This window comes from Notechis scutatus, chromosome Z (assembly GCF_049901735.1).
Source record: "Notechis scutatus isolate UNSWTSFEM ecotype Mainland chromosome Z, rNotScu1.2, whole genome shotgun sequence".
Lineage (NCBI taxonomy): Eukaryota > Metazoa > Chordata > Lepidosauria > Squamata > Elapidae > Notechis > Notechis scutatus.
Genome location: NC_142025.1, coordinates 117,196,443 through 117,267,562, shown reverse-complemented (window position 1 = coordinate 117,267,562; position 71,120 = coordinate 117,196,443). Strand labels below are relative to the sequence as shown.

At 45.6% G+C, this 71,120-nt stretch overlaps 3 protein-coding genes across 8 annotated transcripts in view; 2 read left to right on the top strand and 1 right to left on the bottom strand.

Moving 5' to 3' along the window:
• The window catches only part of NRL (neural retina leucine zipper), a 7,890-nt gene extending 474 nt beyond the window's left edge, over positions 1 to 7,416 (bottom strand). The window contains exons 1-3 of one of the 2 annotated variants that reach the window (XM_026683088.2): positions 7,267 to 7,416; positions 3,140 to 3,533; positions 1 to 996 (exon numbers count right to left, since the gene is read on the bottom strand). The exon at positions 1 to 996 is cut by the window's left edge and continues 474 nt beyond it. In XM_026683088.2, the coding sequence (XP_026538873.1) occupies positions 598 to 996; positions 3,140 to 3,533; positions 7,267 to 7,286 (813 nt within the window). In that variant the 5' untranslated portion in view covers positions 7,287 to 7,416 and the 3' untranslated portion in view covers positions 1 to 597. The remainder of the gene's footprint in view (positions 997 to 3,139; positions 3,534 to 7,266) is intronic. The other variant, XM_026683089.2, reaches the window with a different exon arrangement.
• Positions 7,417 to 40,285: 32,869 nt separating this feature from the next.
• Positions 40,286 to 61,785, top strand: PCK2 (phosphoenolpyruvate carboxykinase 2, mitochondrial). The gene is made up of 10 exons (XM_026683108.2): positions 40,286 to 40,346; positions 47,180 to 47,425; positions 47,595 to 47,779; positions 49,745 to 49,948; positions 50,924 to 51,111; positions 54,722 to 54,884; positions 55,214 to 55,432; positions 56,300 to 56,437; positions 56,525 to 56,620; positions 58,972 to 61,785. The coding sequence occupies exons 1-10, from the start codon at positions 40,318 to 40,320 to the stop codon at positions 59,424 to 59,426; spliced, it is 1,923 nt and encodes a 640-aa protein (XP_026538893.1). The 5' UTR covers positions 40,286 to 40,317; the 3' UTR covers positions 59,427 to 61,785.
• An 8,650-nt stretch (positions 61,786 to 70,435) lies between these two features.
• DCAF11 (DDB1 and CUL4 associated factor 11) overlaps positions 70,436 to 71,120 on the top strand; it is a 19,055-nt gene continuing 18,370 nt past the window's right edge. For 2 of the 5 annotated variants that reach the window (XM_026683061.2, XM_026683059.2), the window contains exon 1: positions 70,482 to 70,687. The gene's annotated coding sequence lies outside the window, so the exon portion shown is untranslated. Of the gene's footprint in view, positions 70,688 to 71,120 lie in introns of all 5 variants that reach the window. The other 3 variants (XM_087945618.1, XM_087945619.1, XM_026683060.2) reach the window with 2 other exon arrangements.

Genomic DNA, 71,120 nt, shown 5'->3' with positions numbered 1-71,120 from the left:
ACATTTGAGAATCCCTGTTTCCGTTTGCAAACTCTCTCCATTTGCAAATTTTGGACCTAAAACTGGGGGCAAAAGCAGGATTCCTAAATTTTCTAAATCTGACTTTTTCGTTCTTTGGCCCAGTTTTGACTCCGGGGAAGAGACTAGAAACACCGTTTTCGGCTTTTATTTATTTCTCTCCTTCTGTTGGAAGCAGAATGATCACCAAGTGCATTTCTTAACACGCCCAGGAGGACCAGCCTTATTTGCACCGTAGACGTCACTATACTGAGGAATCGGTTCACAGGGAACCCTGGGGGAGGGGGTGGGCTGTAGTTCCTCAGGTGGAAGATGTACCACCGGGCACCATCCTAGCAAAACTACAACTCCTTGCCTGCCTGCAATCTCCCAAAGCTATTTCTGCATGTAGAGCTGCCCAGAATGGTCAAGAAACTCTTTCGCACCATCTAGTGGTGGGGGAAAGGGACTACCTGGGAGGGAACTGGGCTCAGCATTCCCCTCTGGTGGATTAAAGAGGAGAAGCAGCTCCTTGGCAAGTTTATTTCCCCACACAGCTCCCAAAGTTTTGATGGAAATGGAAGGAAGTCCAGGGCAGGCTCATAGAAAAAACTGCACCATGGAAGGAGGAGCCTGAGCTAGGGGGGGCTTGGCCCCCTCCCCACAATGCCCCCCGGCCCCCTCGCTCAGCAGCTTCTGACACCGTGCTTTGTAGATGTCTCGTTCGTGGACCAAGCGAGCCACCTCCACCCGCAAGGACTCGAGCTGTTGGGCCAGCTGGGATTTTTCGGCCTCTAGGATGTGGCGTTGCTGGACCCGTTTGAAGCGGCAGGACTGGGCATAGCCGCGGTTCTTGAGGGTGCGCCGTTTCTGCTTCAGCCGCTGCACCTCGTCTTTGCCGAAGCCACGGAGCTGCCGATTGAGATCCCGGACCGACATGGAGACCAGCTGGGCATCGGAGAAGCGGTCGGAAAGCCGGGGGAGCTGGAAATGAGGAAGCTGTATCAGGCAGGCAAAGGGGGGGAACAAACGCCACATTTGGTGAGCGGAGGATGCTAAAGGTTTTGGCGTAAGCGCATGAGAGGATGGGGAAATGGCCGACAGACAATCAACGCTCAGGGAGAGCCCTAAGTGTAACCACCAATTGAGACACTGTCCTCCATTTACAACCGCGACAAAGCCCAACATTTCTGTTGCTAAGGAGAAACGTTTGTTCAGTTAATTTTGCCCTGTTTTATGATCTTTCTTCCCACCGTTGCTAAATGAATCATGGCAGTGTTTTAAGTTAATCACACGATTGTTAAGTGAATCTGGCCTTCCCCACGGACTCTGCTGGTCAGACGGTCGCAAAAAGGGATCACGTGACCCCAGGAACACCGCAACCATCATAAATACGAGTCAATTGCCAAGTAACTGAATTTTGTCCGCGTGACCAAGGGTTGTAAGTGTGAAAAATGGTCCTAAGTCCCCTTTTTCAGGGCCGTTATAACTTCGAATGGTCACTAAACAAATGACTGTAATTCAAAGACTACCCTGTATGTTATCTTGCTTTGAATTCGGGCTTGTAACCAAGCTGAAGAACTGTGTCCCCTAATATCTGGAACATCCGGATGTGGTTGGACTACAACTCCCCACACTCCCAGCCACTGGCTACAGATGGGAGTTGTCGTCCTCCATGTCTAGATGATACCTGGCTGAGGCAATACCTGCTTTCGGCAATGAGCATAGTTCTCCCCAGGGGCACTATGAACCGAATTATTCATTTTTTGTCAGAATAGAGCTGGAAGGGACCCTGGAGGTCTTCCAGTCCAGCCCCTGTTCAACCTGGAGACCCTATAACATTTCAGACAAATGGCTGTCCAGTCTCTTCTTAAAAACCTCCAGTGATGGAGCACCCACAACTTTTTGTGGCAAGCAGTCCCGCTGGTTAATTGTTCTAATTGTCAAGAAGTTTCTGCTTAATTCCAGGTTGCTTCTCTCCTTGATTAGTTTCTATCCGTTGCTTCTCATCCTGCCTTCAGGTGCTTTGGGTAATAAGTTGACCCTCTCTTCTTTTTTGGGGCAACCCCTCAAATATTGGAATACTCCTATCATGTCACCCCAAGTCCTTTTCTCTAGACTGGCCAACCCCAAATTCTGCAACTGTTCTTCATATGTTTTAGTCCCCAGGCCTTTAATCGTCTTAGTCGTTCTTCTTTGTACTTTTAACAAACTCTCAAAAAAATTTTTTTTTAAATATGCAATCCTGGCTCCTGAGTTTGTTTTCATATAAAACCCAGAAAACTGGATTAAGGAAGCAACCTCGATTTGGATGGCCATAAGCAAGCGTGCACCTACTTTTAATGCTGGCTCTCTAGTCTGTTACCTTCCACTCCCAAGAAATTAAGAATATTTTTATTCCCCTTGAAACATCTAATCCCCTCTCAGGTCCGAGAATGCTCATTTCTTACACCACTGTGATTTATGACCCTTCTGCCCTTGTGCAGTCAGGTAAAGGCACTCTGCACATGCTCAAAAGCTATGCCTTCCGGAGGGTGCCTTCAACTGGGGACCCCTTCAATGAGGCAGCCTTTCAATTCAGAAGCTGCTCTAACCTTGGATGCCCTAGGGGGCGTGGCTTCTAGCAAGACTCCTCTCTGCGCATGCTCAGAGACCCTGTTTGCCAAGACTAATTAAACCCACCTTATTCTCCAATACAAACAGTTCCCAAATTACAACAGTTTGTTTAATGACCATTCAAAGTGACACTTCCTGAAAAAAAGTGAGTTATTCCCGTTTTTCACACTTAACGACTGTCGCAAGCGTCCCCAAGGTCACGCGATCCAAACTCGGACGCTTGGCAACCAACTCGTATTTATAACGGTCACCGTGTCTCCCTGGTCACGCAATTCCCCCCTTTTGCGACCTTCTGACCACCAAAGCCAATGGGGGGAAGCCGGATTCATTTAACGACTGTGTTGCTAACAGAACGGCGGCGATTCGCTTAACCGCTGCAGCAAGACAGGTCGTAAAGTGGGACAAAGTTCCACTTAAGTATCTCACCTGAGCAGCAGACATTCCGGGCTCCCAATGGTGGCCATAAATCGAGGACTAGCTGCATTCAATATTTGACATCTTTTTTTGTTTGTTTTGGTAGATTTACCTGTTGTTGCTCTGCGCCGAAGCTCTCCGCTGACCCCAGGAAGCCCTGAAGCTGTGGGGTCATGCTGTTTCGAAGACCCCCTTCAGCCGTGGGCACCCCTAAAATGGCTTCCACAGCTTCATCCAGCCCTGGCATCATCTGCGTCTCTGGGCCAGTGCCAGCGGCTGCCGCCAAGGACTGGTGCAACGTCGCCATCCAATACAGCTCTTCCAAGGAGGATTTGGGGTCAGCCCCCTTGTCGAAGGTGGGCGAGGGGGGCACGGAGCTGCATGGGGTGGAAGTGACGGAGGAGCTGCTCCCTGGCCGGGGCAACTCCTGTTTCACTTCAAACTTCAGCAGGTCGAAATCGTCCAGGTAATCCAGAGCGATGGGGCTGGCAGGTAAGGTGCTCATTCTGCGAGGGAGGGAAAGGAGATAAGGTTGTGGGGGTTGTGTGGATCAGTGGCGTCTGTGTACGTGTCTCACCTGGGTGAGGAGATCTGGATTAATGGATTAACTCTTGGGGCGGGGGGGAAGGAAAATAATATTCTATGCATCCAATATATACATATATATATAGCCTGTTTGCTCAGACGCCAAACAGCATTGTGTACCTCATCCAGCCTCATGGCAAACTTCTGGAGGGTTTTTTTTGGTTGTTTTTTTAAATTTTATATTGTTTGTACATATCAATATGTGAACAGTGTGATAGGATAGGATAGGATAGGATAGGATAGGATAGGATAGGATAGGATAGGATAGGATAGGATAGGATAGAATAGAATAGAATAGAAAATTTGGAATGGAATGGAATAGAATATAGAATAGAATAGAATAGAAAATAAAATAAAATAAAATTTGGAATGGAATAGAAAATGGAATGGAATAGTATATAGAATAGAACAGAATAGAATAGAATAGAAAAGAAAATTTGGGATGGAATAGAAAATGGAATGGAATAGAATATAGAATAGAACATAATAGAATAGAAAAGAAAATTTGGAATAGAATAGAAAATGGAATGGAATAGAATATAGAACAGAACACAGAATATAGAATAGAATAGAAAATAGAATAGAACAGAATATAGAACAGAATATAGAATAGAATAGAATAGAAAATTTGGAATGGAATGGAACAGAATATAATGGAATGGAATACAATATAGAATAGAACAGAACAGAACAGAATAGAATAGAATAGAATAGAATAGAATAGAATAGAATAGAATAGAATAGAATAGAATAGAGCAGAGCAGAATAGGAATAGGAATAGGAATAGAATAGAAATAGAATAGAATAAAAGAGTTGGAAGGGACTTTGGAGGTCTTCTAGTCCAACCCCCTGGCTCAGGCAGGAAACCCTATACCACTTCAGACAAATGGTTATCCAACATCTTTTTAAAAATTTCCAGTGTTCATTCACAACTTCTGGGCATACCTGGATATCATATATTTTAGTACAAATAAACATAATATTATTACTCATAGTCATTACATTTCATTTTAATGGTTTCATATTCTTTAAACATATCTGATACTATCGTCCTTCAATTTCTAAACCTCCCTCTTATTGTTACAAATATCTTGTTATATTAAAACAGGTAGCTTGTTGTTCCCCTATTATATCTATTTCTATTCTACCTTTTATTCATGTCACATTTCTTTTCTGTCTTCCATCTTTAATCTGCTTTGTTATTCATATTCCCCTTATTTAACTTTTCACATCTGTATATAATTAAAGTTTCACCCTTCATTCTTTCATTGTTCAGGGTTTCAATATACAATTCTAATATCAATCACAGTATCACTTAAACATATAGGATAAATATATTCATATTCCTTCCATTCATCCAATCCATGTAATTCTACCATTAAATTATTATGTATATACTTATACTTGTTTATACTTGTATGTTTATATGTTATGTTCATACTTATACTTGTTTTCTCAAACATGCTTGACAAACAAACAAACAAATAAATAATAATAATAATTCTTTGCATCAAATATATATATAGCCTGTTTGCTCAGGACACCGAAAGGGCATTGTGTACCTCATCTGGCAAACTTCTAATGCTATCACCTCTCCATGTATTGTTTTATAGGAAGTTATGATTACGCTTGGCAGGAAATAAAGAGGCAAAAATTAATAATCTTTTGCACCAAATACAGCTAGTCCTCAACTTACAACGTTCATTGAGGGACCGTTCAAAGCCATAATGGCCCTAAAAAAAGGGATTTATGACTATTTCACCCTTAGGTCCGGATTCACTTAACAACCGGGTTCCTAATTTAACCACTGCGGCGATTTCACTTAATAACAGTGATAAGCCACGTCGTAAAAGGGGGCAAAACTCACTCGTCTTGCTTGCTCTTTTTGCGACGTTTTGACAAGCCACGTCAATGGGGAAAGCGGATTCGCTGAACGAGCACGTGACTAACTTATCCGCTGCACCGATTCACTTAACAACGGTGCAGAGAAAAGGTCATAAAAGCAGGAGGGAGGACTCACTTAAGAAGTGTCTCACTTAACCGCAGAAATTTTGGGCTCCATGGTGGTCGTAAGATGAGGATTACCTGTATCCTGTTTGCTCAGGACGGTGAGCATCCTATAGGGTTGGTTTTCCACCCCATCCAGCCCCGCTGGAAATTTCTAGAGCTGCCACCTCTCCCTTCATTTGCTAGAGGGACGACGGTATAATATTTATAATATCGCTTTATAATAAATATTATGTTTCTAATGTAATATTCTTGGGCGGAGGACACCAGGAAACAAATCGTTAAACAGGTTTAAAAAAGTGGCAGCCATGGCTTATCCAGAGGAAGTTTTGTTTATTTTAAATCATTTATTAAATTTTATACGCCACCCAACGCTCTACCCAAATGACCTGGGGGGGGGGGTTTGTGGTGATATGTGGTGACAAACCATAGTTTGAGTCCTGACCAGGATACACAGCAAGGAACCTCCGATCCGTTGCCCTAGTGCAAAATAAAATGCACTTTATTCACGTCTAATTGCTTGGATTAAAGTCCGAGCACCCATAATCCAATTGTCCTCTCTCTGCCGAGCTTCTGCAGACTAGCAATGCCTATCCCAAGTCAGATCAAGCTACTTCTTGCTGGATTATTTTTTTTCCTGAAAAAAGAAAGAAAGAATTTCCTATCCTAGCCAAGCTAGGTTACTAACCAGTGGAACAGCTTGCCACCAGAAGTTACGGGTGCTTCATCAGTGGAGGTTTTTAAGAAGGGGCTGGACAGTCACTTGTCTGAGATGATATAGGTCCTCCTGCTTGAGCAAAGGGGGCTGGACTAGAAGACCTCCAAGGTCCCTTCCAGCTCTATTCTATACTAAATCCTAAATCCCTTGCTGTCTAATTGGCATCCTTGGATTAAATGGGAGGGGGGTGGTGTCTGATAAAGTGAGGGGGGGACCCTTCCTCCACTATCTAATATCCTGAAACAAAGTTTCTCAACTTTGACAATGTAAAACATTGTGGTAGTTAAAGTCCGCCCCCCCTCTCCAAATTGTGAAGTTGAGAAACTTAGTTTAAAGATGAGGATGATATTTTGCCCAAATCAGCCAAATAGACTTTCCCCGCAATCCAACAGGTGCTGGATGCCGCGCATTTGGCTGGCTGCGTGCATCCTCCACACAGAAAGGCGCTCTCTTGCAGATCCAAGCCCGGGGGCGCGGAAAGGATCGCGGAGGGAAAAGAAGAAATGAAAGCGGACGGGGCGGAAAACTCCAGGGAGAGAGGAGAAGCCCTGCATAAGCAAACGCAAGGCGATCCTTTGCAAAAACCATCAGACCCGTGGGGGGGACGGGACGCTGGGGGATCTTTTGCAAAACCCCAGATCTGGGGAAACGCAAGGCGATCCTTGGCAAATCTCCCCCCACCCCCGATCCGGGGGAACGCAGGAGGATCCTTTGCAAAGGGAACCCGGGGAAACGCAACGCGATCCTTTGCAAACCCCAGATCTGGGGGAACTGAAGAGGATCCTTTGCAAACCCCAGACCCGGGAAACGCAAAGCGATCCTTGGCAAACGCAAAGAGATCTTTTGCAAAACCCCAGACCCGGGGAAACGCAAGGCGATCCTTTGCAACCCTCCAGATTTTGTTTTTTGGGAGCGGGGAAAGAGCCCACCTGCTTGCTTGGTCTTCCATGGATCTTGTGTTCCTTGCCAGCGTCCAGTCCGGACCGCCCTGCCCTTATCCTGCCACCCGTTGGAGCCGCTTAGGGGGTGAGGATCCCAAAGAACACAGCGCAGCCCCGGGGGTTCCCTTTAAACTCCGGGAGGCTGACCTCATCCGCATATATTAGCAGCCAGCCAATGGGGAGGGCGAGATTGAGGAGGGGGCGGGGCCAACATTCCCCCCTCCCCTTTTACCAGTTTCCCAGTTCCCAGTTCCTCTTTTGGGGGGGGAGGGGGGAGGGGGGGAGTCACAGGGTTCACCCCAGATTACACCCTTCTACCAGCCTCCAGCCTCCCATGCATGGGACTACAAAGCCCAGCACTCCCAGCCCGCTTTGCACAAGCCCTCCCCCTCCTGAATAGTTCTGTTCTGGCTTGGATGGCACCCAAGGCACGGTGCCAAGGGCGCAGCCTGGAAGCGATGAGGTCATGCCGTTGCCCGGGGTGTTCCTGAGCATGCACAAAGTTGGGTGCGTTGGCTGGCAAAGCTCATCTCCCTCCCACTCACCCTGCCTCCCATTTGCAACCTTGGTAGTCCTCGACTTACAACAGTTCGTTTAGTGCCCGTTTGAAGTAACCACGGGCACCGAGAAAAGGGGACGGGATCATGTTTCACACTTACAACTGTCGCAGCCTCCCCGTGGTCCTGTGATTCAATATTCAGATGCTTGGACACGGATTCGCATTTACGACGGTCGCCGTGTTGTGCAGTCGCATGGGTTCTCCTTTTGCGACCTTCCGTCAAGCAAAGCTCATGGAGGAAAACTGGATTCGCTTAACAACTGTCTGACTCCCTGCATACCTGCACACAACATTGGCAGGCAAAGTCATAAAAACGAGGCTTAACGAATGTTTCACTTAGCACCAAAAATTGGGGGCTGAATTGGGGTCGTAAGTTGAGGATTGCCTGTGTATTTTTTTTACAGGTTTTTTGAAAGTGGAGTGGAAGGAAAAAATAACCACTTTGGACAGGCTCAGAAGCTGGATCTTTTGAGTGTGAGATAAAAAGCATTCTAAACATGCTCAGAGGTTATTTGTCCGTCCAGCAACAGCCAGAGAAGATTCCTCTGTAGGGAAACGGCACTCTGTGTATGCCCAGAATTAACTTTCTGCGCGAATGGAAGAAAAAATAACCATTTTGGACAGGCTCAGAAGTTGGATCTCTTGAGTGTGAGATAAAGGCACTCTAAACATGCTCAGAGGTTATTTGTCCATCTAGCAACAGCCAGAGAAGATTCCTCTATAGGGAAATGGCACTTTGTGTATGCCCAGAATTAATTTTCTGTGTGAATTTTTTTAAAAAATGACCATTTGGGACAGGCTCAGAAGCTGGATCTCTTGAGTGTAAGATAAAAGCACTCTACACATGCTCAGAGATGGTTTGCCTTTCAGCTACAATCAGAAACGATTCTTTGGTAGGCGAAAGGCACTCTGCACATGCCCAGAGGGACAGAAACCAAACCGATCGACATTTCTACATCATTGAGAGAGGGGGGGCAATTCAGCGCAGGGTGGCAGACGATGGGACTCGGAGTCTGTTTGGGCAAGCACGCACGCGGGACGGAGATGGGTTCAAATCCCAGTCAAAGCACCAAGAAGGAGGCCGAACTCTCACTCGCTCCCCTGTGAAGGTGTAAAAGCCGAGGCAGGCCGGCACCCCGATGGAAAAAATGGGTTCTGTAGGGCAGAAGCGATGTCCCTGGTTTGGACCCCAGGCCGGCCGGAGGGTTGCCATGGCACCCGGGCCAGCCCACCCCTCTGCTAATACCCAGCCCCACACAGCCACAAAGGGCCAGCTCAGCGTTGCTAACCCTTCCTGACAAGGGATTCTTCGCCTATTCAGTTGGACATCAGCCTGTCATCAGCCCTCACTCCACCGTTCGCTGACACCCCCACCTCCGGCCTGACCTCCCCACCTGACCTGGCCGTGTTGTTAAGCCCCCAGAAAGAAAAGCAAGAAAAATCCACCCTCCGCAAAAAAAAAAAAAAAAAAATACTATGACCCCCTCCCTTCACAGCTCTATCTTTGCCCCAAAACTGCAATTTGGGGGCTTATTTCTCCTTGAGAACTAGCTGCTTTGGCGAGCAGAGTTCCCAGGAATTTAGGCCGAAATGCAGCAGGCAGCTGATGGTGGCTGTGGGATGGAGACGGAACTAATGCAACTTTTCCCCTCTCCGGCAGGGAAAAATATGACTTAGGACATAGTTTCACACGACCATCGTAGCATTCCCTGATCAAAATTCGGACGCTGGGCAACTGGCACGTACTTATGTTGGTTGCAGCGTTTTAGGGTCCCCCTTTTGGTGATCTTCTGAAGAAGCAAACCCCATGGGGAAGCCTGGTTTGTTTAACAACCGTGTGACTAATGTCACGACTGCAGGGATTCATTTAACGACCATAGTGACTGGGCCAAACTCGTCGAATGACCGTCTTGCTCGGTGACGGAAGTTTTGGTTGTAAATCGAGGACGACCTGTATTCTGTAAAAATAAAACATAACTTTTCCTGACCTGGTTAGCAAGAGAGACACGCCGCGAATGCAGAGCTTAGCCTGTTGAATTTCAGCCTGCGCTGCTCATGCTCTTCAATCCAGCATAGGGGGAGAAAAAACTGCAGTGTGATTTGGTTGGATTTAATCAGCAGAGACAGAATAAATCCAATTTTTCAGGCTTTTGCCCCTGTCCTGCCCCATAAACTCAGGAACCAGGTTGCAATTGGTACGAGAGAGGCCAGGCTGAAATACAACTGGGCTAGCGGACGGTTCAACAGGTCAAGCAAATGCCATCCCACCCCCACATCCCACCCCAAGCTGAGCCTTGCCTGTTTCCAAGGCTAATTAAAGTGTCTGAAATGATCATTTTAGCAGGAATTTTCCTATTAAGCTGTGGAGTTGGCCAAAAATTCTGATTAACAAACTTTGACCAGATGTCTTTAAATAAAACCTCGGCTCTATTAATCACTTTAAGGTATATTCTCAGCTTAATTGGCCCAGCTTTTCACCCCTGCCTGGCGCCTCGCCCCCGACCTCAATGACCCATATTTTACTCGATTTAATCCTGATCTGGACGTCTAAGACTGCATTTAATGGATTCCCGGCTCAGCCGAGCCCAGGAGTGTTTGTAAATCTTGATCCTGGCAAATAAACAGACAGATTAGCAAGGGGGGAAGACTTTTTAATGGGATCTGACTGGGGAGAGTGGGGCAGACGGGGGGGGGGATTTCTCCCTCTGGATCCATGGCGGGGGTGGGTTGGGTTAAACCTTTAACCCTGATGGTCCCCCGGTTCTGCCTATCTCGGGTTAAGCAGCCTCCGAGGTAGGATGACGGAAGGGAATATTTGGGTTGAAGGGAGGTGCCCTCAGAGTTGGCTGAATTCCTTGCAGACATTTTATGACCCAGCTAGGGAACTTTATCAGGGCTAGAAGGGAGTGGGGTTTGGAGGTGGGAGGAGGAGGAAGAGGAAGAAGAGGAGGAAGAGGACAATGAGGTCCTTGGTGTTCTCTGAGCTTGGTGGTTTTCTTGGAGATATTTCATGACCCAACTATGGAACGTTATCAGTGTTAGAAGAGGAGGGTGGTAGGACGGAGTAGAGTTTGTGGAAAGGAGGGAGGAGGACTGTGAGTCCTTGATGCTCTCTGAGCTTGGTGGTTTCCTTGGAGATGTTTCATGACCCAACTAGGTAACATCATCAGTGGAGGAGATTAACAAATTAACAGAGTTGGAAGGAACCTTGTAGGTCATCTAGTCCAACTACCCACCCAAGCAGGGGACCCTACATAATTTCTGACAAAATGGCAGTCCAGGGAAGAGGAGGACGAGAAGGACGAGGACGACAACTGTGAGGTTCTTGGTGCTCAATGAGTTTGGTGGGGGTTTTTTGGGAGACGTTTCATGACCCAACTACGGAATATTATCAGTGCTAGAAGGGGGAGGGGAGGGGGAGAAGGACTGTGGGGTCCTTGATGCTCAGTGAGCTTAGTGGTTTTCTTGCAGATGATTCGTTACCTAGTTTGACGTTAGCTAGTTTGGTCATGAAACGTCTGCAAGAAAACCACCAAGCTCAGAGAGCACCAAGGACCCCACAGTCGTCTTCCTCCTCCTCCTCTCCTTTCTAGAACTGATAATGTTCCTTAGCTGGGTAATGAAACTGTTATGCCTGGATTCCCCAACGGGTGTTAAGGAAAACAAACTAAACAGAATGTACAGCGAAGTCAGATAGGAAGACAGGTAAATGTGTGAGATAAGTTTTCTAGTTAACACGCAGTAAAAATACAGATACGCTTGTGCTATCAAAAATATTGTTTATTCCATTTAAGAATTATAGCATAGTCAAAATAAACGGTCCATTAGTCATATATCAATTTCAGTCAAGTCTTGTTGGGGATACTCTATTTGCAAAGTCCGTGTTGAATAGCCAATGTCAGTTCACTTACAATAAATCAGTCCAATCTTTATCTTCTCTCCGTTGAGAAAAATCAACACTCCTTTTTCTCTCCCCGTTCCAGCAAGAACGCAGTCATCAATCCATCCAGTAATTAGGGATCAGTAAGCCAGAGAGAGCGAGCTGCAATTGCCTCGCTTCTTATATAGTGCTTTTACAACCACACCCTTAATTACATTCTTGCAGTTAAAGTTACACACACTTTAACTAACAAACCATGATACCTTATTTATTATTTTTACCCAAACCAGTTAGGGTAAACAATGTTATCCCTAACAGAAACGTCTGCAAGAAAACCACCAAGGGCTCCCGTAGACAAGGATTCTCCAACTTGGAGCAGCTAAGAACGTCAACCATGGCTTGTGTGACCCCTAAAAACAATGGTTTATGGGGGAGGGGCATAAGCAAGAACTGAATGCCCTGCTTAATAACTGGATTTTCATTGGGTTTTTTTTTAACCACCCAGTATAAAACTTTCTGCCCTGGGGCTGCAAAGGGAGAACTAGAATCCAGTCCAAATTTAGGGAAGGCTTTCATTTTGGCCTTGATCTGGGTTGGGGGGGGGGGAAAGGTGGGGGAGGGATAATCTTTCCTGCCCCCTCCATCCTCAATGTCTACCCACCCCAGTTTGAGAATCCCTGATGCAAAGCTGTTGAACAGCCATGGCTGCCAAAAAAAACAACAACCAGCGAGTTGGCACCAACAGTGGCTATTTTTTTCAGCCTCAGTTTCCCCAAAGAGAAATGAGGAAGTTTGTGTCCCAGGTTCCTGGATTCTTTAGGTGGGTCCGGGATTGTGAGAATTCGAACGGGATTCCCCAATTCTGCAATGCAGGCGGTCCTCGCCGTACAACCGTTCATTTAGTGACCGTTTGAAGTTACAATGGATGGCCTCAAAAAACGCACCTTAACGCACCACGTTTTTCACAGTTACTACCGTCACAGCCTCCCCGTCGTCCTGGGATCAAAAATTCAGATGCTTGGCCACTGACTCCTATCTATGACGGTTGCAGCATCACGGGGGGAGTGTTACGTGATCCCATTTTGTGACTGTCGGACCAGCAAAGCCAATGGGAGGGGGAAGCCCAATTCGCTTAGCAACCAGGTTGATCACTTAACAACGACAGGGATTTGCTAAACAGCCGTGGCAAGATAAGTAGAAAAATTGGGCAAAGCTCATTAAACAATCATCTTGCTTAGCAACGAGCCATGTGATCGTAAGTCGAGGACTACCTATAGCAGTGATGCCAAATGTTTTCAGCACCGACTATCCACCAAGAACGTGTGTGCGTATGCAGCTGCCACATGCCTGTTTTTTGGCCTTTTTCAGTGCCTTTTTCAGGCCATTTTCAGGCCGTTTGGGGGCCAAAAACAGCCTGAAAAATGGCCTGAAAACTCCCCCAAAATGGCCCATTTTGGGGGTCTCTTTTGGCTGTTTGGGGGGGTATTTTGAAGCTCTTTATTGGGTCATTTTCAGGCCCTTTTTGGACTGTTTTGGGGGTGTTTTTCAGGCTGTTTTCCGGGGTTTTGGCTCAAAAAACAGCCTCAAAAACTTCCTGAAAACATCCCAGAAACATCCTGAAAATGGTCCAGAACAAACTGAAAACATCTCAGAAAACGGCTTGAAAACGGCCCAAAAACGGCCCGAAAATGCCCTGAGAACGACCTGAAAAATGGCCTCAAAAACGACACAAAAATGTCCTGAAAACATCCCAGAAAACATCCTGAAAATAGCCCGAAAATGGCCTGAAAATGGCCTAAGAACGGCCTGAAAAAAATAACCAAAAGCCCCCAAAATGGCCTGAAAATGGCCCGAAAAACAGCCCCAAATGGCCTGAAAAACGACTCGAAAAACAACCTGAAAAATGACCTTGAAAATGTCCCAGAAAACGCCCCAGAAAACATCCTGAAAAAGTCCTTAAAAATGGCCTGAAAATGGCCCCAAAAATGACCTCAAAAACGGCCTGAAAACATCCTGAAAACGTCCCAGAAAGCATCCTGAAAAATGGCCCCAAAATGGCCCCAAAATGGCCCTGAAAAGGCCCCCCAAAGAGCCTGAAAATGGCCCCAAACACAGCCCGAAAAACGGCCCGAAAAAGGCCTGAAAAATGGCCTGTTTTGGGGGCCATTTTCTGGCGCTTTAGTGCCCGCAAAGACCAGCTGGCTGGCATGCCGCAAACCAGAAGCGCAGCTGGCGATGCCGTGTGTGCCCACCGAGAGGGCTTTGTGTGCCACCTCTGACATGCGTGCCATAGGTTTGCCATCACGGACCTATAGCATACACCTGGATATTTAGTCCTTTTAAAAGCACCATCGATTTGTTTCCTTTTTAAGATGCCCCGTGGACCCTTGTCAGCTCGGATTCTCCCCATAAAAAGCTGGTTGGGAGTAATGCAGGGGGGGGGAGGCTCCTTGGAAGCCCCCCCCCAATGCCAGGGCGACAAAAGGGGGCTCTGAATCCTTCTGGCATCCTTAACCGGTCGTTTTAATGGGACGATTTGGAGAACTATCCAGAAACCAATGACGGAGAATGCTCACATGTTTCTTGCACGCCTGTCACTCAAAATCCGTCACCATCCAGGGAAGTGCTGGAAACAGACTGGACCGCGTGAGAACTAAAAGAGGCAAAGGGGGGAATTATCTAGAAAGCAGGCCTTTCTGTACAGGGTTTTTTTTTTAAAGAGGCTGGGAGAACCCAGGTGGGGATGGATAGATGGATGTCACAGGCGCCCTGAAAGGAGCTGGACTACAAATTCCAGCATCCCCAGGCAGCCAGGCCAAAGGTATGGGATGGCCAGGAAAAGGTTCCCTTTTTTTGTTTTTTTTTAAAAAGGCCAGATTGCAATTTATTTAATCAGCCAGGCAGCTGTCTCTTTGATAGGGGAATTATATTTTCGCAGTTTGCTTAGTGCTTCCGTGGATGGCGTGAACACAACACTTTTCGGGTGCTAATTGACACAAGTGTGCATCAACTTTGCACACATTTTGTCAAAGAGCTAAATCCTGTTTTTTTTCCCCGTCATTTTTTTCCCCTTGGCAGATTTAAACCTCAAATGGTGGCTGACTTCAGCTCCAAGGTAGGTAAGATTTTAGCCTCTTTCTCCCCCCACTCCAATAATGATTCCCCACCAACCAGTAAGATTTCTGGATTTTCCAGGCTTCATCAAGGAGAGAAGCAACCTAGAATTAAGGAGAAATTTCCTAACGGTGAGAACAATTAACCAAGGGAACAACCTGCCACCAGAAGTTGTGGGCGCTCCAACACTGGAGGTTTTTAAGAAGAGATTGGCAGCCATTTGTACGGTGAGTCCTTGACTTATGACCACAATTGAGCCCAAAATTTATGTTGCTAAGTGAATCTCGCTTCCTTTTACAATCTTTTTTGCCACAGGTTGTTACGTGACATGACATCACTGCAGATGTTAAGTTAGAGGCACGGCCGTTAAGTGAATCTGGCTTCCCCATTGACTCTGCTCGTCAGCAAAAGGGGATCGTGTGACACTGCAACCGTCATAAATATGAGTCAAGAGCCAAGCGCCTGAATTTTGATCATGTGACCGGGGGGGGGGGGATGCTGCAATGGTCATAAGTGTGAAAAACGGTCGTAAGTCTGTTTATTCAGTGACATTGGAACTTTGAATGGTTGCTAAATGAATTGTTGTAAATCAAGGATTACCTATTTCCTGCTTCAGGAGCGGGTTGGACTAGCAGACCTCCAAGGTTCCTTCCACAACTCTGTTCCTCTGATTCCTGACGGCTCCTTTTCGTGGATTGCCAGGCCCCAAATAAGGGTCAGTCTGTCTTTGGGGAAGGCAAAAGGGGATTATCGGGGGTAGATCTCACCCTAGAAGCCCCCGAACCAAACTCATGGAAAAATAAAGCCCATTTTGGGTTTGAGATCTACCAGATTTCACAATTTTCCAAATTCAAATTTTTGCAAAACTGCACGAAGTCAACATCAGAGAAATTTTTGCCCCCGGCTCCAAAGGGAGGGTGGGGAAACACTTGGTTTTTCCAAAGAAAACTCATTTGTCCCTCACAACCTGAAAAGTTCGACAGATAAAGTTCTGCACCAAACCCTGGGCATGTTGAGTCTTTCCCCAACAGAATAACCAAGTTGGAAGGGACCTTTGAGGTCTTCTAGCCCAACCCCCCTGTTCAAGCAGGAGACTCTATATACTGTTCTTCTTTATGGCAGCCCTTCAAATATTGGAAGACTGCTACTATGTCACCCCTAGTCTGGTTGGTTGTTGTTGTTTGTCTGGCATTTGATTTTTTTATTAGTTTATCAAAGTATAAAAGGAAAAGAAGAAAATAGCGGAAAACTAAGAAAAGGAAGAAGTGGGGGGAAGAAATATAGTGTAAAGGAAAGAAAAAGGAACCGGTTTCTGACTCTCTTTAGCACAGGTGGAGATAATAACTTTGCAACCACAACATTTTGCTTTTACACAACCGTACGTACAAGCCATTTCTATAACAAAAAGACTATCTAGCTAACAAAAACAAAAGTTTCATTTTTTTTTTCATTGCAATCACAAAATCCGGAAGGAATTTCAGATTAGAACAGAATATAGAAGGAACAGATCAGACATCCATCCCTTGCTTATCAATGGAGACCGAGTAGAGCAAGTGGCCAGTTTTAAGTTTCTGGGTGTTACCATAAAAGAGGACATGACCTGGGGTGCTCACATTGCAGCCCGGGTCAAAAGGGCCCAGCAGAGATTATACTACCTGAGGCTTCTCAGAAACAACAACTGAATGAAAAACTGCTGGTGATCTTCTACTGCTGCACCATAGAGAGTATCTTAACTTACTGCACCTCTGTATGGTTTTCCAATTGCACAGGGGCAGATAGGAAAGCACTCCAGGGAGTTAAGGTCATTGCCCAGAAGATCATGGGTTGCCCTCTCCCCTCTTTGGAAGAGCTTTATAGCTCCCGCTGCCTTAAGAAAGCTGAAAACATTCTCAAAGATTCATCTCATCCTGGGACCCTTTTTTTGAACTATTACCATCTGGCAGACGGTACAGAATAATAACAAAAACAAGGACAACTAGGCTGAAAAGCAGCTTCTATCCCAGGGCAGTAGCTCTTTTGAATTCTGCTGTATAGTGCAGTGTTGGTGCGGTGTCAGGGGTTTCCGGTTCAATGTGTGGAGGGTGAAGGAGGTGTGTTTGTGTTTTAGTTTTATTATGGTCATGGTCATGATGTGCACTGAAGATGGTGTTTGATTTCGTTGTATGAGGTGCAATGACATAAAGTAAACTAAATGGAATGGAACAGAATATAGAATATAGAATATAGAATATAGAATATAGAATATAGAATATAGAATATAGAATATAGAATATAGAATATAGAATATAGAATATAGAATATAGAATAACAGAGTTGGAAGGGACCTTGGAGGTCTTCTAGTCCAACCCCCTGCTTAGGCAGAAAACCCTACATCACTTCAAACAAATGGTTGTCCAACATCTTTTTAAAAACTTCCATTGTTGGAGCATTCAGAACTTCTGGAGGCAAATGGAAACAAGCTTAGATAGCCCATTTTTAAAATTATTATTAAACTAGACCAGAGGTTTTCAAACTTGACAGCTTTAAGACTTGTGGATTTCAACTCCCAGAATTCCTTCTCCAATCATGTTAGCTCAGGAGTTCTGGGAGTTGAAGTCCACAAGTCTTAACCTTGCCAAGTTTGAAGACCATTGAACTAGACCTACCCAATTCCTGCAACCAGTCATTGTAGGTTTTAGCCTCCAGGCCTCTAATCACCTTTTTGCTCCTCTCTGCACACTTTCCAGAGTGGTTTGATAAGTTTTTTTTATGCCCCAAAGAAGAAGGAGTCAACTTATTTTCCAAAGCCCCTGAAGGCAGGACAAGAAACAAGGGATGGAAACTAATCAAGGAGAGAAGCAACCTGGAATTAAGGAGAAATTTCTTAACAGTGAGGACAATTAACCAGGGGAACAGCTTGCCACCAGAAGTTGTGAATGCTCCATCACTTGAGGCTTTTAAGAAGAGATTGGACAGCCATTTGTCTGAAATGGGGTAGGGTCTCCTGCTTGAGAAGGTGGTTGGACTAGAAGACCTCCGAGGTCCCTTCCAGCTCTATCATGATTGATTGAATCTCAACATCCTTGTTGAATTTCCAATCTCTGTCCAGGAATAAATTAAAATTTGGCCAGGAAAAAATATATATCAGAAAACGAAAGGACAGGAGAGGGAGGAGTGGAGGAAGGGAAACAGATAAAAGAGCAATTAAAAGGAACTTGAGAAGGACTCCTGATCTCTTAGGGCGAGGAGACCAATTTGCTGGTTTTTTTTTTCTTTTTATAAGTTCTCCGTGTTTACTCAGAAGTAAGTCCCAAAGAGTTCAACCAAGGAGCAAAACTTTGGGTCAAAGTTTCTTCCAGCTGGTTTCCCCCCCCCCACCTTTTTTTTTCCCGAGATCACTGCCAACCAATCCTTGATCTCCACCCAGTGAAAGCTGGAAGGTGGTGGAGGAATCGAGGAAGGGTATGTGTTTGTGCAAATGGATCTTTCTATCATGTCCTCCCTGTTGGCAGCAAAAGATTTTTTTTTAAGTGCAGGTGGGGGGGGGGATCAAATAGGAATAGAACTGAAAGGGGCCTTGGAGGTCTTCTAATCCAACCCCCTGCTCAAGCAGGAGATGCTATAATTCAATATATACCATGTTTCCCCGAAAATAAGCCTGAGTCTTATATTAATTTTTGCTCCAAAGGACACTTTAGGTCTTATTTTCCAGTTAGGTCTTATTTTCAGGGAAATATAGTTCTAAATGTCTGTCTGACAATCTTAACTGGGGCTTATTTTGGGGGGTTGGGCTTATATTACAAGCATCCCGAAAAATCATGCTAGGACTTATTTTCCAGCTAGGTCTTATTTTCAGGGAAACAGGGTATGTATGTATGTATGTATGTATGTATGTATGTATGTATGTATCTATCTATCTATCTATCTATCTATCTATCTATCTATCTATCTATCTATCTATCTATCTATCTATCTATCTAGCTATCTAGCTATCTAGCTATCTAGCTATCTATCTATCTATCTATCTATCTATCTATCTATCTATCTATCTATCTATCTATCTATCTATCTATCTATCTATCTATCTAGCTAGCTATCTAGCTATGTAGCTATGAAATATCACCTGAGCTTTCTTAAATCAGTGACCAGCCTTATTTGATCATCTACAGGCAGCCCTCGCCTTACGACCACAATCGAGCAGACATTTCTGTTGCTGAGTGAGACATTTGCTTAGGGAGTTTTACCCCATTTTATGACTTTTTCGCCCCAGCCGTTAAGAGAATCATCATGGTCATTAAGTGAATCTGGCTCCCCCCCATTGAGTTGGCTTTGCCAGAGGCTAGCTGGGAAGGAAAACCCCCAGGACAGTGCCATTGTTATAAATAATGCCTCAATACATTTTGATCACACAACCATAAAGGGAGATGTTTAGTTTACTTTTATTGTCATTGCACCATCAAACCATCAAACACCATCTTCAGTGCACATCATGACCATGACCATGAAAATAAACACAAACACACATCCTTCGCCCTCCACACATTGAACTGGAAACCCCCGACACCGCACCAACACTGTACTATACAGCAGAATTAAAAAGAGCTTCTGCCTTGGGATTGAAGCTGTTTTTCAGCCTATTTGTCCTTGTTTTTATTGTCCTGTACCGTCTGCCAGATGGTAATAGTTAAAAAAAAAAGGGTCCCCAGGATGAGATGGATCTTTGAGAATGTTTTGAACTTTCTTAAGGCAGCGGGAGCTATGAAGCTATAAAACTATAAAGTTGCAATGGTCATAAGCGTGAGCACCGATCCTAAGTCACTTGTTTCGTACCGTTGTAACCTTGAATTGTCACTAAACAAATTAATTGTAAATTGAGGGCTAGTTGTACTTCCAATACCCTTGTTTCTTTCCTCAGAAGGGCCCAGAATGCTTTGCTTCCAGGCAGGCACTCACATTCACGCGCACATCTCCTCGTCTGGCCTCTCATGACTATGGGATGCTGCAACAGTCGTAAGTGTGAAAAATGGTCATAAGTCACTTTTTTCAGTGCCATTGTAACTTTGAATGGTCACTCCACACAAGCAAGGAACCAGCAAAGGAGGAGAAAAAAACTCCAGAGACGTTCCTGAGACAGAAAATCTAGTCCTGCCAAGAATGTAATAAGGGTTAGCGGAGAGGCAGTTTCTGTAAGCAACACCAGAATGTTTCCTTCCTGCCTTCCTTACAGGATTAGCCCAATAATTTCTTCTGACAACCGGTTCTCCGAACTGCTTAGAATGTTAACAACCGGTTCTAGCGAATAGGTGCGAACTGGTAGAATTCCACCCCTGCTTCCAGGTCTAGTCAGAACTGAATTGTTGTCTGGATTCCCAGAATCCCCTGCTCCTTCCTTCCAGTTCAAAATGGGGTGCAAATACTTTCTACTCCCAGAATCCTTTGTTTGCTAAGTCTCACTCCTTATTTTTCTGGTTTAGTCTGGTCTTCCAAATCTGGAGGGCAGAATCTCCAGAGGACCAGCAGGGGTCAGCAAAGAGACACCCAAACCTCAAACACCCTCTAGTGGTCTTTGATGTTTCTGCCGGCCAAAGAGCAGAGGCTTAGACACCCTCTCAGAACTAAACCCAGGTGCCTAGAAACCCATAATCCTTTGCTCCTTGGACCCAGCCCTTAGGGCAGGGGTCTTCAAACGTGACAGCTTTAAGACTTGTGGACTTCAGCTCCCAGAATTCCTCTTCCAGTCATGTTAGCTCAGGAATTCTGGGAGTTGAAGTCCACAAGTCTTAAACTTGCCTTGGGGTTTTCCCATTTGACCTGCAAAACTCCTGACCATCCACTAGATGGCTTGAAAAAGACAGAGGAAAACACTGCTGACATCCAGTGGCCATCTCCAGGTTTGCAAGCCCCAGATTTGGTCAAGTTATGCTTAGCTTAAATAGGATTGGGATGGCTTGATTCTCAGGTGTCCTTCTTAGTTCCTGGTCTTTCTCCAGGAGCAACTGGGAGGAGAAATAAGGAAAGTGACTAGTCAATAGTCAATCAAGGAGGCTACCTGTAGCTCAGGGATGAACCGTGAGATCCTTGTTGCTCTTCTGAACTTGGTTTTTTTTTTCTTGCAGACATTTCATGACCAAACTAGGTAACACCATCAGGGCTAGAAGGGAGCGGGGTTTGTAGAGTAGTGGAGTAGAGGAAAAGCAGAAGGGGGAAGGAAGAGGAGAGGGAGGAGGAGGAAGAGGAAGAAGGAGGAAGAGGAGGAATGTGGGGTCTTCCTCTTGCTACTCTCTGCGTTTGGTGCTTTTCTTGCAGATGTTTCATGACCGAACTAGGTAACAGCATCAATGCTAGAATGGAATGCTAGAAAAGGAGGAGGAGGAAGAGAAAAAGGAGGAGGAGGAAGAGGAGGAGGAGGGCAGAAGTTCTTGGTGCTGTCTGAGCTGGAACCTGGGTGGTTTTCTTGCAGACATTTCATGACCCAAATAGGTAATATCATCAGTGCTAGAAGGGAGTGTGATAGGAGGAGGAGGAGGAGGAGGAGGAGGAGGAGGACTGTGGGGTCCTTGGTACTCTCTGAGGGTTGTTTCCTTGCAGATGTTTCATGACTCAGCTGGGGAACATCATCAGTGCTAGTTAGATACGGTAACGGATAATCAGAAAGTGGTTCACTTTCTGATGATCAGCCCCTCACTTTGAGGGTTGCTTCAGGAGACTGGAGCATCAGCAGGAACTCTAGGGCCCATGCCTCCCCCACATCCCATCATCCTAGGACCAGGGACAGACCTGATCTTGAAACCTTCCTAACCCCCAAGTCCCCTTTTTTCCCGCAGATCCGCTGGTTAAACGACAAGGGTTAAAATCATTACCTCCGGCGACTCTGGCAGGTCAGGCAGGAGAAATTGAAATCATCCTCCTCTCAGACACAGGGATATCTCATTAAAATATCTCTCTCCTCCCCCTCCCACGCCTTAATCTACCTGTTTGTTTGTGCCAGGGATCAGAAATGGGGGCGTGGGGGCAGGAGAGAGAGAACAGGGAGCAAATCGGCTTGGGTTCAAAGCATATTAAAGGTGTCACTTGCTACAGGATTAGACAGAAGGGATTCGGGCACTGGGGTGTGTGTGGCTGGGTGTTAATTTTGGGTAGGGTCCCAGGTGGCGGGGGAGAGGGTGTGTCCCAGAGGCAGAGAGCTCCTGGCCACCTAGTCAAAGATGGGTGGGGGGGGTCATTTCGAGGCGCCTCCCCCCTCTTTTTTTTTCCTACCCCTGATCCTTTGCTCCAGGTGAGGTCGGAGCATGACAATTATGCTTTAATCGGCTTATAACAGGCTCAGATATTTTTATGGCCGTTTATCAGGCGTTGCAACTTCTGCTCCATCTTGGCACATGAAAAGCAGGCCGGGGGGCGGGGCGGTGGAAGCTATGCGGGTTTGCCGAGTTTTTGCAGATTTTCCAAGCCAGGGATCTATGTCTTGAAGGGTCAGGTGGCCCCAATTTTTTTTTTAAAAAAATAATACATTTTATTCATCACGTTTGCATCATAAAAACACATTTCCACTCATTACAGCGTTCCAATATCGGTGTTCGCTCACATTGACTTACTTTCTAATTAGGTAGGTGGCTACGATATGTTATGTAGTTGTTCCTGCATTCAACTTAAACCAAATATTTACAAGATTACAAACAATATTTATCTCATCTTACTACAGCTCCTACATACCCTTCATCTATCAGCTTTGCTTCTACCTTCCAACCAATTGTACCATAAATTCCAAATCTCGTAGTACTCCGTTTCTTCTCTGTCTTTTAGTTCCATCGATAACCTATCCATCTCTTCAGGTTCTAAAGCCTTTTTTATTATCATTATGTTGGAAGGAATATTGTCTTGTTTCCAGTTCTGGGCAATGGCAGTTCTGGCCGTGGTTACTATAGGAAGTATAATGAATTGAATTTTTTTACAGATATTATATCTTAATATACCCAATAGAAATATCTCAGGCCCCAAAATTAAGCACTTTATGGTCCCAAAATTAAGCATTGTCTAGCATGGTAAAAAATACAGAGAGCTTTAAAATGTAATTTTTTTCCCAGTCAGCCAGACGGTTAGATAAGGATTGAGTGCCAAAACAGGGCTGCAATAATCTGGATGGCCATTAGAGGGCAGTAAGGAGGCACAAATATATCATTGCCCCATACTGGACATCTAGGGAATTGCAGGGTTAAATGTCACTTGAGGAACAGAGTCCCAACATCTGCCTGATACGCTGTGGCAGTGTTTCTCATCCTTGGCCCCTTTAAGATGGGAGGACTTCAACTCCCAGAATTCCCTAGCCTGCAAGGCTGGCTGGGGAATTCTGGGAGTTAAAGTCCACCCGTCTTAAAGGGACCGTGGTTGACAAACATTTCAGTGGTTTATCTAGCCTTTGCAGCCTGGTGGCTAAGGAACCTTCCCCATTGGCCAGATCAAGAATGTGGGACTTGACCCCAGTAGCCAATCAGTGTTTGAGAAAAATATTCTCTATTTACAGCTGTGGCCTCACCTATCTTCTTGAGGTCTGTAGGTTGTCTGGTTTAAATATTTTCATGCTTAAGGCTTGATTAAGGGAACCATACCACAAATAAGCTTTATGTTGGGTACATTCACACAACATTCGTTCGTTCGTTCGTTCATTTGTTTGTTTGTTTGTTTGTTTTGTCAAGCAATTATAAGATAACAGGTATAAGTATAAACATGGTTATGAATACATGAAATGGATACATATAAGAAAAATAAAAGAAACAATAGAACAGGGACGGTGCGCTTATGCACGCCCCCTACAGACCTCTTAGGAAAGGGGTGAGGTCACTAGTAGACAGTCTAAGGTTAAAGTTTTTGGGCTTTGGGGAAGAAACCACAGAGTCAGGTAGAGTATTCCAGACATTGACCACTCGGTTGCTGAAGTTGTATTTCCTGCAATCAAGTTTGGTGCGATTAACCTTGAGTTTGTATCTATTGTGTGCTCTTGTGTTGTTATGGTTGAAGCTGAAGTATTCATTGACAGGTAGGACATTGCAATGTATGATTTTATATACCATACTTAGATCGGACCGAAGGGGGCGTAGTTCTAGATTTTCTAGGTCTAGAATTTCGAGTCTGGTGGCAGAAGGTATTCTGGAATGAGTAGAGGAGTGGAGAACTCTTCTTGTGAAATATTTCTGGACTTTCTTAACTGTGTTAATATCAGATACGTAATGTGGGTTCCAGACTGATGAGCTGTATTCGAGTATTGGTCTAGCAAATGTTTTGTATGCTCTAGTTAGTAGTGTGATCCTTAACCTGGTCTGTCAAAGACCTAGGACCTATATTAACATAACATAACATAACATAACATAACATAACATAACATAACATAACATAACATAACATAACATCCTGAATTTCATCTTGGATTTGTTTAGTGTTACAGCACATTAGTAAACTGACCCAGGTGTCACAAACTCTATAAACTGGATGATGTAGTAAGCAGGTTTCAGCAGATTTTGCCCACACAAGCTATGAATCATGATTGCAGATCCCGGATCCCACCAAGAATGCCTCCCCCTTCGCCCTTCTTATCAGTTCTGAAAAAAGTCAATTTATAGACTGAAAGGCTACAGAGGCGAATCCCAGGGGAGTTAACTGCAGGTGAACTGCAGCCCAAAACCAGAAAACTCCTCCCCGCTCCAGAAAAATGAAAACATGCACCCCGTGTTCCAATTCAAACTCCAGAAATTATATTATATTTGCTCTGGTTTTCTATGATTCAGATAATGGAAAGGCAGCTTGGTCTAGTGGTTAAGACTAGAAAATGGGAGACTGTGAGTTCTAGTCCCGCCCTAGGCAGGAAAGCTGGCCAGGTAACTTTGTGCCAATCACCAGGAGACTGTGAGTTCTAGTCCCGCCCTAGGCAGGAAAGCTGGCCAGGTAACTTTGTGCCGATCACCAGGAGACTGCGAGTTCTAGTTTTGCCTTAGGCAAGAAAGCTGGCTTGGTGACTTTGGGCTGATCACCAGGAGATGATGAGTTCTAGTTTTGCCTTAGGTATGAAAACTGGGTGACTTTGGACTAGTCCCTCTGTCTCAGCCCAACCCACCTCACAGGGTTGTTGTTGTGGGGAAAATAGGAAGAGGAAAGTGTATTGTATATATTCCCCACCTTGTGTTAATGTAAAACTAATAAGGGTGGCTTACAAATAAATAAAATAATTGGACAGGATCTTAAACAGACACAGGAAATAAACGGTGAGGTTCACAAGCTGTTTATTTTATAACAAAACTCAAGATTTTCCATTTAGCAACTTCAATCCTTAGAACTGATTTCCAAAGTTATAAAAATAGTGGGGTGCCCACTCTAACGGGTGATTAAAAGGATGAGATAATAATCCTTTATTTTATTTTATTTTTATTTTTCCAATGTTCTCAGTTGTTTCTATTTTAGTGTCCTGGCAGAGAGGCATGACACAACAAAAATATAACAAAAATATATATATTTTTTCCTGTTTGGTGAAGAAAGCAGTTTTATTCTTCCGAGAGAGGAACCAACGTGCCGAAAACAGGTTGCACCCAGACCGAAAAGTGACTCAGCACCCCATCAAACGCTTTCTTCCCTGACTCAGCACAAAACGGTTTTGGACACATCGGCTGTCCCTGTGTTGCAACTCGAGTTTTAAAGCAGAGGAACCATCTGGAACTCTCCGTTGGTTTGAGGGTCATGCGGGGGGCAACAGACCAAGGAGAGGGGAGCGTGCAGATTTGGACCCTCCTAAAAGCTCCAGAGATTCGTTGGAAGCTGAAAGAAAAATCAAGAATCTTGAGAATTAACTTTGTTTTTGTTTTGTTTTTAGTTAATTTCAACAGGGTCCAAAAAATGGAAGATTGCAATGTAATTGACTGACCTGGAATTGACGCGCACGGTGCCGTCTTTGCTAATTGAGATATTTTGCCCCTTGATAAAATGATTTAGCCCCTGTGACAGCTAACATCTGCCCTGAATCTCCAATATCAGTGTCCTTGCGAGAAGTGGACAATCGCTGTTTTGCGTTTCCCACCCTCCGAATGGATCGCAGGATACAAATAGATCGGGACTGGTGGTGAGATTCAAATTTTTTTACTACCAGTTATGTGGGCGTGGCTTGGTGGGCGTGGCAGGAGAAGGACACTACAAAATTCCCGTTCCCTCCCCACCTCACTAACCTACTTTCCGGCTCCGTTTTCCTGTTCTGGGCAACAAAACAAGACCCAGCCAATCAGCGGGGACTTGGTAGGTAGAGAATAGATGGGGGAGGGGCTGGTTCTCCGAACTACTCAAAATTTCCGCCACTGGTTTTCCAGAACTGGTTCAGAGCCTGTTGAATACCACCTCTGATCTGGACAGACTTGAACCATGGGCCCCATCTAACGAAATGAAATTTAATGGGGAGAACAGAAAGGTTTTACACTTAGGCAAGAAAAATAAAAGGTATTAGTACAATCAGGTGAAAAATTGCTCAAAAGTAGCTGCGAGAGGGACCCTTAGCAGACAAACACTTAAACATGAGCCAGCCGTGTGCAGCAACAGCCAAAAGAGCTAATACAATCCTTGGTTGTATAAACAGAGGCATAGAATCAAAATCACGTGAGGTATTAGTACCACTTTATAAAGCCTTAGTAGGGCCAGTGGTGGGGTTCAAATATTTTTACTACTGGTTCTGTGGGTGTGGCTTGGTGGGCATGGCAGGGGAAGGATAGTGTAAATCTCCAGTCAGAGGTGGTATTTGCCGGTTCTCCAAACTACTCCAAATTTCCGCTACCAGTTCTCCAGAACTGGTCAGAACCTGCTGAATACCACCTCTGAGTAAGGCCACACCTGGAATACTGCATCCAGGTTTGGTCACCGCATTACAAAAAAGATGTTGAGATGTTGGAAAAAGTTCAGAGAAGAGCAACGAAAGAGATCAAAGGCCCCGAGACTAAAACATATGAGGAATGGCTGCAGGTTTTGGGTCTGGCTAGTCTAGAGAAAAGAAGAATTAGCGGGTGACATGATAGCAGTATTTCAGTATTTGAGGGGCTGCCGCAAAGAAGAGGGGGTCAACCTATTTCCCAAAGCCCCTGAAGGCAGGACAAGAAGCAATGGATGGAAACTAACCAAGGAGAGAAGCAACCTTGAATGAAGGAGAAACTTCCTAACATGGGGGACAATGAACCAGTGGAACTCCTTGCCACCAGAAATTGTAGGTGTTCCATCACTGGAGGTATTAAAGAAGAGATTGGACAACGATTTGTCTGAAATGGAATACAGCTTCCTGTTTGAGCAGGGAATTAGAGGACATCCAAGTTCCCTACCAGCTCTATTCTGATTGATTGATTGATTGATTGATTCCGTGGAGCAGTGTTTCTTAACCTTATCAATTTGAAAATGGATGGATTTCAACTCCCAGAATTTCCAAACCAGTCATGCTAACTGAGGAATTCTCAGAGTTGAAGTCCACCCATCTTAAGGTTGAAAACCCCTATTTGGCTGGAGGAATTCTGGGAGTTGAAGTCCACCCTTAACATTACTAAGATTGCTAACAGCCATCTTAGTTCCTTAGTTCCTTCGCTGAGGAATTCTGGGAATTGAAGTCCACCCTTTTAAAGTTTTTATTTTATTTTTATTTTTTTTATTTTATTGGGTTTGTCAATTGCTTACAAGATAATAGGTTTAAGTAAAAACATAGTTATGAATACATGGATACATATAAGAAAAATAAAAGAAACAATAGAACAGGGACGGTGCGCTTATGCACGCCCCCTACAGATCTTTTAGGAAAGGGGTGACATGGTCACTAGTAGACAGTCTAAGGTTAAAGTTTTTGGGGTTTAGGGAAGAAACCACAGAGTCAGGTAGAGTATTCCAGACATTGACCACTCGGTTGCTGAAGTCGTATTTCCTGCAATCAAGTTTGGTGCGATTAACCTTGAGTTTGTATCTATTGTTTGCTCTTCTATTGTTATGGTTGAAGCTGAAGTATTCGTTGACAGGTAGGACATTGCAATGTATGATTTTATATACTATACTTAGATCAGACCGAAGGCGGCGTAGTTCTAGATTTTCTAGGTCTAGAATTTCGACTCTGGTGGCATAAGGTATTCTGCAATGAGTAGAGGAGTGGAGAACTCTTCTTGTGAAATATTTCTGGACTTTCTTAACTGTGTTAATATCAGATACGTAATGTGGGTTCCAGACTGATGAGCTGTATTCAAGTATTGGTCTAGCAAATGTTTTGTATGCTCTAGTTAGTAGTGTGATATTACCAGAAAAAAAGCTACGTAGGATTAGGTTAACAACTCTTAATGCCTTTTTGGCTATGTAGTTACAGTGGGCTCCAGCACTTAGATCATTAGAGATGAGTACTCCAAGGTCCTTGACAGAGTTTGGATCATCAACAAGGTCTTCAGCTTGTATTTTATTTTCTGATTTTTTTTTGCCAATATGTAAGACAGAGCGTTTGTTTGTTGAAATTTGAAGTTGCCATTTGTTTGACCACTCTGATACATAGTCAAGATCTTTTTGTAGGGTAGCAGTATTGTCTGTGGTATTGAACAGCTTTACATCATCAGCGAAGAGAACGTAGTTGCTCTTAATATGATCACAGAGGTCATTCATGTAGAGTATGAAGAGAGTTGATCCTAGAACACTGCCCTGAGGGACACCACTGTTGACAGATATAGAATTGGATAGGACGCTCCCAATTTTGACCATTTGTTGTCTGTTTGATAGGAATGCTTCTATCCAGTTATGCAGGTGTCCAGAGATACCATAAGATTTTAGTTTTGGGAGTAGTTTGTCGTGTACCACTGAATCAAAGGCTTTACAGAAGTTGCTAAGGGAGGAAGCCCCTCTCTGGCTGGAAAATTCTGGGAGTTGGAAGTCCACCTATTTTAATATTACTAAGATTGCTAACAGCCTTGTTGGCTGAGGAATTCTGGGAGTTGTAGTCTACCTATCTTCAAGTTTTCTACAGTTCCTAACTCCCATGTTGGCTGAGGAATTCTGGGAGTTGTAGTCCGCCCATCTTAAAATTGCTAAGGTTGAAAACCCCTTTTTGGGTGGAGAATTCTGGGAGTTGAAGTCCACCCTCTTAAAGTTACTAAGGTTGCTAATTGCCATATTAGCTGAGGAATTCTGGGAGTTGAAGTCCACCCATCTTCAAGTTTTCTAAGGTTCCTAACTCCCATCTTGTCTGAGGAATTCTGGGAGTTGAAGTCCACCCATTTTCCAATTTGCTAATTCCTATATTGGCTGAGGAATTCTGGGAGTTGAAGTCCACCCATCTTAATATTACTAAGGTCGAGATGCACCCGGTCAAGCCTGTAACTCTTCTTCCCGTCTCTCCAGGTTACACTCCCTCGGGGGAAGCATTTAGCCTATGCTCAGAGACTTTGTACACAATAGAGTTTCACCCTACTCAAGATTCCACGATGGTCCTACTTTTAGTGCAAGCAAGCAGGCTGCAACATCACTCGGTCCAAGATTACACAACTTTACTGATACAATATGGATATACATATATACACTATACATATATATATTGCAAAGGGGCAACTGTGCTGGGTAGCCCGGACGGGCGTTTGCCAGCCATAGGCACTTTTGAGAAGCTTGTGGTTCACCATCTGTTTTGCAGAAGGAGGCAGCTGGGCTTCAGGAGGGGGAGTGAGGGTGTCCAGTCAGCTCAGCTGACCCACTCGTGATGTCTCCTCCAGAGACTTGGTTGACCTCACCGGATAAGAGAAGAAATCGGAGGCCTTGCACAACTCAGCAAGCAGAAATGAGGAACTTCTTCTATAGCAGGGAGAAAGCAAATGGAAGGCCATTCAGGGCGGGGGCAGGGTGAGGAGGATTCGAATGGGTGGCCTTAAGGCCGAGGTTAATGCCCTCTCTGCACCTGTGTTGTCTTCTTAACTACCTGGATGGAAAACAGGAAGGGGGGATATGTCCAGTCTAACAAAGAAGAGTAGGGGAGGGTTACGGATAGTATGAGGGGGAACTTCAAGTTCAAAACTTGCTGGGAAATACTTTAAGATTATATAACTATATATATATATAATTGTATATGAATTTTACTGTTTTTTTTATACTATATTTTACTATCCTAAAATGTGTAATTGACTGTACTACATACTAGAAAAACAGAGAATATGATAAATTGGGGGAAAGTCAAAATGTGAATTATAGGCTATGGAAACCAAAAGAGAAATTTAACTTTCTGGGTTTTTTTTGTTTTGTTTGTTTTCTCGTTGGGACATATGAAATAGAAAATGTAATTGATTATATAAAGGATATGAGAAAATAGAAAATACAACAAACTAGAAGGGATCATATGGGAATGTACAGTATTTTTAGTGAGAGTATTTTTGATGATTAAAAACAGGGGAATTAATTTTTTTTAAAATATATAGATAAACTTTGGCTAAGTGGAAAGAAATAAAAACATGATTATTATATAATTATATATAAGATAAGCAAAGATAAAATGAGATATATTAAGAAGTTACTATTGTTGTGAATTTTTTGTTGTACATATATACATTTTAAAATATACAGTTGATTATTTAGTGGATAATAGAAATGTATAATAAGAGTTCTTCATTATGATTAAAGTAGGGAAATGGAAAATTATTAAATTATATAGATTGAGGGGATATACCATGTGGATCCTAAATTTTTTAGTTTTATTTTATTTTTTACTCTTTTAGATTGTTTATTATATATCGGCCTAGAGAAAATTAAGGATGATAATGATGTATAATGTAAAATAAAATAGGCGGTAAGCTGAAAATGGAAATAATAGGGGATAAAGATTTGAAAATATATGTGTGGATGAAATGATATTGATATTGAATTAATGAATTGAAATATGAAATGGAAATTTATTTAAAGATAAGTGGAATGGATAATGGCATGAGGCAATATTATACAAGATAGATGGAAATGTAAGTATGACTATGTATAAACATTGTAATCTGGAACCACATTGCCCACGTGAAGAGATGTGCAAAAAATAAAATAAAAAACTCTTTTGAGGAAAAAAAAAGAGGACTAGGGGTGACATGATAGTAGTCTTCCAATATTTCTTTCTCTGGGCACAATGAGAACATATCTGCTGCAAAAACTCTGCATTGGTGACAGGAAGGGCATCCAGCCAGTAAACACTCAGTTTCATTCAGTTGCCCTGATTCCACCCCGCAAGGGATTATGGGGTCATTAAACAATGAACAACAACAATAGTTTCAGGAACTGCGTATGTCTAGTTTAATGAAAAGACGGACTAGGGGTGACATGATAACAGAGTTCCAGTATTTGAGGGGCTGTCCCAAAGAAGAGGGGGGGGTGGTCAAATTATTCTCCAAAGCACCTGAAGGCCAGACAAGGAATAATGGATGGAAACTCCTCAAGGAAAAGAAGCACCTTAGAAAATTGTATGACAGTCTCTCTCTCTCTCCCTCTCAAAACTTGGGCACTTTAAGACGAGAGTGGACTTCAACTCCCAGAATTCCCCAGCCAGCATGGGCTAGCTGGGGAATTCTGGGAGTTGAAATCCATCCATTTTAAATGTGGCCGAGGTAGAGAAACAATAGATTAAATCCTCCATCACTCCAGATGTCAGACTGTATGCGGAAAAGAAAAATAAGAATCAGAAAAATAAATTGAAACGTCGAGAGCAGTTTGACAAATGAAGCTAAAATGGAAGGAGGAAGTTCGTTCCGCAACATTGGTGGTGTTCAAAGAGAGGCCGGGCAGCCTTCTGGTCTTGGATGCTTTCATTTAGACTCCTGCTCTGAGCAGGGGGTTGGACTGGATGACCTCAAGGGTCCCTGCCCCTCTCGGTTTCTCCTCTAACCAAAGATGGCTTTTTTGAGAGACTTCTTTCTCAGCATTCCAGACTTCAGGGTGGTAAATGAAGACATCCGCGTAATAAAAATCAATAATAATAATAATAAAAAATGCTGCCTAGCATATTTGCACCTGGTTGGCTAAAGTCATGTTCTCTTGGAGATTTTTTTTTTTTTTTAAATTGCTCAAAGACACAGATGGGATTTTGGGGTTACAGCTGAGAATTCAAACGGGAGCCCAGTGACATTGGTGCGAGGCACGCTTTCTTGAACACGCCGATGTGTTCAGAAGGCGGCTCTCGAGTCGCGTTCTCTCTGTTCAATCATCTGCGCGTTGGGCTGGATGACCACAAGGACCTTTTCTAAGGCCAGGATTCGAAGAAAGAGGGAAGCCAGAACTTCTGAACTAGGAAACGTCGTCAGTGTGTATGTTTGTGAGTCAGATGCTTTTCTCAGGAAAGCCTCTCTCTCCCACAGTGAAAGGAATCAATTTCCCCACAGAGAGCAAATCAGAGAATACCGGAGGGTGAGCAGAGAGAGAGAAACTTACAGGAAAAGTGGTTGTGCAAACTCCTGCATGGTTTTCACACTCAGCAACTTTCAGACGGGTGGACTTCAACTCCCAGAATTTCCCCAGCCGACGTGGGGGGTTAGCAAACCTCAACTTTAAAACTTAGAATCATTGGGTCGTTGGAAGGGACCTCGGAGGCCTTCTAGTCTAACCCCCTGGACAAGTAAACCAACTGAACAATACGTTGAAAAGTTTGAAAGAAGAGATTGGAGAGCCGTTGGTCTGAAATGATACGGCGCCTCCTACTTGAGCAGGGGGTTGGACTAGAAGATCTCCATGCGCCCTTCCAACCCAATCATTCTAAGTAGTTCTATGGTTTAGAGCGGCTGAGGTTGCTAACCCCTATGCTGACTGGGGAATTCTGGGAGTTGAAGTTGACCCATCTTCGAGTAGCTAAGGTTAAGAAACACTGCTTTCAGGAATAAATCAATCAAAATAGAGCTGGAAGGGACCTCGGAGGTCTTCTAGTCCAACCCTTGCTCAAGCAGGAAACTCTTATCTATATCATTTCAGACAAATGGCTGTCCAAACTCTTCTTAAAGACTTTCAGTGATGGAGCACCCACAGTTTCTGGTGGCAAGCAGTTCCACAGGTTAATTGTCCTCGCTGTTCGGAAGTTTCTCCTTAGTTGCAGGTTGTCTTCTCTCCTTGATGAGCTTCCATCTCTTGCTTCTTATCCTGCCTTCTGGTTCTCTGGAGAATAGGTGGACCCCCTCCTCTCTTTGGCAGCCCCTCAAATATTGGGAGGCTGCTATCAGTGGTGGGATTCAAACATGTTTACTACCAGTTCTGTGGGCGTGGCTTGGTGGGCGTGGCAGGGGAAGGTTACTGCAAAATCCCCATTCCCTCCCCACGCCACTAACCTGCTTTCCAGCTCCGTTCTCCTGTGCAGGGCAACCAAAGAAGATCCAGCCAATCAGCTGGGACTCGGGAGGCGGAGAATAGATGGGGGCGGGGCCAGTCAGAGGTGGGATTTGCCGGTTCTCAGAACTATTCAAAATGTCCGCTACCGCTTCTCCAGAACTGGTCACAACCTGCTGAATACCACCTCTGCCCCTGGTCCTTCTCTTCATTAAACTTATACCCAATTTCTGCAACTGTTCTTTGTATGTTTTATCCTCCAGTCCCCTGATCATTTTGTTGCTCTTCGCTGCACTCTTTCCAGAGTCTCAACATCTTGTTTACATTGTGGCGACCAAAACTGCATGCCGTAGTCCTTACCTTCAAGGCATTATAAAGCAGTATTAACACTTCACCTGATCTTGATTCTATCCCTCTGTTCATGCAGCCCAGAACTGTGTTGGCTTTTTTGGCTGCCGCCGCACACGGTTGGCTCCTATTTAAGTGATTGTCCTCTAGGACTCCGAGATCGCTCACACAGTTGCTATCGTTGAGTCAGGTGCCACCTTGTTGGAAAAATATCCATCTGAGTTCAGTATCAAATAGGGAGAAAGATGGAGGCTGATTGGAAAGATGGTTTATTGATGCACAGGACCACAGAGGGGTTTGAGATCCTGGGCAGCTGATCACATGGATTGGAGAGTGAGTGTTATTTATACTCTCTCTTGGGCCTTTCCCTTGAGCTTCCTGTTCCTGTGGCAAGGACATATATTCTATTGGTTGCTGTCAGACTCCCATGGGGCTATGCAGGAGTCATAGCTAGCTTTTTAGGTTGTCTGAATTAAGTTTGATTGAGGTCTGGACTCTCTGACATGATGTAATGAGGCGGCTGAAAGGGTGTTGGGCCATTCCCATTGTATCTTTAATGGCTTTCCTGGTTTGGATTTTGAGTGAGAGCTAATCCTACCATTCTACCTAATTCTGCCTTTGTTCAAAATATCCTGTCTTGAATGGATTACCAAATCTGCATTTCTAAAAGCTGGCCTCAGCTTAGCCTCTGCTTAGGGGCAGGAAACTGTGGCTCCAAGTTTCTGTTTCCTTTAAGATTTTTAAATTTCTCTTTTAGGGGAAATGTAATATTCTGCCGTTTTAAATCTTTATCGAAGTATCTCATTCTTCTAGGAGAGGGGTGGGTGCTAACTTTATACAACTTATTCTATACCTGGGGACTTGGTTTTCCTTGCCTAAATGTAGAGCCTTCATTTTCCCACCATTGAATTTCATTTTTTTAAAGACGGCCCAGGGTTCGAGTCTGTCAAGATCCTTCTGTATCTTAAATATCTTCCAGGATGTTGGCTATTCCCCATCCCCACAGCTTGCAAATTTGATGAGCCTCCCTTTCTATCCCCTGGTCTAGATCAGGAATCGCCAAACTTGGCGACTTTAAGACTTGTGGACTTCATCTCCCAGAATTCCCCAGCCTGCGTCGGAGTTTTGCGAAGGATGGATGTGGCTTTCCCCATCAAGACAAACAAAAGCAAGGCTCCCATTGAGGTGAACGGAGCCTTCTCCCGTTGGATGGGGTGGACTACAGATTCCATAATGCACAGGCAGCATGGCCACTGTGGTCCAACATAGAGAGCAATGGATTAGGAAAGCAGGTTTAAAAACATTAAAATCTGCACCAAAACTTGCTTAGCTCTATACTAGGCTGACATTGCCACCTAGTGACCAGAAGCTGCACTGCACACAATCCATAGAATAATTTATTTCCATAGTACTAAATTACAGGAAATAGTCTTTGATTTACAACGATTCATTTAGGGACTTTCGAAGTTACAACAGCACTGGGAAAAAAGGGACTTATGAATATTTTTCACACTTACGACCGTAGCTGCATCCCCATGATCACATGATCAGAATTCGGCCGCTTGGCAACTGACTCATAGTTATGACGGTCGCAGTGATCCCCTTTTGCGACCTTCTGACAAGCAAAGTCAGAGGGGAAGCCAGATTCACTTAACGACCGTGTTACTGACTTAACAACTGACGTGGATTCACTGAACATTTGTGGCAAGAAAGTCATAAAACGGGACAAAACTCACGTAACAACTGTCTCGCTTAGCAACAGAAATTTAGGTCTCAATTGTGGTCGTAGGTCGGGACCACCTCTATTGTCTGAAACCCACCTAAAAGGCTGTGCATATTTACCACTTCTCCAGAATTAGAATATAAGAATCAGAATAGAGCTGGAAGGGACCTTGGAGATCCTCTAGTCCAACCCCTGCTCAAGCAGGGGATCTTATACCATTTCAGACAAGTGACTGTCCAGTCTCTTCTTAAAAACATCCAGAAATGAAGCAGCCCACAACTTCTGAATTCAGATGTTTAAAATAAACAAGAGATCGGGAAGAGGCAAAAATGTAAAACAAATGAGGTTTTTTTTTTAATTTAAAACCCTGTACAATCAAAACTCCTAATTTCTAGAGTAGAAAATAGAGGGAAGGGTTTCTCCATTTTGGCCATTTTCAGATATGTGGACTTCAACTCCCAGAATTCAACAGGGCTGGCTGGGAATTCTGGGAGTTGAAGTCCACTCATCTGAAAGTTACTGAGATAAGAGTTCAGATATTCCAGAACTAACTTCTAGAACTATCTTAGAAACTTGAGTGTTAAATGCCTTGTTTCTTTTTCTTTAACAATAACACTTGGGCATTCTGAAAATGTTCTGAGGCGCTCTTACAACTTGCTTCCTGTATCTAAATCACGGAAGTGTTCCCTTTTCAATGTATCAGTTTGAATCTATAGGCAACCAATGCATTTCTTCATTCCTTTAAACACATCCTTATCTCTTTTTTTCCCTCCCCTTCAAAGGGACACTGAATTACTTGGGAACAAAATTGCAAAACATGGTTGAGTGTCCAAACTGTGAAGCTGAAAAACAGATAATTCTAGATAATTAAAAAAAAATAGACAATAAAAATAGAATTCTGTAGGCATGTATGTTCTGAGTGAGATGACCCATTGAAGGACATCCAAGGCTGGCTACAATCGGTAAAAAAAACCATATCCAATGCAATTTGGGAATTGAAGTTCACAGATTTTAACCTTGCAAAAGTTGCTAATCCTCATGAGAAAAGAAGGAAAAAAAAAACTTTCCTTTCCTTTATGGCATGTGAGATTGGGACCGTGCCGAATTCTCATTGGTTCTTGTGGGTCTTCCCAAAAGGTGCTTTTTCAAGAGGCAACTGGACTTTATCGTTTTTCTTTGAAGACATTTCACTTCTCGCCCAAGAAGCTTCTTCAGCTCCGACTGGATAGTGGAATATAGAAGGAATGATGCTCCTTGCAGACAGCTGGTCATTTGCATCCTTTTTAGAGAGCCGCTGTGTCCTTGTGTCCTTGGGGGTCTCCTGAATAGTACAAATGGGTGTGGCCTTTTCAAATTGTTGAAAAGACTGTGTTGTACACTGGAGAAAAATGATGTTGTATCCCTCCCACTCTGTTGAAAGAAGAGTCTTCAGTTTTGACACAGACGGCCTCTTCGACCCCTCTTTCAAACCAGTGTCCAAAATGTGGACTTTGCTGTCTTCAGAAGAGTAGCCGTTGTCTTTTAAATGCGGATGGACTGCTGAATCTTGTCCTGTTGGGTTTCTTCTAGGTTGTGCCATGCGGTTAGGAAGTGGCTGTTCTGTTTCCCCAATGTCCAAATTTGCACCTGGCTCATTGCATTGGATTGCATTGACTAGGTGGCCTCAATGACACCTCTAGAAAGGATGCAAATGACCTGCTGTCTGCAAGGAGTGCAAATCCTTCCGTTCCCCCATTCATGCAGAGCTGAAGAAGCCCCTTGGAGGAGAAGCAAAACGTCTTCGAAGAAAACAACAACAAAGAAAGTCCAGTTGCCTCTTGGAAAATCATCCGGTCTGTGCAGTCCACTGCAATGAGCCATGTGCAAATTTGGACATTGGGGAAACAAAACAGCCACTTCATAACTGCACGGCACAACCTAGAATAAACCCATCAAGAATAGTTTCAGCATCTGCATTTAAAAGACAAAGGACTGAAGACGCTTTTGGGATGAGAAGTGAAACGTCTTGAAAGAAAAACCAGAAAGTCCAGTTGCCTCTTGAAAAAATGGGACTCTCTTCGCAATGTTTTTCTTTAATTTTATTGGGCTGGATTTCTTACAGCCGCCCTTCTCAGAATTGCCCCCCCCCCCCAATTTTGCTCACCCCTTAACTTAATCAACCATTTATAGGTGATCAACCCAAGGACATTTTGGAAGTAAACACTTTGGGATTTACCGCTGGGCCTCAGGCCTCTGTCTGCTTTGCAAAGCTTCATAAACAGGTCCAGAAATGTCCTCTGGGGTTGGTAGACTTTGCCCATTTCCATGACGTCGGCTGTTGGGGGCCTTTGCTGTGATTTCTGGACCGTGGCTTGTTTGGAAATCTCTCGTAGGAAGAAACTTGTTTGCTGTACTTTGGGATTGTTGAACCAGGAGATCAAAGGGGATCACGGTTATCTCTCTCGGGTTGTTGTCGCGGCAAAAAATCCCGGTCAATGGGGATAGGGTTTCGGTGTTGCGGTGAAAAATCCGGCCTCAGAGTCTTGCCTTAAATGACTTTGGAAATCCTGCAACAGAAAGTCGAAACCGTTTCCCCCAAAAAGGTGGGGGAGGGATTTAGCATGGAAGTGCGTTTCTGCACGGCGATCGGTGCTCAGCCTCCGTAGAGCTTCCATGGAGAGGAGCAGTCTATCTCCACTGATTTCCTGGGAGAAAAGATGGAGAGGTTAACTCGACCCTTCTCCCTCTTGTTCAGGCAGCCAAATGAAGGGGAATCTTTGACCCGATCAGATAACAGATAATCAGAGCTGGAAGGGACCCTGGTAGGTCATCTAGTCCAACCCCCCCGCCCAAGCGGGAGACCCTACACCATTTCTGACCAAAGGCAGTCCAATCTCTTCTTGAAGGTCTCAAGTGATGGATCTCATTGAGCAATTCTCTGAATGGGAATATTTATTTGGGCGCATCTCGTAAGCGTTCCTCCACTTAGGACCGCTGGGACGGGAACTTCCGTCGCTAAGAGACGGGGTCATGAAGTGAATAATCAGGTAACCACCGGAACAGCCACAACTGGAAATACAGGCAGTCCTCGAATTACGACCACATTTGAGCCCCCCCCACACCAAATATCCGTTGCTAAGTGAGACCATTGTTGCCTTTTTCAATACTTTGAACAGTCACTGAATGAATGTTGTAAGCTGGGACTATTTTTATTCCCTGAAAATCATGTATGCCAGCTAGATAGGTAACTATGGGCCCTTCACGACTCATGGACTTCAACTCCCAGAATTCCTGAGCCAAGCAGCTCAGGAATTGTGGGAGTTGAAGTCCACAGGTCATATACAGCCCATGGCTGCCCATCTCGGATCTGTGCTTTTTCTACTGAACCATCCACTCGGTTGTTCCTTCCTCTTCCCCATTTTATTTTTTTAAGAAGGCTTTTTCTGGAAATTATGGGTAGTCCTCGACTTACAATGGTTCATTTAGCGACCGTTCGAAGTGACCAGGGCACTGAAAAAAGAAACTGATGACTGTTTTTCACAGTTACGACCTTTTCGGCATTCCCATGTTCAAAATTCAGACGCTTGGCCACCGGTTCATATTTACGACGGTCGCAATGTCCTGGGGGGGGGTCACGTGATTTCCCCCATTTGCAACCTTCTTTACGAGCAAAGTCAACGGGGAAATCCAATTCACTTAACCGCTGTGTTACTCACTTAACATTTTACATCCTTTCTCACCACCGTTGTTAAGTGAATCACTGTAGATGTTAAAGTAGTAACTCGGGTGTTAAGCGAATCTGGCTTCCCCTCCCCCTCCTGACTTTGCTTATCGGAAGGTCGTAAAAGGGGATCACATCAGAGGTGGTATTCAGCAGGTTCTGACCAGATCTGGAGAACCGGTAGCGGAAATTTTGAGTAGCTTGGAGAACTGGCAAATCCCGCCTCTGATTGGCCCCACCCCCATCTATTCTCCGCCTCTCGAGTCCCAGCTGATTGGCTGGGTCTTCTTTGGTTGCCCTGCCCAGGAGAATAGAGCTGGAAAGCAGGTTAGTGGGGTGGGGAGGGAATGAGGATTTTACAGTGTTCTTCCCTGCCACGCCCACCAAGCCACACCCACCAAGCCACGCCCACAGAACTGGTAGTAAAAAAAATTGAATCTCACCACTGGATCACATGACCCTCTTTATGACTGTCTTTGCCACTGTTGCTAAGTGAATTGTGGTGTTTGATAAGTTGATAAGAGCCAGGGTGGTGCAGTGATTAGAATGTGGTATTGCAGACTAATTCTGCCCACAGTTCGATTCTCACCGGCTCATGATTGACTCAGCCTTCCATCTGCCCTTCCGAGGTTGGTAAAACGAGGACCCAGGTTGTTGAGGGGCAAGAGGCTGACTCTGTAAACCACTTAGAGGGGGCTGTACAACAGTATATAAGTCTTAAGTGCCATTGCTGTTGCTTTTTATTAAGTAAATCCCTGCCGTGGTTCCATCAGCCACATGGTTGTTAAGTGAATCGTATTGCTTCCCTCATTGACTTTGCTGGTCAGGTCGCCTGAGGACTCCTGAACTCTGTAACCGTCATAAAGACGAGTCAGAGGCCAAGCATCCCAATGTCAACCATGGGATCCCGGAGGGATGCCAAAACGGTCGGTCGCAAGTGTGAAAAAACAATCCCAAGTATGATGCAATGGTTGGCCGTAAGTGTGAAACAACCAACCCATCGGTTGTAAGTGTGAAAAAACCATCCTACGTATGCTGCAACAGTCGGTCATAAGTGTGGAAAAACCATCCTAAGTCCCTTCTTTCCTTGCAGCCAGGATGTATACCTCAAATGGTCGCTAAGCGAAGCATCGTAAGTCGAGGGCCGAGCTGTATCGGGGAGACGGGGACTCTCCATAAAGGCGACGCCCAAGGGCATCTGCACGTGGTCAGGAGTCCCCATTCGCAGATCCAGGCGGCGGAGCAAGAGCCGGGCGGGGTTACATCATGCCGACGCGGCGGGAGGGGCGGAGGGGCGGGCGGGGGCCCGGCCGGGCCGGCCTATGAGGCGGGCGAGGCGGGCTCCTTCGCCCGGGCTGCCTCCGCGCCTCCTCGCCTTCTTAATCCGGAGCCCCGCGGGCTGCTGCTGCTGCCACCGATCGGGGGCTGGGAACGACGCGATGCCGGCGCCCTACACGCGGATCGTGGGGTGAGCGAACCGCCCGCGGGTCCCCTCGCCGACCCCCACGACCCCTTGGCATCCCCCTCTCCCCCGCCGGGAGTAGGCAAGTGGAGGGGGAATCCCAACGGGGACAAGTGGAGATCATCTTTCTGGGTCGGATGGGGGGAGGTGTTGACCCGGGTCAGAGTGCTGTGCTTCCCTTCCTCTTTTCCTTCCTTCCTCCCTCTCTCTGTTTCCCTCCTTCCTTTCTTTCCCTCTCCCCCTCTTTTCCTTCCTTCACCCTTTCTTTCCCTCCCTCCTTCCCTCCCTCCCTCTCTGTTTCTCTCCCTCCTTCCTTCCCTATCCCCCCCACGTTCTTCCCTTCACCCCTCTCTCCCTTTCCTTTCTTCCTTCCCTCCTTCCTTTCCTCCCTCCCTTCTCTTTCTTCTCTCCCTCCCTCCTTCTTTCCCTTCCTCCCTTTTCCTCCCTCCCTCTCTCCTTTTCCTTCCTTCTTTCCTCCCTTCTTCTCCCTTCCTCCCCTCTTTATTGCAGCCTCAGTTTGCTGCCTGTGAAATGGGCGCAACAGGATGTCCAGCAGGATTCAAAAGTTCTGCAGTGCATCCTTTCTGCCTCCTTGCCCCACATCCTCATTTCAGGGGGTCATCCCCCATAGACCTGACTTTGGCTGGCCCTCCTGCCTTCCCTTCTTGCCTGCCCATCTGGTCGCCTCCCCTTCCCCCCCTCCCACAAAAGTTGTGGGTTGCAGGGCAAAAACTAGGGTTGTGTGAACAGGGTAGAACCAGGAAAACCTTAAGCTATAAACTAGATTGCTCTGGTTTTCTGCCTGCACATCTTTCTGTTTTTTTGTTTTTTTTTTAGGAAATGCCCGCTGGGTTAGCTAGAGCCGTTGCTTCTTCTCCACGTCATCCTCCTCACCAGGGACTAGCCCCCCCTCCTTTCGCAACCTTTCACCCACAAACTCATTCCTAAAGTCATGTTAGCTTTCCTCCTCTCTTTTTTTTTTTTTAAAAAAACATTCTTTTGCAAGGACTCCAGTTTGGATACAGTTAATCTGGGTTGGATACAAAAACCCGGAAGATACTTTGACTTCCTCCTCCTCCTCCTCCTCCTCCTCCTCCTCCTCCCTCTCGTGCCATTTACACGCACGCATACACACACAGACACACAGACACACACAGAAGCCTCCCTCATTCTGCCACTTCAGTTTTGTATCCAAATTCCTTTGCAACCTAGGAAATTATGACTTTGGGACACTTGTGCTCAAAACTTTGCCCTTTCCGTTTGCAATTGCACACAAACTACACAATGCGATGACACAACTTGGACATTGTAATCTGCAGCCGAAGTACACTTGGCTGCAAAATTCCTAGGAAAAGTAGTTGCGCAACCTTTGGAAAAGTTGATATTTGTTTTAAAAAGAGGGGGGGAAAAATACACCCAGAGCCAGCCCAATTGTGCAAGGGAGAATGGGACAGGGGTGTGGGGGGGGGATGGGGCGTGTCGAGCCTCAGTTTCCCAGGCTGTAAAATGGGCTGAAGAGGGAAAGGGTTGTGTTGGGAAGAGTGTTAAAAGAGTGCAAATGGGACTTTCTCCTTCCTAAGGCTTAAATTCAGTGGGTTATCCTAATTGATGTACTAAATTTGAAAAGGAAATGTCTCTTTCTGAGTCAGCTGGTTGGACAGACGTGTCATCTTAATTAATTTAATCATCATCATCAACATCATCATCATCTTCTTGCCAATTTGCCTCAGTCTTCTCCTGCAATGATTTTCAACCCTCGAACAGAATGTACAGCCATAAGATTTCCTAGTGGTCTTCTTTCCAGTTGCCAAATCAGTATTTCTCAACCTGATCAACTTTAAGGAACGGACTTCAACTCCCAGAATTCCCCAGTCAGCTATGCTGACTGGGAATTTTGGGAGTTGAAGTCCACCCTCTTAAAGTTACTCAGATTTTATTTATTTTTTAAAATAATTTTTATTAAACAATTTTTCTTATATACAACATCATTTCCATTCATTACACTTCCGTGACAGTATGCATACTTTTACATAAATTTTAACTATCTGTACATTTGTGTATATTCCTTAATCTATCTTCGTCCAGTTACTCAGATTTCTAATTTCTATGCTGGTCTGAGGGAATTCTGGGAGTTGAAGTCCACAGAGTGACTCCGATTTTTATCTCCATGCTGTACTGGGGAATTCTGGGAATTGAAGTCCAGAAAGTGACTCAGATTTTTAATCTCTGTGCTGGACTGGGAAATTCTGGGAGTTGAAGTCCAAAAAGTGACTCAGATTTCTAATCTCCATGCTGGTCTGGGGGAATTCTGGGAGTTGAAGTCCACAGAGTGACTCTGATTTCTAATATCTGTGCTGGATTGGGGAATTCTGGGAGTTGAAGTCCAGAAAGTGATTCAGATTTCTAATCTTTATGCTGGACTGGGGAATTCTGGGAGTTGAAATCCAGAAAGTGACTCAGATTTTAATCTCCATGCTGAGCCAGGGAATTATGGTTTTTCACACTTATGACCATTGCATGGTCATGTGATCAAAACCCTTCCTTCTTTCATTCCATCCATTCGGATCCTGGGCAACTGACTCATACTTATGATGGTCACAGCGTCCTGGGGTCACGTGATCCCCTTTGGCGACCTCCCAACAAGCAAAGTGGAGAAGCCGGATTCCCTTAATGACCACGTGACCCACTTAAGAACGCCAGCGCTTTGCTTAACAGACGCAGCGAGAAGAGTCGTAAGGCGGAACGAAACTCCGCGCACCAATGTCTCATTTGGCCCCGTGAAATTTTGAGGCTCGAGGGTGGCCGTACGTTGAGGAATCCCTGTGTATATCCTCTTGCAAGAATAATAATAGTAGTAATGGCCTGCCAAGACGCCCGGCAGAGGCCAACGCCGAATGGATCTCTTCTCCCTCCCTTCAGCGTTGGGTGTAATTGCCAAGGGTGGCAGGATACCAGCTGCGTCCCTTCAGCAGTGGGGGAGGCCGGATGGGGGTTGTGCGAAGGCGAGGGGGGTGGGGCGGCTGGAATTCTAGTTCCATCAGGAACACCATTTTCCTGGATCTCAGGAATCAGATCACGCGTTGCTTTTGCCGGTTTCTTGGCCCCTTGTCAGACCTGGCTCCCCTCGAGGGCCCGGGGCGCGGCAGAGAGTGGAAGGATGCCGACCGCTCCTTTCTCACCCTGGATCTGGGGTTCGAGGAGGACCGGTTCCAGCAGTTCCCTGGCGGGGATTTCTCCCACACCTCCTCCCCGCCCTCCGACAATCCTGGAGGGCAGGAAACGAGGGTCACAGCTCAGGTCGTCCTCAAATTAAGACCACAATGGTGCCCCCAACATTTCTGTGGCTAAGTGGGCCATCGGGTAAGCGAGTTTTGCCTGCCTCGCTTGGCGCCGTCGTTAAATGAATCACCACGAGTGTGAAGTGAGTCGCACGGCCATTAAGCTTTCCCACTGTCTTGGCTCGTGAGAAGGGCAACCACAGTTGAGCCCAGAATTCCTGTTGCTAAGCAAGACAGTCGTTAAGTGGGGTTTACCCTCATTTTTGCAGCCTTTCCTGACACCATCATTAAGTGAATCACTGCATGGTTCAGTGAGTCACACGGTTGTTAAGCGAATCAGGCTTTCCCAGTGCTCGTGAGAAGGTGACCACAATTGAGTCCAGAATTTCTGTTGTTAAGTGAGACAATCATTAAGTGGGTTTTACCCTATTTTTGCAGCCTTGCCTGCCACTGTTGTTAAGTGAACCACTGCATGTGTTAAGTGAGTCACACAGTCATTAAGCGAATCCCTCATTGATGTCGCTTGTCGGAAGGTCACCAAAGTGGGGTCATCGCATGACCTCAGTACGCTGCGACCGTCATAAATATTAATCAGTGGCCAAGCGGATGAATTTTGATCAGGTGACTGGGGGGGTGCGGCTTGCAATGGTCATAAGTGTGAAAAACAGCCCCAAGTCCCTTTCCTTGGTGCCACTGTAACTTGGAACGGTCGCTAAACGAACTGTTGTAAGCCAAGGACTACCTGGAGTGGAATTGAGCAGCTGGTGTGTATCAACAGGGCTCAACAACTTACAGTGGTTCATTTAATGACCATTCAAAGTTACAAAACCACTGAAAAAAAGCAGACTTGTGACTGTTTCTCACACTTATGCCCACTGCAACATTCCCCTGGTCATGTGATCAAAAATTCAGACGCTCTGACTCACATTTACGACAGCCACTGCGTCCCAGGATCAAGTGATTCCCCTTTTACGATGAACAAAGTCAACGTGAGGGAAGCCAGATTCCTTTAACGTCCGTGTTACTCACTTAACGACGGGAGAGATTCACCACACAACCAGGGCACGAAAAGGTGTACATTGGGTGGGGGGGGAGGGGCAAAATACACCTCACGATTCTTTTCCCTTAGCAGCCAATATTTGGGGGGCTCCATTGGGGTCGTTAAGTCGAGGATTGCCTAGAAAAACACCCCAGATTTGTGGGCAGCCTTGAGAAGCGGGCGTGGGAATTGCACGCCCTCCTGGGAACAAGCCTGCCGGGGCGCAGCAAGTTCGTTGGTGTGTGTTTGTGTTAGCGTGCATAATTTATGCACTTGTCTCCAAATCTAAGATAATATTTGGGGTGAGACAAGATATACATGTTTTTGATACCCGCAAGACTTGGGTGAAAACTTTTTGGGGTGAAGGGTGCCTGTTGGTGATTCTTTCGCCTTCCCTACACACACACACACACACACACACACACACACACACACGGTGTGAGAATTGTGCATTGTGGCAAAAGGCCAAACTTTTATCGCAAACTTTCTCCTAGTTCCTTAAAGCCTCCCTAGAGACAGATTAAATCTGGTAGTGCGTATTTTAATTAGGGTGATACTTTTAACTAGTTCCAACCTCGTTTTCTCAGGTTTCCCCCCCCCCCGCCCTGCGTTTTGGCTTGCTCAGGATGGGACGTGGCCTGTAGGGGAGTGCTTCATAGACCACGCTTAAACACGCCTGTGCATATATAGAGCGTGTGCACAATGCGGCAGTGCTGAATTGTGCATTTTGCTTGCGACGAATCGGCTTTGAAGAGTGGGTTTTGAAGGGTTTGCAAAGCTGACATTTGTGAACACAATAATGCAGTGGTTTTCAACTGTGGGAAATTTAAGGTGGATGGATTTCAACTCCCAGAATTCTCCAGCCAGCATGCTTTAAGATGCACGGACTTCAACTCCCAGAATTCCCCATGTTTTAAGATGCATGGATTTTAACTCCCAGAATTCTCCAGCTAGCATGCTTTGTTGCATGGACTCCCAACTCCCAGAATTCCCCATGCTTTAAAGTACACGGACTTCAACTCCCAGAATTCCCCAGCATCATGCTTTAAGACACATGGACTTCAACTCCCAGAATTCCCCATGTTTTAAGATGCATGGACTTCAATTCCCAGAATTCTCCATGTTTTAAGATGCATGGATTTTAACTCCCAGAATTATCCAGCTAGCGTGCTTTAAGATGCATGGACTTCAACTCCCAGAATTCCCCAGCATCATGCTTTAAGACGCATGGACTCCCAACTCCCAGAATTCCCCATGCTTTAAAGTACATGGACTTCAACTCCCAGAATTCCCCAGCATCATGCTTTAAGACGCATGGACTTCAATTCCCAGAATTCCCCATGTTTTAAGATGCATGGACTCCAATTCCCAGAATTCTCCATGTTTTAAGATGCATGGATTTTAACTCCCAGAATTATCCAGCTAGCGTGCTTTAAGATGCATGGACTCCAACTCCCAGAATTCCCCATGTTTTAAGATGCACGGACTCCAACTCCCAGAACTCACCATGCTTTAAGATGCATGGATTTTTAACTCCCAGAATTCCCCAGCCAGCATGCTTTCAGATTGGTGCACTTCAACTCCCATAATTCCTCATCCAGCATATTTTAACATACATGGACTTCAACTCCCAGAATTCACAGTTGGCTGGGGAATTCTGGGAGTTGAAGTCCACCCATTATTAAAGTTGATAAACACTGCAATAGTGTATTTTTTCTGATAAAAATGTCCCTTTTAAAGCAAAAGTAGACCATTAAAAGACTGTGTTCCTATCTTGTGTGTATGTGGAGTAAGAACATGCACAAAGAAAAATGATTTCTAAATGGCATATTTGCAAATATGGCTGCTCTCATTTGCGCTGACGTTCGCTAGGTGTCTTTGGTTCAACTGGGTCAATTTACTTTAACGAGATTTAATTGAATCGAAGGCTGTTTATTTAAGCATGCTGTTTTTTTTTTCATCCTCCTTTCTACGTGGCCTTTTGCAGTCTCTGACTTGGGTTTGTATACACAAGCCTTTTGGAGAGGTTGCTTCACTCTCCCTGAGCGCACACAAAGTTCACACACACACACACACACACACACATACACGGGCCTTTCTGAACCGGTACAAAGTTGGGAAAGATTTACACATGTCGGTGAAATCTTGCCAAAGAGGCTCAGACACACACACACACACACACACACACTGGGTGCACATGTCAAAATCAAGCTAGGACTTACTTTCAGGGTAGGTCGTATTTTCAGTGAAACTATACTTATGACATCTCGACTGTATATATAGTCAAGATGTCATAAGTCAAGGACTGCCTACATTTGAGTGGGGGGGGCAATGATGGTTAGAGGCCTCTTTTCTTCTCCTAGCTCTCTTTCGGAAGTTGTGGGAGCTTCATCTCTGGAGGCTTTCAGGAAGAGACTGGACTGCCCTCTGTCAGAAATGGTGTTAGGGTCTCCTGCTTGGGTGGTGGGGTTGGACTAGATGACCTACAAGATCCCTAATCTAGTTCTAATCCTCTTTTCCAGCCGTGGAGCCTTCTTGCTTCGGAGATGGTCTGCTGTGCCGGTGCGTTGGGCCCACACGCCACGTGTACTCCACGGCGACTTGGCCAAACTGTCCAGCCGGGCTCAGGAGTTTGTTGAGCAAGGGGTGCGACTCTGCCAGCCGGACAGCCTCCACATCTGCGACGGGACGGAAAAGGAGAACACCAAAATCTTGAATTTCCTAGAATCGGAAGGCATCATCAAGCCGTTGACAAAATACGAGAACTGGTAAGCCCGTCCGGCTGTTCTCTCTTGTGGGGATAGGGTATGGGGAGGAATGCCAGTTCCCGTCCAGCCTGGGGGACGATGGGAGTTGGAGTCCTGCACGACTGGATTGCCACACACCGGACGTGTTTGCAAAACTTCGACAACCGAAATTCCTTCCTTTCTTCCGCAGCTGGTTGGCGAAAACTGACCCGAAGGATGTCGCTAGGGTGGAGAGCCGGACGGTTATCGTCACGGAGGACCAGAGAGACACGATTCCTGTCACAGCTCCGGGGGTCAAGGGTCAGCTGGGCAACTGGATGAACCCCAAAACCTTTCAAGAGGCAGTGGACGATCGGTTCCCTGGTTGCATGAAAGGTGAACGGACAGAAACGGGCCCGTTTTCGGCCTCCTGGAACTTCCAAGAGGCCTGTTTTTCGCCCTCCCATTTACTTGGGATCCAAAATGGACCGCATGGAGGAGGGGGGAGGAGAGGGGTGGGATGGTCAGGGCCAGCCAGCCGTTGCAACTATCGGTTCAGCGAACCAGATGTAAAATTAACACCCAGCTCACCCGAACCGGTGCAAACCGGTAGCAGCCCACCCCTGGAGAATGGAATCCATTCATCCATCTTGGCTAAACTGGTTTTTTTTTATTTTTATGCTTTTGGTTTGTTCACTGATGCTGTTTAGAACTGTGGTTTTCAAATACCTCAAGTTTTAAGACGGGTGGACTCCAACTCCCAGAATTCTCCAGCCATCCATGGAATCCTGGGAGCTAGAATTCTGGAGGAGGGAGCAGAGGAGGAGGCAGAAGAAGAAGGGATGAGGAGGAGGAGGAGGAGGAGGGGAGGAGGAGGAGGAAATGGAGAAGGAGAGGAGTAGAAGAAGAGGAAGGGGAGGGCGGAAGAGAAACGAGGAAAGGAAGAGGAAAGGAGAGGAAGAGGAGGAGGGATAGAGAGGGAAGAGGAAGAAGAGGGGAGGTAGAGGAGAAGGAGGAGAAGAAGAGAGGAAGAGGAGGAGGGGAGGGAACAGGAAGAAGGAAGAGGAGAAGGTGAGGAAAAGGAGAGTAAAAAAAGAGGAGGAGAGGAAGAGGAGGAGGGGAGGGAGGGAAGAGAAAGGTTAGAAGGAGGAGGAGGAGGAGGTGGAGAGGATGAGAAGGAAGAGGAGGAGGGGGGAAGGAGGGAGAAGAAAGAAGAGGAGGAGAGCAAGAGGAGGAGGAGAGGAAGAAGGAAGAGAAAGGAGAGCTGGAGGAGAGGAGGAGAAGGAGAGGAAGAGAGGAGTGAGGGAAAAAGACAAGAAGGAGGAAGGGAGGGGATAAGAGGAGGGGAATTCTAGGAATTGAAGTCCACCTGTCTTAAACTTGCCCAAGACTTTGAAGAACCCTTTTCTGGAGGCTGCTCATCTTCCCGTTGTGCTTATGTTTAAAAAAAAAAAAAAACAAGAATAAAGAAACCCAAGGGAAAACCTCAAACACAGAGTCCTTGACTTACAATCAGTCACTTAGTGACCGTTCCCAGTTAAAACTGATCTGAAAAGGAGGGCTGTCCAACTCAGATTTGAAATTCTGAAGGTCAAGCTGAAAGAACCGGATTTGTTTAACAACCGTGTTGCTAACTTGACAACGGCAGTGATCGGCTTAACGGTAGCAAGAAATGTCATCCTATGGGGCAAACCACATTGTGTAAAGGTCTTGCTTAGCAACAGAAATGTTGAACTCAATTGTGGTCATAAGTCGAAGACCACCTGTATATTTAACCGAAAGACACCGAAACCCACCTTAGACAAATGCTATTGTTCCAAGTTTGTCATTTAATGACCCCGTAATCCTTTTGCGGGGTGGAGATGGAACAACTGAATGGAGCTGAGTGTTTACTGGCTGGATGCTCTTCCTGTCGCCAATGTGGAGTTTTGTTCAGCAGATAAATATACCCATTGTGAGAGAGAAATATTAGCCTCTACCTACCCTTTTCCACTGAAAATAAGACCCAACTGGAAAATAAGCCCTAGCATGATTTTTCAGGATGCTTGTAATATAAGCCCTACCCTGAAAATAAGCTCCAGTTAAGATTGTCAGCCAGATAAACACATTTGGAACCGTATTTCCCTGAAAATAAGCCCTATTTGGAAAATAAGCCCTAATGAGTCTTTTGGAGCAAAAATTAATATAAAACCCGGTCTTATTTTTGGGGAAATATGGTAGGATCGAGCTCACAGCCTCCTGATTGTCAGGCAAGAGCTCTACCTCTAGGCCACATCACATGTTATTGTTCCAAGTGTTTGTTTGTTTTTTTAATTATTTGCTCAATTTCTCTTCTTCCCTCTGGTTCATCTTGTCTGGCAGGGCGCACCATGTATGTCATACCCTACAGCATGGGCCCACTTGGTTCGCCACTGTCCAAAATCGGAATCCAGCTGACAGATTCGGCCTACGTGGTCGCCAGCATGCGAATCATGACGCGAATGGGGGCGGCGGCCCTCCGCACGCTCGGGGACGGGGAGTTCGTCAAATGCCTGCATTCGGTGGGGCGGCCCTTGCCCCTTAGTGGTAAGCCTCCCACGCCCCCAACCCTTTGCTGGGCAAGGGAAGTCCCTCTTTTTCGGGGTTTCATGAACTCTCCGTTCGTGTGACAAGGAAGTGACATATGAAGACGCGACGAATGAAGTCATGTTGGTGCAAAATGAGACTAGCAAAGAGGTTGCGTAAAAAAAAAAAAAGAATAGTTATTTGTCTGAATTTGGCACCCTCTAGTCTAGTCTAAATGGATAGGCCTGTGTTTCTCAATCTTGTCTCCTTTAAGATGCGTGGACTTCAACTCCCAGAATACCTCACCCAGGATTCTAGGAATTGAAGTCCACCTATCATAAAGCATGTTGGCAGAGGAATTCTGTGAGTTGAAGTCCACCCATATTAAATCACACTGGCTGGGGAATTCATCCATCTTAAAGCATGCTGGCTGAGGAATTCTGGGAGTTGCAGTCCACACATCTTAAAGCAGAGGTCTTCAAACTTGATAGCTTTAAGACTTGTGGACTTCAACTTCCAGAATTCCTCCTCCAGTCATGTTAGCTCAGGAATTCTGGGAGTTGAAGTCCACAAGTCTTAAATTTGCCAAGTTTGAAGACCCTTGTCTTAAAGCATGCTGGCTGAGAAATTTTGGGAATTTCAGTCCACGTATCTTAAAGCATGCTGGCTGGGGAATTTTGGGAATTGAAGTCTATGCATCTTAAAGTCGATAAGCTTGAGAAGCAATGGAGATAGACCTTTTCCAAGTGTTTGAACTATTCTGAACTATTATTACTAAGAATTCTGGCTATGCCCATAATTATGATGCCCATAATTTCCAGATGTATGAAGCTGGAGGACATTATTCCAGAGGTTTGGGACTTCAGCTCCCAGAATTCCTTGTGTCTGGCTCCAGCACATGTTCGAAACCTGAGTCTACCGGTGGTTCAAACATGCTGGAAGGCTGTTAAAATCCCCGACCTTCGGTCCCTAACATGGCATCTTCTTCCTTTGCAGAAGACCTCGTGAACAACTGGCCTTGCAATCCGGAGAAGACCTTAATCGCCCACGTGCCGAACCGCCGAGAGATCGTGTCTTTTGGCAGCGGCTACGGGGGCAACTCCCTGCTGGGGAAAAAATGCTTTGCCCTCCGCATCGCTTCTTGCATCGCCAAGGATGAAGGCTGGCTGGCCGAGCACATGCTGGTGAGGGGAGGGGAGGGGCTGTGAGATTGAAAGCGGGGGGGAGGCTGCCTGGGTCTGCATGGCAACGTGCGGGGAGACCCCCGCGACCTCAGTCACTTGGAGAACTGCCTCGTTGTGACTTCTGAAAGCGGAAAGGGGTAGCTTTGATGGCGTGGCTTCAGAGGCCATCTTGATTTTTTGCCCTCATCTCTGTAAAAACCCCTTGGAATTGGTCAGAGGCAAATATTTTACAGGCCGTGTTCGACTTACGGCCACAATTTCCGTTATGGAGAGAGACAGGGGGCAAGTGAATATTCTTATCGCCATGGTTAAGCGAATCACGGCGGTTGCTAAGTTAGCAACACGGTCGTTAAGCAAATCTGGCTTCCCTGTCGACTTGGCTTGTCAAAAGGTCGCAAAAGGGGAATTACGTGATCCCGTGGACGCTGAGACTGTCATAAGTATGTGCCAGTTGCCAAGCACCTGAATTTTGAACCCAGGGATTCTGCAATGGTTGTAAGTGTGAGAGATGGCCATCAGTCACTTTTTTTCAGTGCTGCTATAACTTTGAACAGTCACTAAACAAAATGGTTGAAAGTCAAGGACTTCTTGTACTCCGAAGCTGCAAACTCTTTTTTTTCTCATCTGCAACTTGGAGGGGAAAGTCAAGCACCCTTTGCACTTTCTGCACATGCTCAGAGGCACTCTTTCCCTCAATCAGTGACTGATCTACTGGGTTATGGAGATTCTCTGTTATCCAGGTCATGGTCGTTGCAAGGGTGTTTTTTTTTTCCAAAGGCAACTGAAGTTTCTTTGTTTTTTTTTTCTTGAAGAGGTTTCGCTTCTCACCTGAGAAGTTCTTCAGTTCAGCTGGAGGAGAACTTGAACTGAAGAAACCGAAGAAGCTTCCCGCATGGGAAGCAAAATCTCTTCAAGGAAAACAAAAACAAAGAAAGCCCAGTTGTCTTTGGAAAAATAGCACCGTTGCGATCTACCGGTTTACTTGTTCCAATCTGCTGTCAAAAGCCCACCTAACTACCAAGCAAGTCAAGCGTGCAGCCCGTGTGCCCTGGGGCACAGCTGCTGTGCCGGGTGTGCAAAATTGGAGGAAGCCCTTTTGGAGTTTTGGGGCTGGGCGCAAATGGTTGCCCGGTGCAGCAGCAGCGTTGGAGTGGGCGGGGGCAAGGTTCGATTGCTGGGATCGAGCCAGTGGGGGGCGGGGGAGGCAGAAAATTTGGTCCATCAGGCCCCTGGCCAAAGGACAGAGGCTGTTTGCATTGTCTGGGAGTGATATTTAATGAGCAAACATTAATTGGTTAATGAGTGACAGACGCTGGCTGAAACCTAACCAGATTGGGACACTTTGACGCAGGGAAGAGACAGCCGAGGTTGGAGCGGGGGGAGCATTGTCCTGAGACTGGGAGGACTGGTGGGTGGTGGTGATAGGCAGGAGTTGCTGGTTTGGTGAAAACAGCTCCCCAGCCATCTCAGTGGGCAGGACTGCAATGCCCATTGTGCCCAGCCAGCATGAAGATGGGGGAGGATGGGAGCCGTAGTCCGGGCTGCAGCAGTATTCCAGCTTTAGGAAAGACCTATGGGTGTGCAAAAGGCTGTCAGAATGAGAAGGGAGATTTTGGGGTACAATTCGCTTGTAGATTTGCCAGGATTCAGAGCTGGCGTTTGTAAATTAGGTTCACATGAATGAATGAATGAATTCATTAATTCATCACTTTTCTGATTTTTTTTTTTTTAACCAGGAAGTTGAATTTTTAACAAATCGAACAGGCTGGGTTTTCATGAGGGGAAAATAATAATCCGGATTAACTTTAATAATATTATTTTTATTAAAAATAATTTTAATTTTGACAAGACTCATGACAGTCATGAAGGGTTTTTTCCTCAAGTGTGTATTGTACATAAGCGAGCACGGAATTGGAATTAAAAAAAATATATATTTATTTTTAAATGTGCAATGGTGAAAGCGTTTTCCCACCGATCCCCTTCCCAAAGAACAAACTTGAATATTATTTCCTTTAATGGTAAAAGCAGTGACCATGAAGGTTAACATTTTAGTTATGGCGTAGAGTAAAAGATTAATTTAAGATGGAAAGGCTGGAATCGAAGAGAAACGAACAGCTCTGTTTTAAAAAGACCCAAATCTCAGTTGAGTGCAAATTCTCCAAGAAAAATAAATCGTATTGCATTGCCTTGTGATTTCCTTCTTATCAAAGGTAAATGTGCAAAAACAGGGTGAAACTTTTCCTCAGACTGTGTTAAAAATCAGTATTAAGTTCAGTATTCATCTTGCTTGGCCACTTAAAGTGCAGACTTCAACTCCCAGAATTCCCCAGCCAGCGATGTTCTTCTTCCTCTGCTGAATTCTGGGATTTGAAGTCCATGTGTTTTAAAATGGCCATGCTTCAGAAAACTGTTTCACTCACTTAACTTTACCCACTTAATGATACAGGTAGTCCTCAACTTATGACCACAAATTGAGCCCAACATTTATGTTGCCAAGTGAGAAATTTCCTAAGTGAATTTTGCCCCTTTGTATGACTTTTCTTCTCACGTTTGTTAAGTGAATCACTGCACTTCTTAAGTTAGTGACATGGTTGTTAAGTGAATCAGGCTTCAGGTTGTCAGGTCACAAACGGGGATCACATAAATCCCGGGGACACTGCGACCGTCACAAATGTGAATCGGTTGTCAAGCATTCAAATGTAAATCATGAGATCGCTGTGATAGTCTTAAGTGTGAAAAGTGGTCATAATTCACTTTTTCCATGCTGTTGCAACTTTGAATGGTCACTAAGTGAACTGTTGCAAGTGGAGGACTATCTGTAAATGCAGCCAGCAGGATTTTTTCGATGGGTGGATTTCATGCCAGCTGGGGAATTCTGAGAGTTGTAGTCCACCCATCTTAAACTTGTCAAGGTTGAAGAGCACTGAGTTAACATTTCTGGACTGGGAAACTGGGAGACAGTGGTAACGGAGAGATGCAGAAGCTTCTAATTACCGTTTCCCCAAAAATATGACCTACCCCCAAAATAAGCCCTAATTAAGACTCCACCCACTCCAGAGTACACGGGTAAAAATTAAGCTAGGGTGGGGATGGATGGTGGGGGAGCTGCCCTACTACTTACCTTTGGACAGTTGTAGCCAGGCCTCGCACACCCTGACACCTGCCTTGCCGTCCCGCTTCTTCTGCAGCCAGCAAGGCCGGCAAGCTTTCCTGAAGGCCTCTGTAGCTGATAAGAAAGTTCTGGAACGATCCGGAGCTCTGTTATCAGCTGCAGAGGCCTTCAGGAAAGCCTTGCCGGCCGCAGAAGAAGTTCCTAAAGGCTTCTGACAGCGAAAAGGAGGCCAGGGGTGACACACACAAGTGAGGTTAGTCAGTGGATGACATCCCCCGAAAATAAGACCTGGTGCCTTTTTTTGGTGGCAAATATATGTATATATATAAGACAGGATCTTATTTTCAGGAAAACACGGTATGATGGTTACCTGGATTTTTGTAATCTGCGCCTGGTGGCTGAGAAGGGCAAACCTAGTTTATTGCAAAGAAGAGTTTTGATCTCTTAAGCTTGGCGCCTGTCAACTTGTGGCACGCTTCCCTCTACGGTTTCTTGCAGATTCTGGGACTCACCAACCCAGAAGGAAAGAAGAAATATGTGGCGGCCGCCTTCCCGAGTGCGTGTGGAAAGACCAATTTAGCCATGATGAATCCTACCTTGCCAGGCTGGCGCGTGGAATGCGTTGGGGACGATATTGCCTGGATGAAGTTCGACAGCGAAGGTGACTTGGGTGCTGGGGCTCAGAGGAAGGCAGGGAGGTGTGTGTGTTTTAGGAAAAAGCAGGTAGTTCTCGACTTATGACCTCGGTGGGACTTCTGTCACTAAGCAAAGCGGTGATACAGCAAAGAGAACCAGTTTGGACCAAAACTCGGTGCCCATTCTGGCAACAATATAAACTGAGTTTGCAATCCCCCCAGAGGCCCTTAGGGCATGAATTTGGCTCCCAGGTAGCCCAAGGATTTGAGCCTGACTTTACGACAGGGATAAGGAGATCCGGAGGGTATTGCGGTGAGGAATAACCACCTGCTGGGGTTTCTTTCCCACATATAGGTTGCCTGCGTGCCATCAACCCTGAGAACGGCTTTTTCGGGGTAGCCCCAGGAACATCCACTCGGACCAACCCGAATGCCATGCACACCATCCAACGTAACACCATCTTCACCAACGTGGCCGAGACCAGCGAAGGCGGGGTCTACTGGGAGGGCATCGATCAGAGGATTCCGGAAGGGGTCACCATCAGCACCTGGCAAGGAAAACCTTGGAAACCAGGTGAGGTCAGCGGTTGGATGCAAAGTGCGCGTGCGTGTGTGCGCGGAGCATTCCGAAACCGCCCATTTACAGCTCGACTTACAGCGCCTGTACAACAGCTGGGGAGTGGCAATCCACTGTGCCGTCCCTCAGCCGAGCTGCAAAACTGCAGAAATATAGGACAGAACAAGGGCAGGGGCAGGTAGCCATGGCCAAACGATCACCGTTCGTACCGGTTCGTTCAAACCGGTGCAGACTGGCGGCAGCACACGCCTGAGACCAAAGGATTCTGATTGTCCATTAGGGCAAAGAAGGAGGTTGAAGAATTACCTCGCGGATCAAATTTGAGTATGGGCATCTCAAGTCTTCCGTGTCCCCCTGTGATATGTGAGATAAAGTGTTCTTTTAAAAATACATAGCAATACTTGCTCCATATTTACCCTTCAGACGAACTAGGCTGGAGTTATGTATAAAAGTTTCGATTTTCATGAAAACGTGTTTGCTCTAAATTTTGCAAGAACATATTTTGGCAGGGCACATAAGGCTTTCTGTCAGGGTCATATGGGCTTTTTGGAGGGTCACGATGTTTAGTTTCAGGTTAGAAACAAATATTGCCAGAATGGACGTAGATTATGCAAAGGATTCTATAAATTAACTGGAATTAGAAGGGGAATAACGATGGACATTATTAAAAACAGACCTAAACCCACCTCTGATCGTGACCAATGAGAATGTAGAATGGGGGGAACAGGGGTAGGCTTTAGAAAAGGTACACACACACACACACACACACACACACACACACACACACAGAGTATATTTGTTCATGCATCTCTTGTCAGATTGATTTACTGGATTTTTATCACATTCCCTCTTTTTTCCCCCCAGGGGACCCACAACCTGCTGCTCATCCAAATTCCCGCTTTTGTGCCCCAGCTCGGCAGTGTCCCATTATGGATCCGGATTGGGAATCCCCCCAAGGGGTCCCCATCGATGCCATCATCTTTGGGGGCAGGAGACCGGCAGGTAGGAGCTGTGGTCCCCCCAACCTTGTCTCCCTAGACCACCTGATATTCTCGGGATCACCTCTTGGTGTCTTTTTCCCCTCTCCAGGGGTGCCTTTGGTGTACGAGGCCTTCAACTGGCGCCATGGGGTCTTCGTGGGCAGCGCCATGCGGTCGGAGTCCACGGCGGCGGCTGAGCACAAAGGTGGGGGCTCCGGGTTCGAGATCGGCTGTGATTTTCCATCATTTGGAAGGAGGGGGCGTTCCTCCCTCTTGCTAAGTCGAGACTGCTGGGCCAGAAAAAGTTAATCCAATAATGATGGGGGGGAAAATGAATTAATCTATCTATATAAAAGCGGAATACCACTCACACATCATCACAAAATCTCCAGAACCGTAAAGCCTACAAACTTGAAATTGGGCCCGTATGTTCCTCTTGGCTTCTAGGGGCTCCCTAAGAAAGGATTTTTCGAAATGACCATCAGAGCATTTAGAGTATTTCCTATGTGATTATTATTATTATTATTAACACGCTCTGATGCTAAGGAGTCCTACTCCCCCTCCCCACCTGAAAAGAAATCTCCTCCAAATGCAAAACACAAGCAGAGGAGTTTCAGTTTCCTAGCACCAAGCAGTTTTAGTACAGAACAGTTGAGCTAAGCCATGCCCAAGCTCCTTGCTGTCTCCTTCTCGCTCACACAGCAAATGCTGTTTCAGTTTCCAAACAGCCCTCAACTCTCTCTCACACACACTGACAGGATGCTAGCCAGATAAATACCAATGGATGCTGGTAGGCAGAGGCACAATTCCTCCGCCCCCCAACCCCCTTATTTTCCTCCCAAAAAACTAAGCTTGATCACATAGTTTCGTAGCGAAGCACGGTTATCGAGCTAGTTGATTAATATTGGAAGCTTCATCATTTTAGCCAGCACTTCGCCTTTTAAATGAGGTGTGTGTGTGTGTGTGTGTGTTTACACTGAAAGGGGCTGGAAACGTATCTATAGGTAGTCCTCGACTTATAGCCATTTGTTTAGTGACCGTTTGATGCTAAAATGGCACTGAAAGAAGCGGTTTACTTATGACTCTTGCAAAGCAACCTCACAGTCCATGACCAAAATTTGATTGCTTGGCAACTGGCATGCATATTACAACAGTCGCAGTGTCAGAGGTCACATGATCACACTTTGCAACCTTCCCAGCTAGCTTCCGGCAAGCAAAGTCTATGGGGTGTGGGGGGGTGAAACGACGACGGCCGGATTCACACATCCCTTAATAACTATGGGGAAGAAGGGTCCTTGGTGCTGTCTGAGTTGGGTGGTTTTCTTGAAGATGTTTCATAACATCATCAGTGCTAGAAGGGAATAATGGGGGAGGAGGAGTGGAAGGGTCAGAGAAGAAAGAGGAGGAGGAGATGGATGGATAGATGGATGGAGAAAGAGGAGAAGGTGGGAGAAGAAGAGGAGGAGGAGAAGGTAAAGGAGTTGGAGGAGGAGGACTGTGGGGTCCTTGGTGCTCTCTGAGTTGGATGGTTTTCTGGCAGACGTTTCATGACCTGACTAGGGAACATCATCAGTTATAAAGGGAGTGTGGGGTTTAGGGAGGAGGAGCAGGAGCAGGAGGAGGGCTATGGGGTCCTGGGTGCTCTCTGAGTTGGATGATTTTCTTGCAGACGTTTCATGACAAATAGAGAACATCAATGCTAGAATGGATGGGGTTTGTGGAGGAGGAGGAGAGGAAGGGTCGGAGAATAAAGAGGAGGAGGAAAGGAAGGGATGAAGAAGGAAGAGAAGATGGAGGAGGAGAAGGAAAAAGAGAAGTGGAATGGATGGAGAAGGAGGACTGTGGGGTCCTTGGTGCTCTCTGAGCTTGGTGGTTTTCTTGCAGACATTTCATGACCCATCTAGGTAACATCATCAATGCTGGAAGGGAATAGGATTTATGGAGAGGAGGAGGAGGAGGAGGGGGAGGAGAATGGACGGAGAAGGAGAAGAGTTGGAGGACGATGACTGTAGGGTCCTTGGTGCTCTCTGAGCTTGGTTGTTTTCCTGCAGACGTTTCATGACCCATACTAAGAACATCATCAGTGCTAATTTGCAAGGATTCGCTTAACAACCATGGCAAAAAAAAAGTCATGAAATGGCTTGCGATTCACTTAACCATCACTTTGCTTAACAGGCTTAATTTTCCGTGTTTGGGAGCCATCAGAGGTGGTATTCAGCCGGTTCTGGAGAACCGGTAGCGGACATTTTGAGTAGTTCTGAGAACCGGCCAATACCACCTCTGACTGGCCCCGCCTGCATCTATTCTCCGCCTCCCGAGTCCCAGCTGATTGGCTGGGTCTCCTTTGGTTGCCCTGCACAGAAGAACGGAGCTGGAAAGCAGGTTAGTGGGGTGGGGAGGGAATGGGGATTTTGCTGTACCCTTCCCTGCCATGACCACCAAGCCACGGCCACAGAACCGCTAGTAAACATGTTTGAATCCCACCACTGGGAGCCATGATTGTTCACCTCTGTTGTCCCTTTTCTCTTCCCTCTTCTCTCTCCCGTGGCTCCTCAGGCAAGGTCATCATGCACGACCCGTTCGCCATGCGTCCGTTCTTCGGCTACAACTTCGGCCGCTACCTGGAGCACTGGTTGGGCATGGAAGGGCGGAAGGGCGCCCGCCTTCCCAAGATTTTCCACGTCAATTGGTTCCGGAAAGATGCCGCCGGGAACTTCCTGTGGCCAGGCTTCGGGGAGAATTCCCGAGTCCTGGACTGGATCTTCCGCCGCGTGGACGGAGAAGAAAGCGCGAAGGAGACGCCCATCGGGTATGTCCCCAAGGAAGGTGCCTTAGACCTCTCAGGCCTAAGCCAGGTGAGCTACTCGGAGCTCTTCTCGCTGCCCAAGGAATTCTGGGAACAAGAGGTCCGAGAAGTGAGACAATACCTGACGGAACAAGTGCCTGAGGATTTACCCAAGGAAGTCTTGAAACAGCTGGAAGCCTTGGAGACCCGGGTGAAGAAAATGTGAGGAACCTCAACCGTAGAAGACGTCCCACAAAAGACCAAAGATTCTTCCCCTGTTTTTCGGAGCGGGGGAGGTGGAGGGGGAGAGGAGATATCAGGGGCCTTGTTTACACAAATATCCATTCCTCTTTTCTTACCAGCTAAGTCGCTTTAGTCTCATATCACGTTTCCAAGGTCAGCTTGAGGGCCACCCAACGTTCTTTGGGCGTGCCTTCCTTGACAGCGGAGTCACCTTGCTTTGATACCTCTGTTTCGCTCCCTTCCTCCGTGGCGGTCCTTCTTTCAGCTCTCTGTTTCGCTCCCTTCCTCCGTGGCAGTCCTTCTTTCAGCTCTGGGAAAACGGGATTGGGGGGGGGTGGACTTTCATTTTACGACATCATAATGGATGGTGTGGTGCCTTCTGAGAAATTGATTCTTCTCCGCACTTCTTCTCCGTAGCTGTTCCAGAGGGGCTTTTGGGTCTTTGGCCAGCTTTCTTTTTTCATTAAAAAAAAAAACTTGGGAGAGAGGGAATAAGGAAAGATGGGGGTTGGGGGGGGAGACATTTAAAATGAAAGCAGAAGGTAATTGCAAGATTTATCTCCCATGCTTATATTTCTGGAGGCAGAAACAGAGTTATGCATGAGACCTGCTCAGGGTTATTGTGATCAGGGCAACAGTTCCATTGAAACATAGCACAAAATAACAGTTGGAAGGGAACTTGGAGGTCTTCTAGTCCAGCCCCCTGCACGGAAAGCATGAAATCCTTTACCATTTCAGACAAACGATTGTCCCAGTCTCTTCTTTAAAATCTCTCTGTTGGAGCAGCCACAACTTCTGGGGGCAAGGAGTTCCACAGGTTAATTGTTCTCACTGCCAGAAAATTTCTCTTTAGTTCTAAGTTGCTTCTCTCCTTGATTAGTTTCCACCCATTGCTTCTTGTCCTGCCTTCAGGTGCTTTGGAGAATAGCTTGACTCCCTCTTCTTTGTGGCAGCCCCTCAAATATTGAACACTGCCATCACATCACCCCTAATCTGAGCAACATTAACCCCAGATTGCCCAGCTCTTAAGCAAACCAGAATTGTGTGGTTATATGTCGGAGTTTTCTTTCTATTAATTAAAAATAAAACAGTCCAGATCCATTTGTATTTTCAATCCTGTCTCACAGTACTGCAGCATTCCTACCAACTTTAGAAAATTTGTCCGTGTTTTAAAACATGGGAGGGCACAAATTTTGATTTTTATAACATCGATAAAAATTGTCAATGGGAAGAGTGGTGAGCCCAAAGACAAAAGTCTAGAGAAATTACATGATTTGCTAACCAAGTCTTGCGAAGTGGACCTAGAATAATAAAAGATGAATAATTTTTCTCCTTTCAAACAAGCTAAATTTACATTGGCTTGAGGAGTATCAATAATGTTGTCGAAATGTTTAACTTGTCCATTCCTCTGACGAGAATGCAACTTGGGTGCTATGACTCTTTCATCAGTGTGGCCTTAGAGTAAAAAGCTACCTTGTAGGATTGTTGTGAGGACTAATAAGATGGGGAGTAAGATAATGCCATTATTACCATCCTTGGATGGGATTCGGATCAGGGTGAGGGATTGGTGCCTTTTAATATTGCATTGCTATTGAAATCATGGGAATCCTGTTTAGATCAAGTTTTTCATAACATCATGGATGCTTCAAGATTTGTGGAGTTCAACTCCCAGAATTCCCCAGTCAACATGGCTGACTGAGGAATTCTGGAAGTTGAAGTCCAAACATCTTAAAGCATCCATGTTTGAAAGACACAAGTTTAAATTGCATTGTTTTCATGACATCACAACAATGCAAGCAATAGCCAATGAAGAAGTTTTAGCCTAATGAATATGTTAAATCCAGCGAGGGGAATAAATTATAAAGTGTGCATGCTCCTTAAACGCTAAAATGATGAACCTGTTAACACTTAATCAGCTGAGAATGTTAATAGGTAGCTATTACATGGAGCCTTTAATTGGTGCTCCATGTGAAAGTCAATTTTCTTCTTACTTGTCTACATTCCTTGTCTATCTAGATTACATATAACGGGTTTATATGTCTTGCCTTTTTAAAATTGCCAATAATGTGCTGTATTTTACCATTGTGATGAGAAGGACACACTGCCAAAGAAACAAGAAAAGACCAAGAAAAATAAAAATGGTCAATATTTTTGGGTAGGGTTGTTACGACAGCATTTTGACCAGAAACAAGACAGCATCTGCAAACAAACAAACAAATAAACAAACAAACTAGAAAAGTTACAAGATTAACTGAAATTTAATTGATGTGCGTGGCAGGGAAGATTCTGAAACAGAAAAAAAAGAAAATTTTATCAATAATAAACACAAATAAGAATAATAATTGGTGGTGGTTGTTTTTTTTTAAGTGTTATTCCAAGTCACCGATGTGGTTTGTGTGTATTTGTGAGTGTCTGCAAGGGAGCTATACAAACTGGAGCAGAAATACTTATCCCAACAGATGTGTGGCCTTCAACTCCCAGCCAAGTTTGGAGACCTCTGCTGTAAATATTGTGTGGAGCATATGTATGATTTGCAGAGTTGGGGAAGAAGGCTGTCTGGCAGTGTGTGTGTCGGTCTATGTATGTTTGTGTTGTGTGTCTATAGATTACAGATTAACAAGAGTCGTTAGGGACCTTGTAGGTCATCTAGTCCAACCACCCCCTCCACCCAAGCAGGAGATCCTACACCATTTTTGACAGATGGGCAGTCCAGTCTCTTCTTGAAGGGATGAACTGCATAACTGGATAGAAGCATCTCTGTCAAACAGACAACAAATGGTCAAAATTGGGAGTGTCCTATCAAATTCTATATCTGTCAACAGTGGTGTCCCCCAAGGCAGTGTTCTAGGACCAACTCTCTTCATACTCTACATAAATGACCTCTGTGATCATATTAAGAGCAACTGCGTTCTTTTCGCTGATGATGTAAAGCTGTTCAATACCACAGGCAATACTGCTACCCTTCAAAAAGATCTTGACTATGTATCAGAATGGTCAAAAATGGCAACTTCAAATCTCAACAAATAAATGCTCTGTCTTACCTAATGGCAAAAAAAATCAGAAAATAAAATACAAGCTGAATAGTCAGTTGATGATCCAAGCTCTGTAAAGGACCTTGGAATACTCATCTCTAATGATCTAAGTGCTAGAGCCCACTGTAACTACATAGCCAAAAAGGCATTAAGAGTTGTTAACCTAATCCTACGTAGCTTTTTCTCTGGCAATATCACACTACTAACCAGAGCATACAAAACATTTGCTAGACCAATACTCGAATACAGCTCATCAGTCTGGAACCCACATTACGTATCTGATATTAGCACAATTGAGAAAGTCCAGAAATATTTCACAAGAAGAGTTCTCCACTCCTCTACTTGTTGTAGAATATGTCACCAGACTTGAAATTCTAAACGTAGAAAAACTTGAATTACGCCGTTTTTGATCTGTGCTTTAGGGCAGCCCTGTAATAGTCCTCTATTTACAACAGTTCATTTATTGACTTTCAAAGTTACAACGACATTGGGAAAAAGTGACTTATGACTATCCCAAGTGTCCCCATGATAAAATTCGGAAGGTTGGCAACTGGTTCATGCTTATGAAGCATATGAATTTTAATGTGTGGAAAAGGGTCCTGTGTCACTATTTTTAACTGCCGTCGTAACTTTGAACAGTCACTAAACGAATTGTTGTAAGTTGAGGATTTCTCATAGTTTACTAACTGGTTACAATGGCACTAAAAAAAAGTATCTCATGGCCTTTTTTCACACTTACAACCATTGCAAGCTCCTACGGTGCTGTGATTAAAAAAAGTCGGATACTTCGCAACCATCCAGCATTTGAGATGGTTGCAATATCCCAGGGTCATGGGATAGTCTTTCATGAGTGGTGTGGTGGCCTAGAGGTAGAGCTCTTGCCTCACAATCAGGAGGCTGTGAGTTCGATCCTAGACAGAGGCAGATATTTCTCTCTCTGGGCACGCTGGTAATATATCTGCTGAACAAAACTCTGCATTGGTGACAGGAAGGGCACCTAGCCAATAAACACTCAGCTTCATTCAGTTGCCCAGACTGCACCCTGCAAAGGATTATGGGGTCACTTAACGGTAGCAAGAAAGGTCACAAAAAAGGGGCAGAACTGCTGTCTTGTTCAACAACAGAAAAGTTGGGCTTAATTGGGGCCATAAGTCAAGAACTATTTTAATATCCTGTCTCAAGTGCTTGATCAGGATAAGGGGAAGAAGACAATTATCTATAGAATTGTACTTTCAAATCACTATTGTTGTGAATCAATAAAAGTTACTAGCATAAATGCAAATCAGGGTTTGGAAACCCGCACGCCTGATTGGCCCTTATACAACAACTAGGGATTGGTCCATAACTAGTCTCTGATTGGCCACTATTTTGACACTTCTCATTGGTTATAAGTTTGAACTTGTTGCACATATCATTGGTTAATGAGGTAGCAGATAACCCTATAAAAGGGTTGCTGTTGCCCATAGCCTCGCTCTGTTCTGTTCTATTTACGATTATTAAAGAGTTGAAGTCACTGGTCAGATGTCTGGTCTCCATTATTTCCCAAACTTAACACTGGCGACGAAGGTGGGATCCGGAGACCGAAGAGTTAACTGAGTTACAGAGCAACCAACAGAGCACGTGGTCGAACACGCACCATCAACGGCAACATGGCCAGCGGTGCCGTACCACCCGCTCCATTCAACCCAGAAACCGAAGACTGGGAGGCATACATGGATCGGTTCCAGATGTTTCTGGAGACCAACAATTTGAAAGATGCAACAGCCGGCAAAAAAAGAGCTATCTTTCTAACTCACTGCGGGCCTACCGTGTTTAAAATGGCAAAATCGCTTGCCAAGCCAGCCAAGTAAAAGCGATGGACTGGGACGCCTCGAGCCGTTACTTCGGGCTCACTACGCGCCCACCGTGCCAACCTTAGTCAGAAGGCACGAATATTATCAGAGGGACCAACGGAAAGGCGAAAGCCTTGCCAATTACATCGCGGACCTCCGCAACCTTGGAGGCCTCTGTGGATTCGCCAACTTAGAAGAAGCCCTCCGAGACCGTCTGGTTCTGGGCCTAGAAGACGGCACAATCCAGAGCAAAATTATGGCTAAGGGGGACATCAGCTTCACTGATGCCCTTAAAGAAGCCGCAGCAGCGGAGGAGACCAAGAAGTCGGCCGCCCGAATGCGCCGCACCAACGCACCGCTACGTCAACTCGCCAATGATACCTCGCCTCGCTCAGAGAGACACCCGGTATCGACTCACCACGAAGACCTAGAATCCCCATCAGAAAGCGATGAGGAAGAGGTCAACCGACTCCGAACGGAACGAGACCAGTTCACACAACCCTCATCCCGACCGTGTGCAGGATGTGGGGCGAATCACCCACGATCCAGCTGCAAATTCCTCGACGCAATCTGCCGCAATTGCGGAAGACGAGGTCACATCACAAAGGTTTGCAGAAGCAAACAAAACTCCAAACCCCGACAGGCCGAATGCCAATCTTCAGGATTCTTCGCACACACCGAGAAAAACAGAACCACTCCTACAGAAACAAGCCGTCCACCACTTCCACCAGGCGTGAAGAAACCAGGCGGGAAGAGACCCACCAAACAATCACCATAGGCCACGCTACATCCCTTGATGCCGGAAAATCCGAGTAAAGGTCGCCATCGAAAACAAACCGTGCGTGATGGAGGTAGACTCGGATCTTCCCTCTCGATGGTGTCGTGGAAAACGCTCCAACAGCTCATTCCAACGATTCGCCGCCAAGACCTTAACCCTCAAAGGGTTATACTCAAAGACTATCAGGGCAACCAAATTCCGTCGTCGGGTCCCGCAGATTCCAGATCTCTTTTAAGGACCGTACCGTCGCCCTACCACTGACTGTCGTGGACCGCGACAGGCCTAGTCTTTAGGCCTTCAATGGTTCAGGCCGCCGGAATCACTGTAGCCGGAGTCCACCGAGCCGAGAGCAGCGATTGGGAGGAGGCACTCGTGCAAGAATTCCAAGACGTTTTGCGAACGGACTAGGCAAGTACAAGGGGACCCCGATCTCGTTTAACTTGAACCCTGAGATAGCACCCATCCGCCTTAAGCCGCGTCGGGTGCCATTCGCCTTGAAGCCTAAAATCGACGAACAACTCGATAAGCTAATAGCGCAGGGCGTGCTAGAACCCACCGACCATGCCCGCTGGAAAACCCCTATAGTGACGCCTATCAAGCCTGATGGGTCACTAAGAATTTGCGGAGACTACCGGGCCACCTTAAACCACGCACTACAGCAGAGTGCATATCCAGTGCCGGTAGTGCAACACTTGCTCCATTCCCTGGGTGGCGGGAAAGTTTTCGCTAAACTAGATCTAGCCCAGGCGTATCAGCAATTGCCTGTAGATCCGACCACGGCAGAAGCGCAAACTATCGTAACGCATAGGCGCATTTAAATGCAACCGGCTCCAGTTCGGGAAGCGTTGCCCCGGAATCTTTCAGAGCCTAATGGAAAGGTTGTTACAAGGGATCAGAGGAGTCGTACCATATTTCGACGATGTACTCATCGCCGCCCTAACAAAGACATCCTAGAAAAACGACTCAGAGAGGTTTTACGAAGATTCCAAAACGCAGGCCTCAGAGTTAAAAAAGATAAATGCCAGTTATGTACCGAAAAAGTAGAATTTTGGGATACCTCCTGGACAGCCAAGGAATCCATCCCACTGAAGACAAATTAAGGGCGATTAAAAAGGCCCCCACTCCAAGGAATAAGGCAGACCTACAGGCGTTCCTTGGACTTATCAATTTCTATAATGTCTTTTTACCCCACAAAGCAACGGTAGCTGAACCATTGCATAGACTATTAGACAAAAAAGCAACGTGGGTTTGGGTACAACGGGAACAATATGCATTCCAACAAGTAAAGAAATTGCTAACTTCTGATTCTGTACTTATGCAGTACAACGAGACTCTTCCGCTCACTATCACGTGTGACGCATCACCTTTTGGGGTTGGGGCAATTGTGGCCCACGTATTACCAAATGGAACGGAAGCCCCCATCGCGTTTTTTTCGCGAACCTTAGCTAAAGCTGAAAGAAATTATAGTCAGCTGGACAAAGAAGCTTTAGCTATTGTGGCTGCAGTTAAAAGATTTCATGAATATGTTTATGGCCGTGCGTTTATGATAATTACTGATCATAAACCACTACTGGGGATTATTGCGGGTAATAAACCAACCCCGTATATATTGTCCCCCAGAATGACCCGTTGGTCTGAATTCTTGGCGGCCTACAACTACACCTTGCAACATCGCCCGGGGAAGTCAATTCTCCACGCTGATGCATTGAGCAGAACACCGCTCCCAGACTCTGTTGTAGATCCAGCCCCAACCATCTCAACACTACAGATCGAAGCTCTACATGCACCACCCTTGACGGCTAGAGACATTGCCTTTGAAACGAAACGTGACCCAGTTCTGCAACACATACTACGCTGGGTTGAACGGGGTGGCCGACGGACCAAATAGCACCGGAATGGGCGCCTTTCAAAGCCCGCCAAACTGAACTGTTTTCCCAAAAGGCTGTATCTTGTGGGGCGATCGAGTCGTAATCCCCGACAAATTGCAACAAACTGTTTTGGCGGTATTGCATGAAGGACATCCGGGTATCATGCGGATGAAAGCACTTCGCGCAGCTACGCTTGGTGGCCGGGAATCGACAAAAGGATCGAGGCCTGGGTCGCTACTTGTCAATGTTGCCAGGACGTCAGCAACGCCCGCCTAAAGCAAGCCCAACCGAATGGGAAACTCCGAGGGACCTTGGTCCCGTATTCATATTAACTTTGCGGGGCCTACCAAAGGACACACTTTCCTTATTACTGTCGACGCCTATTCAAACTGGCTCGAAATCCATCGAATCTACACAACTACAACGGACTCAGTTATCAATAAATTAAACAGACTATTTGCCACACACGGGTTTCCGGACGTGTTGGTCTCGGACAACGGCCCACAGTTTACTGCATTACCCTTTGAACAATATCTTGCTGATCGGGGCATCCGTCATGCGCTAACCTCGCCTGCGCACCCTGCGGCGAATGGACGTGCAGAACGCATGGTACAATTTGTAAAAAGACCCTTCACAAAATGGAATTTGGCAACATCGACGAGAAAATCAATCGAATTCTCTTGTTGCAGCACATCACTCCCCACAGCGTGACCAACAAAACGCCCGCTGAACTTCTTATGGGAACTTCTTATGGAAACTACGATCGCACCTTGACCGGCTCCACCCGCATTCGCACCGGAAAAGCCCTTCGGCTCCAGCAGCAAATGCCGGGAATTTAAGGTAGGCGATTTAATCTTTGCCAAAAACTTTTCCGCGACCCGTTATGGATACCCGCAACCGTTACCCACCTTACCGGGCCTAGATCTTACCGCCTGCTAACGGACGATGGGAGGGTGTGGAAACGCCACATAGACCAACTCCGATCGAGACTACCGCCCAGCGCCCATGACTCCCCGGGTTCACCAACTCAAGGGGGAGGAAATAGCGAGGAAATTGACTTTGATATACCAAATAGCAGGCCAACGGAAACCCTACGGCCCAGCGAAACACCGGAACTTGAAGTGGGGAGGGAGTTGAATTTTTCAGGGAACTTTAATACGGGGGAAACCGAACCGCAAAACCCCGAAGAAACACGGAGTAGCGGAGACAACCACAGTGAAAGCAACACGGAATCACCATGCAGCGATACAGAAATTAATAAAGACCATCCAAACGCTCCACCGGAACCGGACCTTAGACCAAAACCGGTGGAGCCACGAAAATCATCCAGACAGACCAAACGGCCTGTCTATCTTGAGGATTTTATTACAGCTCCCCTCAAACGGAACCCAAGCGGGAGGGGTATTGTGAATCAATAAAAGTTACTAGCATAAATGCAAATCAGGGTTTGGAAACCCGCACGCCTGATTGGCCCTTATACAACAACTAGGGATTGGTTCATAACTAGTCCCTGATTGGCCACTATTTTGACACTTCTCATTGGTTATAAGTTTGAACTTGTTGCACATATCATTGGTTAATGAGGTAGCTGATAACCCTATAAAAGGGTTGCTGTTGCCCATAGCCTTGCTCTGTTCTATTCTATTGTTATTATTAAAGAGTTGAAGTCACTGTCAGATGTCTGGTCTCCATTATTCCCCAAACTTAACACTTGTGTTGTTATGGTTGAAGCTGAAGTATTCATTGATAGGTAGGACATTGCAATGTATGATTTTATATACCATGCTTAAATCAGACCGAAGACGGCGTAATTCAAGGTTTTCTAGTTCTAGAATTTCAAGTCTGGTGGCATAAGGTATTCTACAACGAGTAGAGGAGTGGAGAACTCTTCTTGTGAAATATTTCTGGACTTTCTCAATTGTGCTAATATCAGATATGTAATGTGGGTTCCAGACTGATGAACTGTATTCGAGTATTGGTCTAGCAAATGTTTTGTATGCTCTGGTTAGTAGTGTGATATTACCAGAGAAAAAGCTACGTGAGGATTAGGTTGACAACTCTTAATGCCTTTTTGGCTATGTAGTTGCAGTGGGCTCTAGCACTTAGATCATTAGAGGTGAGTATTCCAAGGTCCTTTATAGAGCTTGGGTCATCAACAAGATCTTGACTATTCAGCTTGTATTTTATTTTCTGATTTTTTTGCCAATATGTAAGACAGAGCATTTATTTGTTGAGATTTGAAGTTGCCATTTGTTTGACCATTCTGATACATAGTCAAGATCTTTTTGTAGGGTAGCAGTATTGTCTGTGGTATTGAACAGCTTTACATCATCAGCGAAAAGAACGCAATTGCTCTTAATATGATCACAGAGGTCGTTTATGTAGAGTATGAAGAGAGTTGGTCCTAGAACACTGCCCTGGGGGACACTACTATTGACAGGTACTGGATTTGATAGGACGCTCCCGATTTTGACCATTTGTTGTCTGTTTGCCAGGAATGCTTCTATCCAGTTATTCAGTTGTCCAGAGATACCATAGGATTTTATTTTTAGGAGTAGTTTGTCGTGTACCACTGAATCAAAGGCTTTACAGAAGTCTATGTAGATTGCGTCTATTGCTTTGCCCTGGTCGAGTTGTGTTGCATGGGCTTTGCAGTATACTTAAGCATCTTTTCCCAGAAGCTCTCATATACTCAGGATGTCTTTCGATTCTATGGGACTACAACACCCTTAATCCACAGCCAAGGCATCCAAAACATTTGGAGAATTCCAATGGGGGAAAATTACAGCAAAAATGTCCATGTCCATCCAGCATTTGCTGGATATGTATAACAAACTTGAGTGCCAGCATGGCATCAAGGAGTTAAGTGTGTACATCACGAATGCACAATTTGTAAAGTTTCACAATTTTGTGCTCCTCTGTTGCAATGGTTGTTGGCAACTTTGGTGTGGACTTCGGCTCCCAGAATTCCTCAGCCAGCGTGAGAGGACTTCAACTCTCAGGATTCCTCAGCAAGCATGGTTAGTTGAGGAATTCTGGGAATTGAAGTCTACTCATGATGGATGGAGAATTCTGGGAATTGAAGTCTACCCTTCTTAAAGTTGCCAAGGTTGAGAAATATTTATTGCAATTTAAAAGATATTTAAATACGTAAGCAGCTAATAATGACGGTATGCTTCCCTGATAAGAGTTTTATCAACAACCGCCACAACGTCACCTGACTCACTATTGTCCAATGAAAGAGCGAGAAAGTTCCCCTAGAGCCCACCTCCTACCTATTTCTCCGACTACAGCGTTTCCACGGAAGCTGTCGGTCAAACTCAAGAAAGCCAATCCGACAGCAACATCCCCGCCCATCGCCCGCCTTCCGTCCGTATTTTGCACCCAAAGCGGTGACGCGTTTTACCTTATCACTTAGTTTACAGAGGGGGCGGGAGGAGGAAAGGTCATAGCAACCAATCAAAGCAGGGCAGTCCCCATTTTAAAGCCTGATGTGAACCACGTGAATCAAGTGGCGGCTAATCATCTTCGCAGCCGGCTAGCCCCGCCCCGCCCCGCCCCCTCCAGACGGGTTCAAGCGGCAGCACTCTAAGATGTAAACAAGGCCTCGCACTCCGACCGTGAAGAGGGTGAGGAGGTTCTCGCGCTCAACGCGGGTGGTGATAGAGGAGAAAGCAGCCAAAGGAAGAGCGGGAGGCATTTTATTGGCCGACTAAAACTACCCCGAGGAGGGGGTGAGTGGTCGAAGGGGGGAAACAGCATGAGGGCGCCCTAAAATAAAAACAAAAACAACGCGGACAAGAAGGGGCAGCCGGGCAAGCCCCCAATATGGCGCGCGCTGATTGGAGGAGCGTGGCCCGAGGGCGTCTCCCATTGGCGAATTGCTGGCCACGTTCTAAACAACCTGGTTTTCGATTCGTTGAGTGGGGTGTGCTGTTGAACGTAGGTGAAAGGTTAGAGAGGGGGCAATTGCCCCTGAGAGGCCCCCCAGGAATGAGGGTTGTTTACTTAGGGGAGCCCGTCAGCCTTGAATGCTGGGATTTGAACACGGGTATGGCAGGGTGGGGTGTGGGGGCCAGAACAGGGACCCTCCTGAAGTCACTCCCAAAGTGCTAGTCCTTATTAAGAAAGAGACTAGGATGGGCTTGGAGGAAGGCCGCCCTGTCT

Coding starts and splice junctions, on each gene's coding strand:
- PCK2 (XM_026683108.2), top strand. CDS start 40,318: ATGCCGGCGCCCTACACGCGGATCGTGGG. Junction 54,885..55,213: donor GATGAAGTTCGACAGCGAAG/GTGACTTGGGTG, acceptor TCCCACATATAG/GTTGCCTGCGTGCCATCAAC. Junction 56,621..58,971: donor GGCGGCGGCTGAGCACAAAG/GTGGGGGCTCCG, acceptor GTGGCTCCTCAG/GCAAGGTCATCATGCACGAC.